Below are 72,089 nucleotides of genomic sequence, written 5' to 3' on the forward strand. Positions count from 1 at the left end.
GTTCGTATGAATGAACATCAATCAGCAATAAGGACCCAAAAGAAAGGTGCACCCTTAACTGAGCACTGGCAAATAGAGGGTCATGGCACTAAAGATTCTCAATGGTGCTGCCTGGAAGCAGTCACCATGAATGCCAGAGGGGGAGACATAAACCAAAAACGTAAAAAACGTGTGCAGTACTTTATGTCAAGGCTAAACAGTGTTAGACTGGGACTGAACAGCCGGGAAGATTGGGAACGCTTTATTAGTTGAATTGATAAAGACTACCCCATTAGTAAGCTGGACTTTATTAACTTTCATCTCCCCACCTATCACTAGTGGAATGAAGCTTTCCTTGTTGAAAAAGTTTTATAGAGTTAGGCAAATTCACAATGAGGATAGCAGATATAGTCGTTATCATTATGGCATACCAAAGCCAGTTACACAAAACCAATTCATTCATTATTGGTTGAATTGTTAAAGACTATCCCATTAGTAAGCTGGACTTTTCTAACTTGTATCTCCCTACCAATCACTAGTTTAATAAAGCTTTCCTTGTTAAAAAAGTCTTTTATAGAGTTAATTAAATTAATGATGAGGATAGTAGATACAGTCGTTATTATTATGGCTTTTCAGAGGTAGTCATATAAAACCTATTCATTCGCCGATGTACTACATAAAGAAATTGCTGTGATTTTGTATATTGCCTAAATTTTGCCAAAAGCAATATTGAAATGGCTGTATTTGTCAACACTACACCCGACGGTGCGGTAATAATAGCCATACTCCAAAGTAAGAACAGCATATAGCGTTAGTTAATCATCTAAGAGGATAGCAGATATAATCAAAACTGTTACGGTATATCAAATTCAGTTATATAAAACTAAACGATTCGCCTATGGATTATGAAAGCAAAATCGCTGTAATTTTATAAATTATGCTTAAGCAATATTGGAAAAAGGAAGGTATGGCTGAACATGATAATACTAAGCACGATGGTGCGGTAGAATCCATCATCCTTTAGACTAATATTTACCGATAACCCCTATATATTTTTAAACATCTTTATGTAAATTCAAACATACTCTTATATAGAAAAAGACCACAATGATTTTTTATTTAGGAAACCGCGATCACTTGACTATAGTTTAGCCAATCACAGGATACCTTGCAGGGGACCAATAGGAATGCCAAGTCCCGGTGAGCCGGAAATGCTTTTAATTTAAAACAGCAGAACCCCGGACGCTGCGAGCGGAAGAGCAGGGAGGCCGGTCCTTTTGATAACGGTAGGCACACGATGGATGGTGTGGTAGTAATGGTGATTTCTGTATTTTAGAGAACTAATGCTTTCCGGTTTTCGAGTGATAATATACTTACGTGGAACAATATTCAGATTGCTAAATTCTTTTCACGGGCAGATTTGATAAAATAACGGGCATATTCAACCATTGGGCGATATATATTTGGTAGTTTCTTCAGTTATAGTATCCCTTTGGATGCATAAAGATAATGACTAAGTATAAACGAATAGTCTTTGATGAGATCGATAAATAGAGATATATATCAGCATCAATAGCTTATATGAATGAGTGCAAACAGTAAAAAAAGCGCATATTGAGATCAAGACATGAATCAGTAGTTCTTTATGGGCAGTAATATCAAGCTAGAATACTACAGATTAAACAGAATTAAAACAAAGAAAGCTGAAGTACTAACAGGGAATCTCATATATATCTCTACACAAGTTTCTAGCTATCGCAAGGATTTTCCTATACCTAGCAAGAGCAGACGAGGCATATCCAGCACGCGGCTGCAGAGATTGATTGAGCTTCCACTCTTGGTGAGTCTTAAAAGACAAATATGACCCACTAAGACCCAGATAGGCATGTGTATAAAAGTCATACGAGCCTTTTTCTATTTCATAGAACGAATACCAGTAACAGTATTCACAAACGGTGGCCCCTCCGACGCAGCACGGACCCAAATTGATCTGTTTATAAGGTATATCTCCATGCAATTGTGATTAATAGGAATAGGAGAGGAGTATAACCATGTATCATACATGAGATTAATTTAAAAACACTCCTTGCTTTTTCAACTTTTCAGACATTATCAAGTACAACTATATCCAGCCCTATTATTCGGGCAAGTTGTCGTCTTAACTGTTGACCTACACCAGGACACTATTTTAATACTTGATCTCAGTTACTAAAAATCTGAGTATGACACACAAAATTTCGTTTTGAGGTAAGAGATCCTTACCTTATTGATCAGTTTCCCCTTTTTAATTGAGTAATAGCACCTTATTTTTGTGCAATATGTTTAAATGATCTTTCCGGATAGTGTGATGTCCTACTTGTTTATTGGCACAACCATCAATATAAAAGAAAGGATGTATTTTTGATATCTGATTAGTCTGTAAAAATAGATTCCATCCAGCTGCTTGTATCTGTAGAGTTATTCTATCACTTATGCATGAGACAGTTCTTTTTGATAAGACCTAGATAACAATAATGATCAGGGAGGAACTGTGTGAGTCTTGAGCTCACGATAGCCAGATTGTTTACACCTGTCTAATGCAGACAACCTATGTCTGCTGCCAGTAATGTTTAAGTAATTCTGTGTTTTTCTTATAGAAACTGTCCTGAAGAAGGTTTTTAACCGAAACGCCGCGTCGACTTTTGTTTTCAAGACACATTTTAATTGTTTGTTTATTGTAGTCTCTATAGACTATTGTTTTTTTTTTTATCATTTTAATTTATTTGTGTAATATCTTGTATATTGTGTACCAATTTGTTGCAATTTTTCTGGATATTATTTGATACTTGTAAAAAATCTTTTTTAACTATTAAATGTATTAAAATTATGTGCAATTTTATGCAAAGTATTTTTAGAAGCTGTGAATGTTCAAATTCAAACTTATTGTCATTTTGTTTAGGTCTTACAGAAATGTTGTGTAGTGGTATAAAACTTTAGATACACATTTGGTGGTTGTGCAGTGGGTGTTTGAATTTTACATGTTCTACCCAACGGGGGTTTTCTTGTTTGGGGACACCTCCACTTTTTCTTTGATGTCTGAAAGACAACATCGTATGGCAATAGATAGATGTTATCCTGTGTAACCTACTATATCAAAGAGTAAAAATCCCGACGAAGATTCTTTTATGTCCCATCTGCTGTCACTACCTCCACCTTATGTGTTAGGTGCTACTGCAACCCCATTACAACCTGCTGCTAATCCAGTTGTTCCGGTTCCTGCACAATTGCCTATTCCTGTTATTCCACCTGAACCCCCTTTGCCAGCGACCTCTGTACCCCAATCTTCTGTACCTCAGTCTGTGGTTTCTTTTGCTACAGATCCTTCTTCTGTTTTACAAAATATGTTGCTTCCTGTTTTAGTGTCAGATTCCCCTTCAGCTCGACAACGTTTAGTCGACACTGTTTCAGGTCTTTTGTCACCCTTTCTTGGGCCTCTTTACTTTTCTCCTGCATCGTCTAGGAGACAATCTCGTAGTCAGATTCCAGATTTGGAAGAACGGACTAAGTTAGATTCTCTTGCTCGTAATTTGATTGTGAGTAGTGTGTGTGATATTTGAGATACTTTTCTTCAATGGATTGCGCCTACACAGAGATACGTGTTCAATGCTATGTACAATATTCTGATTAAAGGATGGGGAGATGTGGATTTGGATTCACCTCCTCCGGATTTATTTGAAATACAGGATCAATTTGATAAGGGACTTATTGTGGGTCCTGCTGTAGAGTGTGCTATTCGAAAGCTTGTTACTTTTCGATCCGCCTTTTTCTCTCAAAATTCTCTTGAGCCTGATCCCACGGTTCGTCACAACAAGGCGCAATATCCTATGCGAGAAGTTCCTCCGATATGGAGAGATGAGGTTTCTCAAGCAGGTGCTAATCCAGGTATTCCTGCTCATGATCCTTGGAAAAAATCAGAAGTATTGGCGCTTAAGCAGTCTTTACCGGACCCTCGTACGAATCCTGCTGGGTATTATAAAGAGTTTTCGCAGACTGTTGATGCCTGCATTATGAATTTGGCAGATATTGATTTACTCATGGGAAATGTAGTCCCACAAGCGATATGGACCAGGATTCGTAAACTGGATCAAGATGCAGCTTTAGGTGGTAATTGGACTGCTATTTTAGCAGCAGATCCAGGCCAAATAGGTGGTGCCAAACCTGATGATTTAATTACGGAATTACCTGGTAAAATAATATATCTGATGAAAACTATGATGCCTGCGGTACGCGTTAATTGGGATAAGTTAGCGGCATGCAAACAAAAGACTGAGGAGTGTCTCCGATTTCTTTACTCGTTTCGAAGAGACTTTCATCGATCATAGTGGCCAAGACATGAGTACTGAAGGTGGACAGCGATTGTTCGTAGATAAATTTGTCTTTAATTTACTTCCAGAATTATCGCATAAATTGAAACAATCAGAAAGTTCATGGGCCGTTTCTTCAACTGCTCAGATAAAGCGGAGAAGGTTCTTCTGCAACAGGCTTATCCCCCTCGTTCTGCTCAGCCCCAATTTCAAGAGCCCCCACAATTCCAGAAGTTGTTGCAGAAACCGGTATCCTCAGCTCCGTGAGTTCTGTTGGGTCCTAATCAATGCGCCTATTGCAAAGAAGAAGGTCATTTTAAGAATGCTTGTCCGATTTTATTGCAGCGTTATGGTTTATCGTTAGCACCACGGGGTCGCAGTGATTCTCGGTCCGCATCCAGAGGTAGGGGACGTGGTGCGTCGACTCAGGAACGACGTCCCTCTCCCCCTCAGGATTCTACGAATTATTTTGATCAGCGGAATTCCCAGTCCGCACAATATTACAATGATGACTATTGTCTAGATCAGCGTTTCCCAAACTGTGGTCCGCGGACCCCCAGGGGTCCGTGACACATTCCCAGGGGGTCCGCAGGTCTTGAGTGTTCCTGGTGGTTGATGTAAATTCAGAGAGATTGCTTTGTTGTGTCCCCTGTCCTAACCAGCAGCTCATTTGAATTACCTGATAGTGATCTGAATGCGCGCGCCACGGAATACACAGGGGGTGGGCACGGTGGGCAGGCCTCAGGTGATGACTCTGCTGCCTTAAGTAAAAGTAAATATTTCCCAGGGGTTTAAAACTCTTCCTTCTCCTCTTTACTGGGATAACAGCATTCACTGCAACCGCTTGAACGTTCTGTTCATTGGATTTTTATTTTATTTCTCGTTTATGGCGCCGGGACTCTGATAAACTCTTTGCTTTGACATCCTGCTGTCAGCACACATACATAAATATCCATAGCTTCCCACACTCTGCTCTCTGACTGAACCCTGAACGCTGGGTAGTCATTGCCGCTTGTCCCTCGTCGAGATTTTAGCACGTCATCCAATATTGCTGTTTCATTAATTTTCCATGACTGCCATTCCTGCCAACATTTCGGGATAAAACAAAATCTGTAAGATAGTGATTGGCCATCTAATTCTTCAAGCAATAGACGGTGGGGAGATGCAGGGGCTACAAGAAGGGGTGAAAACACACTAAAGCCTCATTAACAAGTAAATGGTCTTTTAAAGACCTTGTGAAGTACTCTGGTGCGGCTGCAATAAGACAGTCGCCAGCCTAGGAAGCTGTCTCTGCCCGGGCTGACACACACGAGTGTGGGTGGGGGGGGGGAGGGGGGGGTGTCAAGGAGACAGGCTGAAGCCGTTTTGAGGCCCTTATCAGGACTGCTTAATAAGACACCGACTTCAAAGAAAAGGGACGTAAAACATTTAAAGTGGGCCCCCAGATGTAGTGAAGAGGAAGCTAGAAGAACCAAGCATTATAGTCAGTAGGCCCGGCACTGTCTGCCAGTCTTGACTTTGTCAATACTTATTTTGTTCTCTGCAAAATTTTGTTAGGAGGCTACCGGGGGACAATTCGATATTAAAAAAAATCTTTGGTTGGAAGCTTTTGTGGCAAGAAAATACACATTTATTACCGTCACTGGAAATAAGTATTATGTGCAAATTATAGAGGGAGATTAGCCAAAGTGGGCTGGCACACTGACTTGTGAATGGCGTAAACGTCCAACAAAGTATTACTAAAACCAAAATCTTTGCAAACGCGAGACCTAGAAGGAATGAAAGACTGCAAGAAAAGTGGGGGGGGGGGGGGGGGGGGGGGGAAAGTGAGAGGTAAGTAGGTATTATGAAAGAAGGTCGACTTTGTCAAGAGACGGAAAGGTGGGTGAGTAGTGTCTGAGGAGAAGGAAAACGACGGCAGAAAGGGACAGGGGTGAACAGAAGAAGATAATGACGAACAAGCGCGGCCGAATTTCAGTGTAATTTTGAGTGACATTCAAATACTATGAGTGACATTTATTTGTGAGCAAAAATCAAGCATTAATAGACTATCATAAGCACTTACCTACTTTAAACTGAAACAGTGCGAGTTCCAGGCGCTGGGTTCTAGCCTCGGGCCATACCTTCTCCAGGGCACACACTCAAGTGGACTCGGCTGGGAGAGCTCAAATGCCTTCTGAGAGCCTGTGCCTTTATAACATGTCCCTGTGGGCCTTTTGAGCACAAGGCTGCAGCTCAACCCCCTCTCCCCTAGCAGCACAACACAGAGCACTCCGACACAGACATACCAGTGTCAGACGGAAGAGTTGGTATAAATAAGAAAAGCATAGGAGGCATATTAGCACCTGATAAAGCAGGCATGTTTTGTCTTTGTGTTTAGAGTCTGCCCGAGCCACAGCAAGATTTCACAGAAAATGTGACACTTCCTTTCTTTACATTTCAATTGAGCAGGACACTTTTAACCCATTGGGTGCGGCCGCGATTATGCGCCTGTGCTGCGTTTTTCAAAGTGGGCGGGTTCATGACGGCCCCCAGCCGTCATCAGCACACGAGCACCCTAATGCATGACGGCTGGGGGCCGTCGTCAGTACCGAAGGGGTTAAAGAAATGCACAGTAAAAACAAAGGCCTTTCCTTCTTTTTATTTCTGCGTGCAAACCTGCTTGTCCTTTCTGCTCAATTGAAAGGATTCAAACACGTTGCTGGGCTTGCTGTGGATTTACTACAAGCAAACGTGAAACTCTTGTTCCTTCCTTACCCTCTTGGTTACTTTTCAACAAGAGTGGCAGCTGGGTATTGAGTCTTATTCCCGAGGTGGTGCATGTGACGTCATCTGATTAGCATTAACATGTGTATTTTTTGCGAATAACTGTTTTAATTTTTTGAAATTTAAATTGTACAAATTGCTTGGGGGTCCCCGGCTTCCAGTAGTGATTCAGTGGGGGTCCTCAGGAGTCAAAAGTTTGGGAACCACTGGTCTAGATAGTCAGGATGTTGATTTTCAAACTAGCTAGGACAGCCATAGACAAAGTAAGGGAGTCGTATCAGTTCCAGTGGATCAGGAAGGACCTTATGTTAATGTAGTAGCATTAGGTGTTACAGAACCATTTCTTTTGGATACTGGTGCAATGAGAAGTTCCATACTGCATTACAAACTCCCTGGGGCACCTTTGTCTGTCTTAACCAATGTTTCTGTAGGATTCTCTGGCGCCCCAGTTACTAACCCGGTCTCTTGTCCTTTGCCCATTTCTATTGGTCCGTACGATTTGGAATCTCCGCTTCTTTTAACAACAGGTTGTGGAGAGAATGTATTGGGTTTGGACTTATTGAAATGCTTGCATGCTACGCTCTATTGTTCACCCTTTGGTGTACATCTCACTTTGGGTGATAAATTGACTTCTCCGATGTATGTATCTAAAGAAAAGCTACCACTTGAACTACGTTCACTTCCTGCTACACTTTGGGGTACGGGTCCAAATGATGTTGGTTTATTGCAAATTCCACAGTATGTGATTACTGTTAAGCCTGATGTTAATTTACCACGTGTTCCTCAATACAAAATATCTAACGATGGTGAGAGAGCCTTGTTGGCTATTGTTCATGATTTGGTTCAGAAGGGTGTAGTCGAAGAGACTAGAGGGAATGTTTGTAATAGCCCTGTTTTACCTATTCTTAAACGTACTGATCCTTCTCAGCCACCTGTGTACCGTTTTGTAATTGATCTTCGGGAGGTCAACAAAATTGTTGTCCCTCAGTTTCCTGTTGTGCCAGATATCACTGCTTTGCTCACTATGATTTCTGCTTCAGCAGTTTGGATTTCGGTTATTGATCTTAAAAATGCTTTCTTTAGCATTCCTATTGCTGAAGACATTAGGGATCTCTTTGGCTTCTCTCTCGGAGGCCAAAGTTTCCGGTTTAAGCGTGCACCTCAAGGCTATTGTGAAAGTCCTTCAATATACGGCCAAGCTTTGAAATCCCATCTTGACACCTTTTCTTTGCCCTCGGGTGCTACTCTTATCCAATACGTGGATGATTTGTTAGTGGCTGCTGATTCGGAAAATGTCTGTAAAACTGCAACTGTGTCACTTTTACAACATTTGTCTGATTTACATCATAAAGTATTGTCTTCTAAGTTGCAATATTGCCGACAAGAGGTTAAGTATTTAGGTCATCTCTTGTCGAAGGAGGGAAGGCGATTGACCCCAGAACGTATTCATGCAATTGCACGGATGCCTGTACCATCCACACAAAGAGAGGTGCATGCTTTCTTAGGCATTACTTCGTACTGTAGACAGTGGATTCAAATTTTTTCCCTACTTGCTAAGCCTTTGTTGGCACTTACTCTTAAGGATACGCCTCAGCCTCTTCCTTGGACTGATGAATGTCAAAAAAGTTTCTCTGACTTACGTACTGCTTTGTGTTCTGCTCCTGTGTTGGGTACTCCAAATTACAGTAAACCTTTTACACTATGTTCACGAAAGGGAAGGTTGTGCATTATCAGTCCTGACACAACAATTTGGCGACAAACAAAGGCCATGTGCCTATTTTTCGGCTACATTAGATACGGTAGCTAAGGCATTACCCAGTTGCCTGAGAGCAATAGCAGCAGCGGCGATTTCTATTCGTCAATCTGCTGGACTAGTGTTCGATCATATTCTTAAAGTTATGGTGCCACATGCAGTAGATACTCTTCTTAATAGGACAAAAGCCCAGCACTTAATGAGCGCCCGTTTGTCTGGATATCAGTTGACACTTTTAGCTACCCATATACATATGAAAAGATGTAATGTTCTGAATCCAGCAACACTGTTGCCTATTTTGGATGAGAAAAATGTACAAGATCAGCATGATTGTTTTCTTCGTACCGAAGAAGAAACAAAAGGTTGAATAGATCTGAAGCATACACCACTTGTGGATCCGGATGGGATCCTGTGGGTAGATGGGTCTTGTTTCAAGCTTCCCAATGGTGAGGCGACAGCTGCTTATGCTGTTACAACATTGCACACAGTGGTAGAAACTGCACGTATTTCGCAGAATTCAGCGCAAGCTGCAGAGTTGATTGCATTGACAAGAGCATGTGTGTTGGCAAAAGGGAAAAGAGTGACTGTTTATACAGACAGCCAATATGCGTTTGGCGTTGCCCATAGTTTTGGTCGTTTGTGGAGGGAAAGAGGATTCTTTACCCACCACGGGACTAAAATACAGCATGGTCAGTTAGTGACTGACCTTCTCGAATCACTTGCTTTGCCTACTCAAATAGCGATTGTGAAGTGCAGTGCACATAAAAAGATTACTGATGACGTGGGTCAAGGAAATGCGTTTGCGGATGAAATAGCGAGGGAAACGCGAAGAATGTTGAAAGTCGCATGTATGTTGCGGGCCCTGCAAGATGGGTCGCAGAAGGTGGTATGTGTGAAGACACAGTGGAAAGTGTGAAAGCAATTCAGAAGGAGGCCACCGAGAAAGAATTGAGTACGTGGAGAGAGAGTACAGGAATGTTGGATACAATGGGATGTTGGACAGAATTGTCAGAGCATCAGCGATGGTTGTTACCGGATGCGTATGTACTGCCTGTAGTTACTATGGCTCATGGACCAGCCCATATTAATGCAAGGGATGTATGACATTACAACGCATGCTTTTACATCGCATGCTTTTACAACGCTGTTTTTACAACGCATACCATTACAACGCATAGTGCTTTGGGGCGCTGGGTAGTGAATAGTTTAATTTACTATTCCAACTCCAGTCCCCGTGGATAGTAGGGAAGGTGTTGGACAGTAAATTAAACCTATTCCCTATCCTAGAGTGCCCCCCAGCGCAATGCGTTGTAATGGTTTGTGTTGTAAAAGTTGCGTCGTAAAGGCACTGCGTGGTAAAAGTTGCTTTGTAAAGGATGTTTCCCTAATGCAAGGGGTATATGCAAACTTTTAGCTCCAGTATGGCAAAATAAAGGTATTCCTAAATGTGCAGAAAATGTGGTGAAACATTGCATTGTTTGTTTGATGCACAATCCAGGAAAGGGAACTCCAACAGGTCACTTTGCACCCCCTACGTACCCATTTTAGGAACTGCACATAGACTATATCCATATGGAACACTTCAATAATCTCAAGTATGTATTGGTGGTGGTTTGTGCCTTTTCCAGATGGATAGAGGCCTACCCCCTAAAAGACAACACTGCTTTATACACTGCTAAAATCCTTTTGAAGGAATTTTTGCCACGGTTTGGTTTGCCGCGTATTGTCTGGAGTGACAATGGGAGTGAATTTGTAGGCCAAATTATGCAGAAGGTGTGTGTGGGCCTGGGTATTAGACAACAATTCCATGCGGCAAACCATCCTCAGTCAGCGGGTTTGGTAGAGTGCTATAATGGCACTCTCAAACTTAAGTTAGAAAAGATTCAGGCCAGCACAGGCCTTTCTTGGCCTGATGCCTTGCCTTTGGCAATTTTTTCAACCAGAACGACTGTTCATTCTCGTTTGGGGCTTAGCCCATATGAGATTGTTTTTGGACGCCCAGACAATGTTTGGGGAGTCCCCAGACCCAAAAAGTACTCGGCCATTCCGTATCCACTGTTGGTTGACTACTTGCATGACCTCACCACTAAATTACATGTTATTCGTCAACAGGTCCAAAACGCTTTGCCGGAGGCCTCCTCAGATCCAGGACACTCCATCAAATCTGGGGATTGGGTCTGTTTGAAGAATTTCCAGAGGAAAAAGAACCTGGAACCTCGTCGGGGGCCGCCGAGACAAGTGCTGCTGACCACTCGTACAGCTGCCAAGGTCCTCGGAAAGAAAAACTGGATCCACGGCGTGCATTGCAAACGGGTACCATTGCCTTTACCTTTTGACCAGTGGGTCCGAGAGGGTGTTGGTGATAGCGAAGGCGAGAAGGTACCCAGATTTGTACCGTTCAGCAGTGCATGCCTGGATTGGACTAGCTCAGAGAAGGAAGACGACGACGTCTTAAGGGAAGCTGTACCTTTACATTTAAGACTCAATACGACCAGAAAGTTTATTCAAGGACCAAACGACACCTGGAAAGAGACGATACAACCTGAGAAGGAGGTTGCCTAAAGACAATTAATTTTGTGTTTCAACATTTTTTTTGTATTTCAAAAAGAAAACGTTCCTTTTTCCTTTATCCATCAAGTTGCAGGGTCGCGGTAGGAGTCTTGAGCTGTGACCTGAATAGTGACTAGGTCAACAGGACTTGCAGTGTCATAGGACGGCTAACAATCACAGCCAAGTGATTAAGGAAGTTTATCGTGAGCAACGCCTTTAGAGTAATGAATAGTGCAGGAAAAGGGAGTGATATTAAAATGATGAAAAGAGATCCTTATAAGAAATTATAATTTAGTCGCTGTGGCGGAGCATTGTGTGTTTAGTGTGTTTATGCAGTTTATTAGCATGCATAGGATGGCTTATACATATCCTACAGTTAGTACCTGTTCCTACTTCTGTTCCTCTAACTCCCTCTACTACTGTTTCTTCGCATAAATTTTACTCACTCCCAGACCACGAGCAAATGAGAAGAATGGAATATCTTAACAATTCGTTCATTCAATTGTTACACCAGCACCAATTGATAGTAAATACTACTGATTGTTGGGTCTGTGGTCTTATACCGCATAATATAGAGAGAGGAATGCCGTATTTATTCCTTCCATTTTCGTACGAAGGTTCTGCTTGGGCCTATCTGGCTATGTTCTCCAATGCATACCAGAATCAACTTTGATATCCTCCTGATGGGTCCTATAATGGTGGAGTGGATTTCAGTCATAGTCCTTTGATAAAGGGTATTGTAACTATGGCAAAGATTGCTGACATTAGCAAAATTCCCAAAGATGAGAAGAGAGCATATGATGGGTGGAACGTGACTCGTTATACTCTCAGCCTCACTGACAAGGTTAAACAGAAGAAATTTACACCGATTTGGGTTCTACCCCAAAGAGGTCATTTGTGTCTGCAAATAAATGGTCAGAATACCAAAATTAAGCAAGAGAAGGGTAACTGTTGGCCAAGCACGAGATGTGAGAGGACGTGCCCGGGCTGAGCTCCGTGCGAGGCTCTCCCACCGCGGGCCTTTTCTCCTTCATTTCCAGGGGTACCGGGCCCAAACTCGGACCGAGTGCCCCCGGGACCCTGATCCACCACCAGGACGATTTTTGAGAGAATCGGAGCACCCGACCCTCCGACCGGCGGCGGCCCTGGCAGCTGGCCGCCCAGAGTGCACTTCCGGCCGGCGACCCCAGTCACCTGAGGCCGGGGATCCGGCCTTGCGAAGTAGGCCGCGACACGTGTGGCCTCGGCGCCGCAACTGACCAGGGAACGGAGACTGAGACCTGCACGCCGGACACTCCCCAGCGGCCCGGCTTCACAGGGGCCCCAGATCCGAACACTCAACTTGCCGACGGGGCCCACGGCGGCCCATAGACGCAGCCTGCCCTGCCAGCCACTTCAAGGGACGACCCGCCGGGCACCGTGTGAGTGGGGTGAGTGCGTGGAACCCGCTCTGGCGCCATCGCCCCTGGGTCATGGCGGCCCGAAACAGACACTGGGAGGCCTAGTCCCCTGGACCCCCTTGCCCGCCCGTCGTCCCAACACGGGCCTGACCGAGGAGGGGGACCCACACCACGGAACCCTATCCACCCGACGACCCAGCCACTCGTGGACCCCAGGAGCTGCCAGTGACCAGGCCGCACCGGCCCGTGGAGGGCAGTGACACCAACCCGCCTCGGCCACCGGTGTGGGAGCCACCCGGCCGGACTTGACGGACACCGGAGAACCTCCGGGCCCGGCTGTAACAGGGCCCACGCAGACATCGTCTCCCCTGGACCCGGCCGACCAGCACCGGAGGCCACACGGCCCGACCCCTCTGGGCCCCTGCACCCGTCCACTGCCTGGATGCCGTTCCTGGTCGGCGCCGGACCTATCTGACACCGAAGGGCCCAGACCACGCCACGCGCAAGCTGGAACCACGTTGCGCTGACCCCCTGACGGCCGGCCCGACCCTGGGAGAATCTCCTGACTGGTACAGGCGCGGACACTGAGCACAAGCCGCCTATACCGGACTACCGCTGAGCTATACGGGACCCCCACGTGACGCCCGGTGGCACCTGGCATCACCCAGCACGGCGCGCCTTCCCAGGCCCTGAGGACGGACACAGTCGGAGAGATCTGGAGACCCAGCCTGGCAGGCCGACGCATAGTGCAACCGAGAGGCAACTGCAACACGGGCGCTCCTGGCACGGGTTGGCACACCTTGGGGGATCTCATACCGGCCACTCCACGACCACCCCGACCTCCCCAGACAGTGCCAAGACGCAGAATCCTGGGACCCTGAGGTGAGGCTGCCCCCACCCCCCCCACATCCGGACCACGCGCCATACACCACGGGTGACGCAGAGAACCTGGCTGAGAGACTCACACTCACGAGCCCCAACGCTACACACGGCGAGGGCATACTCGCTTAACCGCCCAGCTGCACAGACCACCCTCATGTCAGGGGGAACCAGGGCGAAGACTGGCACCGGAGGGCCGCTGGGAAAAGGAAAAATGGTGAAGTCCACAGAAGCTGACCACACGGCCTCCAAACTGGACACTATGCTGGCAGCCATGGAGCGCCTGGAGGAGTCCATGCAACTGACCCGTACGTCACTGGAGAACAGGATCGATAAGGTAGCTGTGGACCTGACACTCCTCCGAGCAGACCACAAGAAACTATCCGACCGCACAACGTCTCTGGAACATACGGTGGCGGAGACCACACCCAAGTTGGCACAGACGGACAAGCACGTCCGAGACCTGCTCAACCGAGTGGAGTTCCTTGAGGATAGAGCGGAGGATGCAAAGGGACGGGCCAGAAGGAACAACGTGCGCATAGTGGGTCTGCCGGAACGATGGGAACGGAGAGAGACGGCGGAACACATGGAGACCTGGCTAAGAGAGCTACTACCGGAGGGCACGCTATCACCACACTTTGTAGTGGAGAGGGCGCACAGAGTACCATCCCGCCCACCCCCCGAGGGCTCCAACCCGAGACCGATGCTCATGCGAGTGTTGAACTACCGCGATCGGGACGCCATCCTCCGAGAAACACGGAAACTATCAAACGTGCAGGTGGACAACGCCAAAGTGATGTTCTTCCCTGATGACGCCAATCCTTCCTTGCGGTGAAGCAGCGGCTCAGACTCCTGGCTCTCAAGTATTCATTGCTATTCCCGGCATGGCTCCGAGTGGTGGCACAGGACAAGACCCACTTTTTCGACACCCCGGAGGCGGCAACGGCCTGGTTAGATTCAGGAGTGGACACGAATCCCGGACCCGCACCAACGGAGCAACGCCGGAACCGAGGCACGCGCAGGCGGAGACAACGACGCAACTCAAGAGCCGGATCTCCGGCCGTGGAAGCAGAAATCGGCCCCACCCCGGAGCAGATGCAGAATGAACAACTGGAGGCCGTCCGCATAACAGCTGAGATCAGCGGGTCACAATCGCCTATCCTGATCTCCAACGCCAGCCCGCGATCACGCGGGAGCGAGGACGACGACTATATGTACGGATTGCCGGATGACTCAAACCCGGAGGGCCTGCCAGACGTCACACCCCAAACATCTGATCTGATAGCATGAGAAACCCTCCCCAGCCTAGCTCTGGCTAGATCACTGCAACCAACATAACGGAATGGCCAGCTCAACTCCGAGGATGGCCCGATCGAGGACCCACGCCAGCATCCCTGGCGACCCCGGCAGACATGTACGCCCCAATGGCACCGGGTGGAGTGCTGGAGCTATTTCACTGGAAGGCCACCGGGACCATACAATTGAAGGGGTGGACGTACCCCTGGAGGTGAGTGCCCCTCCCGTAGGGAATGTAAGACATGGCCCTGCCATGGGACTGACCGTCCAGGTCCAGCGACATTGGGAACTCCTACCTGTCTGCGGACATTGACACTGACTCCTGGTGCCCTTATGGCCCAAAGCCCGTGGAGGGGAGCCTCCACAGCTCTCTTGGCGTTACGAACTACCTTGTTCTATCCAAGTGCTGTATTTAGTCATCCCCCCATTGAACTCACGGATTGATTGAGCTCGATAGAGCGTTTGGGCGGTGACACGTTTTGTTGTTGCCCTTTTGGTATTATGTTTATGTTCAGGTTCTTCGTTTTGAGACTTGTATTGGCACTGAAATGCAACTGCGTGCATCCTTGGGTCTGTGGGAGTGGGCAGGGGGATAACATGTTCACTGCTTGCTGCTGCTGTGCGGGTGTGGGCGGGGTGGGTTGGGGGCCGGGGGGGGTGGGATGGGCACCTGAGCGCAATAAATACCATGATGGCTACGATTAAATTCTGCACCTGGAATGTTAGGGGCATGCACACACCCTCACGTAGATACCAGGTGCACTCATATCTTAAGAGACATCAGATCCAGATTGCACTACTACAGGAGACACACCTGGTCGCTGCCGAGGTGGCCGCGCTTCGCCGTAGGTGGAGAGGGCAGATGATAGCCACCACCTTCTCAGCATTTGCGCGAGGGACCCTGATCTGGGTTCGGCCCGGGGTTCCGTTTGCACTGACACACAGCACTATTGACACTGAGGGGCGCTATGTCTTCATACAGGGCAGACTGGACGGGCAACAGATTGTCATAGCCTCCATACACGCACCTAATGTAGACCAGGGGAAATTCTTCACGCGGCTATCGGCGGTAATTGCGACCTGGCCTGACGTACCCCTGATGATAGGCGGGGATTACAACTGCGTGTTAGATACCTCCCTTGACCGCTCGTCCCCCCCAACGGCACTCGCCCCAGTGCAGACGACCTCCAGGGCCCTACTAGACTGGGCAACACAATGGAATTTACGAGATGCCTGGCGCGTCAGAAACCCCACTGCCCGGGTGTACTCCTACTACTCGGGAGCCCACTCCTTACACGTCAGGTTGGACAGATACATGTTGTCCCATGACCTAATCCCCTCCGTGACAGACACTGACTACCTGGGCCGGACGCACTCGGACCATAACCCACACACGCTGGTCTATGGATGTAGGCGCCCACATCCGCCCGTACCCACATGGCGCCTGCAACCGGATCTCCTACTTGACACCACATTCCGAGAGGAGATATCCGGGAAGATCTTACAATATTTCGAGGACAATACTGACTCGACCTCCTCCCCGAGGACCGAATGGGACGCCTTCAAGGCGGTGACCCGGGGGAACTGCCTGGGCGTACAGACGGGCCTGCGCAGACAGGTGGAAAGAGAGTTGACACGGGCGGAGAAGGAACTGTTAGACAGGGAACGGGAGGCAACAGGGGGTGATGATTCCCGGCTGATCTCGGCTAGGGCAGACCACGCAGTGTTGATGGAGCGCCTGAAGAACGTTAACTGTGCAGCACACTCCGCGCGCACACACAACGCAGGTGACAAGCCCGGCAGGTTACTGTCGTGGTTGGTACGGCAAGACACACAATCCGCGTCAGTCCTATCAATCCGTACGGCCCAGGGCGTTGAGGTTTATACCCAGACACAAATCCATGAAGCGTTCACATCGCACTATAAATCCTTGTACAGCACGTGGTTACGGGCCACGGTGGTGGAGATCGCGGACTACCTAGCGGCATTACAGCTCCCGACTGCCACCGCTGCCCAACAAGCGGAACTAGGTGCCGCACTCACCGGCGAGGAGCTGCGGGAGGTGATTTTCTCCCTCTCCAATTGCAAGGCGCCGGGCCCTGACGGACTCCCGGCGGAATTCTTTAAAGCCTACTCGCTGGTGTTGATACCAGAACTGCTGAAAATGTACAAGGCGGCGTCGGAAGACGCTGAACTCCCGGCGTCCCTAAACGCAGCTAACGTGGTCTCCCTGCTGAAACCGGGTAGGGAAGCGAACAAACTCGGCTCATATAGGCCGCTAGCGCTCCTCAACACCGATTATAAAATACTCGCAGCGGCACTGGCCCGGAGGCTTGCACCACTGATCCCCGCTCTGGTACACTCTGATCAGAATGGCTTCGTACCCACCCGGAGCACATCCTACAATCTACGCCGCTTTTTCAGAGTCCAGCGTTATGCAATCCCGACCTGGCCACGCTCGGGGTGCATTGTGCTTGACCTGGAAAAGGCGTTCGACTCAGTGGAATGGCCATATCTCCTCCGAGTCCTCGAGAAGTACGAGCTGGGCGACGCCTACGTCCAGATGGTGGGACTCCTCTATCGAGCGCCCGAAGTCCGGGTCCGGACTGGACGGTTGTTCTCCGACAGAATCCGCATCGGGAGAGGTACTAGGCAGGGCTGCCCACTCTCCCCTATATTATTCGCCTTAGCGATGGAACCACTGGCGGAAATGCTCCGCGTCTCCGGAATAGCCTGGGGCATCCCGCTAGCGGATGGCATCCACTCGGTGTCTCTGTATGCCGACGATTTATTACTTTATGTTAGGGACCTCACGCGCATTCCTACGGCAATCACGGACATCTTTCGGGCATTTGGAGACATGTCAGGGCTCCACGTTAACTGGGCCAAGTCAGGCGCCTATGCCTTCGATGGCGAGATGCCACAGTGCGATGTGCGCATGATGGGTGAGACACTCCGGTGGCACCCGACGGTATTCCGGTACCTAGGGATCTTAATTTATCGGGACCCAGTGGATCTCCTGGAGGGTAACCTGGTGAGAGCGATATCCTCGCTTGCGGCCCAGGTCACGTTTTGGAACTCCCTCCCACTTAATGTGCCGGCTAGAGTGGCTCTAACCAAGATGATAATGCTCCCCCGGCTCCTCTATTATTACACCAACCTGCCAGTGTATGTGCCAGCGCGCATATTTAAGGGATTGGAAACCCTCACCAGACGCCTTATTTGGAATAAGGGGAGACACCGGGTGGCGCTGAAGACCCTATACGCAGCCACAGATGCCGGAGGCTTAGCGGTCCCAGATCAGGAGCTCTACTACTTAGCAGCACAGCTGCAATGGGTAGCCTACTGGCTGAGCGGTAAGAATCTGATGGACACGGCCACCGCCGACACCATCCTATCTCCCGTGCAGGCAATAACGCTCTTCCACCCCCTAACACGGGGCCGACCTCCCACGCAGGTGCATGTGGCGGTAGCAAAACGGTGCTTCGCACGGAGCCTCAAGCTCACCAAACACACGGTGCCCTATGCCCCGAACCTACCTCTGCTGGGGACTCCCTGGGGCGCTGACACATTGTCCTCAACCGAACTGCGCAGCTGGACCGAGGCAGGCTTGGATGACCTGAGCGGCCTATATAGCGACGGAGAGTTACTGCCCTTCGAGGCCTTGGCCGCGGACACGGAACTGCCGGTGGGTCAGTTCCTAACCCACGCCAGACTCCTGCATGAGTTGACGAAGACATGGGGTGATCTTAGCCATGAGCCACCCACTCATTTGCTCATCCAGTACTTACATGTGATGGGCAATGGGTCCCACATTGTGCATTGGCTTGCGCAAGCCCTACACAGTCATACTCAATTCTCCTCTCAACGACTGAGGGAGAAATGGGCGAACGACCGAGGCACGGACTGGACGGACAAGCAGTGGGCCGCTGTATTAGCAGGCGCCAGAGTTATCCCCCGCAACGCGCGATTTAAAATTATCCAATATTATATCATCCACCGCGCATACCTAACTCCGGATAAGCTGAATCGCTACTTTGGACTCACTTCGTCGGCCTGTCCCAGATGTGGCCTCCTGGACTCCGGCCTCCTGCATGCGCTCTGGAGCTGCGCTCATCTCACCCCGTACTGGTCGGCGGTCGCGGACATGCTGACGGCGGCAACAGGCGTCACCCTCCCCAAGACGTGGGAAGTATGCTTACTGGGACTCTACAAGAGAACCAAGCAGACTAAACTACGGGAGCGTTTCTGGGACTTGGGCCTCATTACGGCCAAACGCCTTATCACCAGACGATGGAAAAATGCTGCCCCGCCACGCCCTGCGGACTGGCGCCGCTCTCTTAGCAACTGGGCTTGCGCGGAGAGTGTGTCTCTGCACAGGGAGGAAACCGCTGGCCTACGGAAATACCCGATAGCCCAAGACTGGGATGCTACACTACTCGCTTACCACCGAGCGTGCACCCAGGCCGGCATTGAGTGCCGTCCCGACACAGAATAGCAAGGGCCCAATCACCTGCCACACACGCCTGACACAGACTCCGCCGCCATACCCCCCCCCCGGCTCCTTGAGACCCCGCACGACAGAGATGTCACCCTTCCGCTTCCCCCCTCCCCCCCCGCCCCTTTGCCCCCTCCCTCGCCCTGCGGCTGCAGCGACACCACCTCTCCACTTGTCCCCGCCCCCGCACGACCCACATAGGATGCACCACACACAGCTAGAGCTTTAGATACACCACCATACACGCAAATACAAGTCCAACAGTTATTGACAGGTTTCCCCCCTCCCCTTGTATTATGCTTCCCCCGTTATATCTTTTGGTTGACACAGAGGCTGTTCATACTGTACTCATGATACTGCTGGCCCCCCCCCTTCCCTGTTCACGTCTTGCACACAGCAGGCTGGGTGTATCCGTGGTCAGGGAACGGGCACCTGGCGACCCATACAACAGCGGAGGGAATGGCACCGCCTCTACCTGCTACAGTGCTGATCAGGGAACTCAACTCCGGACAATAACTATTGACCCCCGAGACCACACTGGTCCTTCTGCAGTGCTACGACCCGCGAGCACTGAGTCATGTGACATTTCCTGGTACCGTCACTTATGGACTAATGCACTTCCATCAGCCAATGTTTATTTTCACTCATGCATAACCGAAATGTCACCATGTACTATTTGCTGTATACAATAATGCATTGTTATGACACTGTATGAATAACTACTGACTTATCTGTGAAACTGAATAAAGTTTGGGACCGTTGGTCTTAAAAAAAAAAAAAAAAAAAGAGAAGGGTAACTGTTCCCATACATATGTCTATACACCCCTGATTTCTTCACGGTTAGTGCCGTCTCAAGGTACATATTTTATATGTCACGACAGAGCTTATACATAGCTTCCCACATATTTCTCGGTGTTAGAAACGGGACCCTGGCTGGCCAAGACTCGCGTCGAGGTCAGTCAAGGATCACCATTCCTAAGGTCAGGGCAAGGGAGTTACACGCCAAGATAACCCCTACTCGCCCTCTAGGTAACGTGGCGCGAGCAGCAAGGCTAAACTTGGAGGCGATATGAGTTAAGTATTTGCGCACGCACCCCAGCAACAACAACCAAAGGCCCACCACAAAGGAAACTCCACACAAGGTTATATAAAAATAGCCTTTGTATTACACCAAAACACATTAGATAAAACACACACTTTACAATGTGCCAGAGGCACGGGCAGAATTTACAGGGGATATCTACAAGACAGGGCCACCTGAACCACTGTCCGGAATCAGAAGTAACACTTTCAGAAATAATACTTTTGCATGTAAAATCACTGTAGCACACAATAAAGATAGAGCACACAACCAGTCACTACTGGTAACCAGGACCTCACTAGCACCACCTGCACTAGGGAGAAAACAACCACCTACACATCACAATACCTGTAGGGGTGTAAAAACAGAACACATGATGCAATGCATAACATTCATTCAGAGGTGTAAGGGAGGAAAACACATGATGCATCAACAATACATTCAGAGGTGCAGAAAAAGGAACAATAGCGCCAAACTCACGTAAGTCACCACCTGTGACTGTCCCTAGGCCCTCTGGCCTTGTTGGGGCTAGGACGCCCTGTGTCCAATGTCAGAGGGGGCCTAAACGTGGCAGCTGCCCACAAAGTGCTGGGCAGCTGTGAAGATGGCGGGGCAAAACACACGTGGGAGCCTCGGTGCCCCAGGACAAAGATGTGCCCCCACGAGCCTCTCTGGGCTCGCAACCCAGTGTGGGCACTTGGAGCCTCTCAGGGCTCAAATGAACAAATTATGCCCCCGGAGCGTCGGAGTCCCCTCCCTGGGGACTCGAGATTCACTTTGGCCCAGGAGCCTCTCATGGGCTCAGAAAAAATGATGTGCCCCTGGGGCCCTCGTGGGCCGAACAAGAAATGCGGCCGTCACAAGCCTCTCTGGGCTCTGCAAGCCAAAGGGGGGCTGTCTCTGGAGCCTCTCCGGCTCCTTCCTACTGGGGCAGGGTCGAGGAGCCCCTCTCGGGGGACTCAGGATCTGGAGAGGCCCCGCGGGCCTCTCTACACCCAGGCACCCCGCGCTGGAGGGGAGGGGCGGGCACCGACGCCCCCTCTCCCTCGAATCACTCACCGGCTCAGTCTCTCCGTAGGCTGCGGGGACGCTGGCAGTCTCCTTCCTCGTCCGGAGCTTGGCTCTCCTCCTTACCGGGCCGCGGGCGGGGCTCTCTCACCCTCGAGAGCCTCGCCGAGGACAAGACGCTGGGCTCCTTCTTCCTCCTGGGCAGTACGTGCGGCCGGCGCCCCAGCCGCGATTAGGCCGCCATTTTCCCCGACGTCCTCGAGGACGCTTCTCCCGTTGCCGGGCAACCCTCCGGCCAGGCTAAAGCTTGATAGGCTGGCGAGACAGTTAATGGCAGCGCGGCCCTGCAGACGAACCCCCCAGGCTCCGGGTCGCGCTGCTGAGGCCGAGGGGAACTTCTTTTTGCCGCAATCCGGGGTAGCCTCCCGGGAATTCACAAATAAAAGCGAGGTGGCACTCGCTTGGGCGGACAAAGCGCTCCTCAGCGCTAAAAGGCAATTTAAAGCGCTCCCTGTGCTAGATGCAAAATACAGCGCTCTCAAGCGCTAGAACAAAATCAAGCGCTCCCAAGCGCTAGAGGACCAAAATAGAGCGCTCCCCGGCGCTATAAGTAAAATAAAGGTCCAGCAGAGTCCTTCAGCAAGGCAGGGGGGCAAGGCTGGGCCCAGAGCCAGCTCACTGGGTCTCCAGGCAGGGAGACACCCCAAGTGGCGGTCCTCTGGCCCAGCGACAGCAGCAACAGCCCCCTCAGGATCCTGGAAAAAGAACATTTTCTAAGGGGACACAGCCCCTTCTTTATACTGTAAAATCCTTTGTTTCAAGGTGCAGGGTGGGGGGGGAAAACCAGTTTCAGCTGGCTTTGGAGCACTCTTGATGGCCCAACCACCCATTTCTTTCACTGGGGAGGCTAGGGTCGTTAGACACACCACAGGGGGGCGGAGCCAGCATTGTGTGGGGAAAACCCAGCCCATCCAGGACACAGGTACACTCCTCCCACACATCACTCATGCTAATCTCCCACTCACCACCGGGCAGACCCATCCAGCCTTCCTGGAGCCAGGCTCACCAGCCAATCACACACCAGACACATTTTATATTAATATGCCAACTCCTAGAAGTGGCACTTCTACATATGACACACTCATGCAACACACACCATTGAGAAGCATTCACTCCCACGAGTTCGCACATATCAGATTCGAACCTGCACACCCCACGCATCAGGAACTACCAGGGACACATACATTCCCCATGCATTCCTATGGGCGGGCAGGCCTAGCGCACGCACTTTCCACTGGGACACAGTGAAAGTGCGCAGAATCCCTAAAATCACCATCACCAGGTCACCATTTCACGCAAAAAGTCTAGGGGTGAACCTTCCCTAAGGGCCAAAGTCCAACATAACCCCCTTCCAGCCAAAACGCAGGGGAGACCAATCACCACCGTGATGGACTTCCCTGCTTGGGGCGATAGAACACGGACGCGGGCCCGCAACTGCAGGGACACCCTCCTGTTCTACGCCACGGTGAACCCATGGGATTCCTTCTAAACACACTGTCTGGACCAACTGGGCTACCCCACTGGTACTCCCAAGTTGTCCGCGGCCAGGACCAGGCCCTGGGCCACCCAGGTGCCACTGGTCCTTACCAATTCGCAGAGCGGGGGGTAGTAACCCCTGGCACATAGCGGCCATTTTCCACTCTTCCTGTCTGCAAGACAGGACTAGACTGCCACTGGTTCTCCAGCCTAGGGTCTACAACCTCAGGCGGACCAGGAGTCTCAGGGAAGGCTCTCCTCCCCCTACCTCTTCTTCTAGGGTTCCTCCTCCCTCTGCGAGGGGTACCCTTACAACGCCACTCCAACCCAGGGTTTAACCCCTCAGGTTGCACCGGGGTCAGAGGGGGGCTCTCCCACCCTCTGCACCCCCTTCCAGAGGTCTGCCCTCTCCCACCTGGAGGAGTTCCTCTGGAAGAAGAACCGGTCAGGACACTAGTTACAGTCATCCTACCCTTCAGGTCAGGCTGATCCTGAACCTGGCCTTCCAACCTCTGGTCTAAAACCTTCGGTGGAACAATTGCCTGGCACTCCAGGACTTCTGGGGACTTACACTCAATCCCCCTGAGGCTAACAAATGAGACATATGTTGTGTGACTGTCTGTCTGGCGCAGATCTCCCGCCCTCTGTCCACCTGACAGTGCGTGACGATCCCCCAGACCAGAAGTGGCGCCACCCGGGTCCCCCCAAGAAGATCTAGCCCAACTGGCTAGTCCCTGGTCCACTGGTGCATCCACTGGGAAACTCATCCCCCAATCACTCCTCACGCTGGACTCCTGTACCCTCCCTACCGGAGCGGTACTGCCAGCCTCTAGAACCACAGGAGCTCTGGTTACAGACGCTCCAGGTCCTCTACTCACTAAGAGATCTTCCTCAAGTGGACTAACAGAACAGCCTAGGTCCCCAACCTGGTGTTCCCTACAGAAACCATCCAAGTCCTGAGGCAGGGCTTCGGGCGTCCGGGGAACCTCGGTCTCCCCCTCACTCCTGCTCCACTGAGCCAGGCAGTGAGCCCCTACACCCTCCTCGCTATCCTGGGACCTAGCTGGGCTACACTGAGCCTCTTCCACCACGCTGGGCTGGAAGATACCTGAACCACTACTTTTGGAGTCACTCCCTAATGACCCTAGAGAACCTTTATCACTCTCCCAGCGCTCTGCTTCCTCAGCAAGCGCCCAAGGACTAAGGGATTCAGACTTCAACAGGTGCTGGCGCAACTCTGGACAAACAACACTGAGCAACTGCTCCTTGAGAAACATATTCAGCACTCCGTCTTTCTCATCATCCGAGCTAGCCGCCAGCCAATCCCACATTGCATCAGAACAGTCATCCACAAAAAAACCCCACTTCTGTTGAGGCGGTTTCCTACTGCCCCTGAACTTTAACCTTAACTCCTCCTCTTGGGAACAAGGGACCATACGTTGGGCACGGGGTAGGGGACTGTCTGCACTGAAGTCTAAATAGCTGCCACCACTGGACTCAGCCCTCCCTGGGGAATCCAGAAAATTAAAACTGCGCGCAGGGGATAGTCTATCCTCCAGAGCTACTTTGCCTCTGGTGGAGGCCCTCTCAGCCTCCTCTATCCTTTCCTGTGCTAAGACCATCTCGGTCTCTAGCTGTTGCTTCCTAAGCTCCAGCTGTGCCATAGCCTGGGCATGCTCCAACCTGAGCTTTTCTAAAGCCAGCTGGTGCTCCCTTTCTCTCCTCCTATCTTCCAGCTCCTCTGGGGACAGGGAAAGGGATGAGGCGCTGCCTCCTACACTGGACCCAGCAAGGGACTCCCTATCTATGGGGTCTCTACTCTCTACTGGCGTCCAGGTGCTGTCATCTTCTTCCTCCTCTTCTGAATCTTCAGGGCTCCCCACAGACCCACCACCCTCCTGGTGTGAGGCCCGGGCCCTTTCCTCACTGCGCTCAAGATCCCTTTGTTCCTTACACCATCGGACCAGGTAGCTCCTAAGTTCGTACTTAGTATCTGACCCATCCACCCCTATGTCTCTCTCTCTACAGAACCCTTCCAACTCCTGCGTATTATACCAAACTAGATCACTGAGATCAAACACAAGCTCCATCTTGGCAGGACGTTCTAGAGACAAGATCACACAGCGAACCTAAGGGTCTGAGCTTAAGACAGGAGTACAAAATTCACAAAGGTTCAGCAAGTTCCCTCTCCCAGAGAACTCACACTCACTTGCCTAGTGCCACACACCATTCATTCACACACAACCCCCCCCTCGGACTGGTAAGGCAGTTTCTACCACCCCTGATTCCTCAACCTGACCACACGTGACACAGGTACCAAACTTTGGGCGCGGGGCAGGGGAACAAATGTACTGGACACAATTGCACAATGATACCTTCCGGAGAAGAAAATAATGGAACTTCAAAAACAATAATCCCCTAAATGTGGTCATCTAAAATGCAGAGTTTTGTAGTGTGGCCAGTTGTCACTGTGGTACAACGCAAGCACAAATTCTCATCCTCACCGCTTGCCGCCAATGTTAGAAACGGGACCCTGGCTGGCCAAGACTCGCGTCGAGGTCAGTCAGGGATCACCATTCCTAAGGTCAGGGCAAGGGAGTTACACGCCAAGATAACCCCTACTCGCCCTCTAGGTAACGTGGCGCGAGCAGCAAGGCTAAACTTGGAGGCGATATGAGTTAAGTATTTGCGCACGCACCCCAGCAACAACAACCAAAGGCCCACCACAAAGGAAACTCCACACAAGGTTATATAAAAATAGCCTTTGTATTACACCAAAACACATTAGATAAAACACACACTTTACAATGTGCCAGAGGCACGGGCAGAATTTACAGGGGATATCTACAAGACAGGGCCACCTGGACCACTGTCCGGAATCAGAAGTAACACTTTCAGAAATAATACTTTTGCATGTAAAATCACTGTAGCACACAATAAAGATAGAGCACACAACCAGTCACTACTGGTAACCAGGACCTCACTAGCACCATCTGCACTAGGGAGAAAACAACCACCTACACATCACAATACCTGTAGGGGTGTAAAAACAGAACACATGGTGCAATGCATAACATTCATTCAGAGGTGTAAGGGAGGAAAACACATGATGCATCAACAATACATTCAGAGGTGCAGAAAAAGGAACAATAGCGCCAAACTCACGTAAGTCACCACCTGTGACTGTCCCTAGGCCCTCTGGCCTTGTTGGGGCTAGGACGCCCTGTGTCCAATGTCAGAGGGGGCCTAAACGTGGCAGCTGCCCACAAAGTGCTGGGCAGCTGTGAAGATGGCGGGGCAAAACACACGTGGGAGCCTCGGTGCCCCAGGACAAAGATGTGCCCCCACGAGCCTCTCTGGGCTCGCAACCCAGTGTGGGCACTTGGAGCCTCTCAGGGCTCAAATGAACAAATTATGCCCCCGGAGCGTCGGAGTCCCCTCCCTGGGGACTCGAGATTCACTTTGGCCCAGGAGCCTCTCATGGGCTCAGAAGAAATGATGTGCCCCTGGGGCCCTCGTGGGCCGAACAAGAAATGCGGCCGTCACAAGCCTCTCTGGGCTCTGCAAGCCAAAGGGGGGCTGTCTCTGGAGCCTCTCCGGCTCCTTCCTACTGGGGCAGGGTCGAGGAGCCCCTCTCGGGGGACTCAGGATCTGGAGAGGCCCCGCGGGCCTCTCTACACCCAGGCACCCCGCGCTGGAGGGGAGGGGCGGGCACCGACGCCCCCTCTCCCTCGAATCACTCACCGGCTCAGTCTCTCCGTAGGCTGCGGGGACGCTGGCAGTCTCCTTCCTCGTCCGGAGCTTGGCTCTCCTCCTTACCGGGCCGCGGGCGGGGCTCTCTCACCCTCGAGAGCCTCGCCGAGGACAAGACGCTGGGCTCCTTCTTCCTCCTGGGCAGTACGTGCGGCCGGCGCCCCAGCCGCGATTAGGCCGCCATTTTCCCCGAGGACGCTTCTCCCGTTGCCGGGCAACCCTCCGGCCAGGCTAAAGCTTGATAGGCTGGCGAGACAGCCAATGGCAGCGCGGCCCTGCAGACGAGCCCCCCAGGCTCCGGGTCGCGCTGCTGAGGCCGAGGGGAACTTCTTTTTGCCGCAATCCGGGGTAGCCTCCCGGGAATTCACAAATAAAAGCGAGGTGGCACTCGCTTGGGCGGAAAAAGCGCTCCTCAGCGCTAAAAGGCAATTTAAAGCGCTCCCTGCGCTAGATGCAAAATACAGCGCTCTCAAGCGCTAGAACAAAATCAAGCGCTCCCAAGCGCTAGAGGACCAAAATAGAGCGCTCCCCGGCGCTATAAGTAAAATAAAGGTCCAGCAGAGTCCTTCAGCAAGGCAGGGGGGCAAGGCTGGGCCCAGAGCCAGCTCACTGGGTCTCCAGGCAGGGAGACACCCCAAGTGGCGGTCCTCTGGCCCAGCGACAGCAGCAACAGCCCCCTCAGGATCCTGGAAAAAGAACATTTTCTAAGGGGACACAGCCCCTTCTTTATACTGTAAAATCCTTTGTTTCAAGGTGCAGGGTGGGGGGGGGAAACCAGTTTCAGCTGGCTTTGGAGCACTCTTGATGGCCCAACCACCCATTTCTTTCACTGGGGAGGCTAGGGTCGTTAGACACACCACAGGGGGGCGGAGCCAGCATTGTGTGGGGAAAACCCAGCCCATCCAGGACACAGGTACACTCCTCCCACACATCACTCATGCTAATCTCCCACTCACCACCGGGCAGACCCATCCAGCCTTCCTGGAGCCAGGCTCACCAGCCAATCACACACCAGACACATTTTATATTAATATGCCAACTCCTAGAAGTGGCACTTCTACATATGACACACTCATGCAACACACACCATTGAGAAGCATTCACTCCCACGAGTTCGCACATATCAGATTCGAACCTGCCCACCCCACGCATCAGGAACTACCAGGGACACATACATTCCCCATGCATTCCTATGGGCGGGCAGGCCTAGCTCAGCACATGCACTCAGAGTGCGCACGCACTTTCCACTGGGACACAGTGAAAGTGCGCAGAATCCCTAAAATCACCATCACCAGGTCACCATTTCACGCAAAAAGTCTAGGGGTGAACCTGCCCTAAGGGCCAAAGTCCAACACTCGGGAACATGTTATATAGCTTTTCTCCTTCCCCCTACATATACTGCTCCTGCTGATCACCTTAGAAAGAGATTTGGTAGAGGAGTTGTATATTCGGAACCACAGCTGGACAAGAGGGAGGAGATTTTCTGAAAGGGTTTCTTTCCTTTTGGGGTCCAATGGTCAATAGCAGAAACATTAGACACTTAATTCGCGTGGTCGATGCCACAATAAATGTAACTTCTGGAGCATTGAAATTTTGATGGCTGAACTTCAGGCGGATCGTCTCATGACTTTACAGAACAGGATGGTTCTAGATATAGTTCTTGCAGATAGAGGAGGAGTCTGTAAACTGATTGGATCTAGTTGCTGCATTTATATTCCTGACAATGCCTCTACAGTATACCAAGCCATCTCTAAGCTACATGTCATCTCTGAGTCTATACATCAGGACACTGGAGATTGGACTGTGATGGGATGGTTGTGGGGACTACTGTCCACTTGGGGATGGAAAGTGCTAACTTTCCTTGGAATGATTCTAGCAATCATCTTTTCTTGTTGTCTCTGTTTACAGTGTGGCCCAGCCATTTGTGGACTCTGTACCACCATCTGTGTTTCCAAGCCAGTAGCACAGCAAACAGAGAATATTAGGATGATGGTGCAGCAACACCTCAATGACCTCATGACCATTGATATCGACTCAGACTAACATTGGTTCCTTTGTGCTTTGCCTGAGTATGGCAAAAGGAGGGTCTGAGGTGACGTAGTTTTTGGCTCCGCTTCGTATTTAGCCGCCATGTTATGCTTAGCCGCCATTTTGTGTTGCCTCACTCAGGCAGCACGGCTAACGCAGTAAATATGGTGTTTTTGCCTTTTCAGCTGCTCAGTGTCTTTTCTGTTAAAGAACAACCCTTGTCCTTGTTTACGAAACTGATGTCAGGGTCTGGCCGAGTTCGTAAAGCCATGTCTAGACTGATTAATCCATGTCTTACTCCACTGTTTGGGTCCCACCATTCTTCTCTACTTTATCTTCTTTAACTGGCCTTCACTATTCTCTTCGTGTGTTCTCTTGTCACATAGCCTATCCTTTCATGCATTCTACAAATGTTCTACCACCTGCCAATTAAATTACGGGCACTAGTGTTGATTAACTTGAGGGGAGGGTGTGTTTTAGATATTCGATAGCTTGTTTTCAAACTATTCCTATTTGTCAGTTTTGTGTGTATTGGGAGTTATCATTGTAAACGTGTTCTGTATAATAGACTGTACGCCACGGAATGAAGTGGCAGTCTCCTCAGAATCCACCTTGTGTGTAACTTCTTGGATAACTGTGCTTAGCTGCAGCTAATAAATCTGCTTTTCTACGCCTAACAGAGTGTCTCGTGTCTGTCTGTCGAGGCAGGTGAACCCGGAGATCTTAGGCGTGCCCTGCGTGCTTGGCCCATAAGGTCAGGTTCTCCAGTCTGCGTGGGTGGGGGCAGGCACACCGTGCACCATTGTTGTCCGCCCTGACTATTGAGCCATGTGCCTGACCGCCTGGACCCTCATTCAGCCCGGTTGCTCCTCCACGCTCCAGCTGACCCTCACGCTGGTATTGTTCTGCTTTACCAATTCTCTGCTCCCAACGCTGCATTGCCCTGCATTCATTCATTTGCTAGCGCCGCACTATCGCTCCATAGCGCTGTATTGCCGATTTAATTTGTACCTCGTGAATAGCGCTGCTCTGCTGATTTAATTGTTTTGTTGTGCCGCACTGTCGCCTTGTTTATTTCATTGGCAGCGCGACGTCGCTGAGGCAGTAACTCTGAATTGCTCAGCTGTCTCGTGCGTGTAAGGCTTTCATTACGCTGTGCATTTGCTGGCCCTGGCTGTGCTCGCCTTTGACCCTCCATTTTGTGCATTTGTTTATCCCCTGGTCCGCCCCTCCTCCCGCCACCGCCTCCTCCCAGCTGCTGCCCCTCCCACCCACAAGTTATACCCTTCCTCGCTCCCGAGCTCCCTGTGACCGCCTGGACCCTCATTCAGCCCGGTTGCTCCTCCACGCTCCAGCTGACCCTCACGCTGGTATCGTTCTGCTTTACCAATTCTCTGCTCCCAACGCTGCATTGCCCTGCATTCATTCATTTGCTAGCGCCGCACTATCGCTCCATAGCGCTGTATTGCCGATTTAATTTGTACCTCGTGAATAGCGCTGCTCTGCTGATTTAATTGTTTTGTTGTGCCGCACTGTTGCCTTGTTTATTTCATTGGCAGCGCGACGTAGCTGAGGCAGTAACTCTGAATTGCTCAGCTGTCTCGTGCGTGTAAGGCTTTCATTACGCTGTGCATTTGCTGGCCCTGGCTGTGCTCGCCTTTGACCCTCCATTTTGTGCATTTGTTTATCCCCTGGTCCTCCCGCCACCGCCTCCTCCCAGCTGCTGCCCCTCCCACGCTCCGCCCCCTCCACCATCCTTTTATGACCAATGCCCTAACGCGCAGCGATCGCGCCCAATCCGCGCCGAAGGTGCGCCAAAGGTAAGCCCGTCTACGCCCGTCCGCGCCTGGACCGCGCCCAGCGCCAGACCCCCTGCCCATCGCGCTGCCCAGCCCTCCCGCATTACCTACGATGCCGCCACCCTCCTAGCCCTTAACCCCGGTCGCGCCCCAGCCGCCCCTGGACAAACCCATGGACCTTTCTCCTGCCTCTCCTGCAAATTCAACGGCACTGACAACATCTCCGATACGACCACACCACAGATTCCCGACCCCAACCACCTACAATGCATCCTTCTCAACACCCGATCAGTCCACAGGCACGCCATTGACCTTTGGAATCTACTAGACACCACTTCTCCGGACATCGCCTTCCTTACGGAAACATGGATGAATGCTTCCTCCGCACCAGACATCACCATTGCCATCCCGGAAGACTATAAGATCACTCGCAAAGACCGTACCAGCCACACAGGAGGAGGAATCGCTATCGTCCATAAGAAATCAATCCGCATATCAACCAGCTCCGACGCCAACCTCGCCAACTCCGAACACCTTCACTTCCAGATCCACATCGATCCCAAAACCACACTCAGAGGCACCCTCCTCTACAGACCACCAGGACCCCGCGCTAAATTCAGTGAAGACATCACGGACTTCATCACCCCACACGCGCTCCCCTCCAAAGACTACATCCTTCTGGGAGACCTCAACTTTCACCTTGAAAAGATCAACGACCGCAACACCGCCACCCTCGTAGACAACCTCGCCAACCTCGGACTTAAACAACTAGTCACTTCCCACACCCACATCGCAGGTCACACACTCGACCCCATCTTCACATCCAGCAACCATGTCTCCTTCAGCCACACTACGGACCTCCTCTGGACTGACCACAGCTGCGTTCACTTCACCTACAACAAACCAAAACCCAACATCCACCTCCAACCCACCCTGCAAAGGAACTGGAACAAAATCACCACGGACCAAATCTCCGCATCGCTCCTTCAAAACACCCCAGCCCTCTCTTCTAACGCTAACGAAGCCGCCACCAACCTCACCCTATGGTTATCCAACACCGCTGACACCTTAGCACCACTGAAAAAACGTCTAAACAAACCTGGCAGCAAGAAGGCCTCATGGTTCAACGATGATCTCAAGAAGTCCAAGAAACTCTGCCGCTCCCTTGAAAAGGCCTGGAAGAAAGACCCAACCACCAGCACCAAGGACGCCTTCAAAAACGCCACCCGCACTCACCACCAACTAATCCGAAAAGCCAAGAAAACAGCATTCAAGGATCGACTTGACAACAACGCTCACAACAGCAAGGAACTTTTCAACATCGTCAAGGAATTTTCCAATCCCTCGGCCAATTCCAACGACATCACCCCCTCTCAAACCCTCTGCGACTCCCTAGCCTCATTTTTCCACAACAAGATTGCAGACATCCACAACAGCTTTGACAACCAACCCGGAAACCAACCCACCCTTCCATTTGCTGATCATCTTCCCCCCGTGAACACCCTTAACGACTGGAACCCAATCTCCACTGAGGACACCATCCGCTTGATGAATTCCATCCACTCAGGATCCCCCACAGACCCATGTCCTCACCACAGCAGACTCCGTCATAGCACCGCACCTCCGAGACGTCATCAACTGCTCCTTCAACTCCGCCACCTTCCCGGAAGACTGGAAACACGCTGAACTCACCTTCTGAAAAAACCCACAGCGGACCCCACCGAACTCAAAAATTACCGCCCCATCTCGCTTCTTCCATTCACGGCCAAAGTCATCGAGAAAGCTGTCAACAACCAGCTCGCCACCTTCCTCGAAGCTAACAAATCCCTCGACCCCTCACAATCTGGCTTCAGAGCAAAACACAGCACTGAGACCGCCCTCATCGCAGCAACAGACGACATTCGAGCTCTACTGGACAATGGAGACACAGTCGCCCTCATCCTCCTCGACCTCTCTGCAGCATTCGACACAGTCTGCCACAGCACCCTTTTACAACGCCTCAATAACATCGGAATCCAAGGAAAAGCACTTGAATGGATCACCTCGTTCCTCACCGGAAGAACCCAGAGAGTCCACCTTCCACCATTCAAGTCCGAGGCCTCTGAAGTCATCTGCGGCGTACCACAAGGATCCTCACTCAGTCCCACCCTCTTCAACGTATACATGAGCCCCCTCGCGGCCATAGCACGCCAACACAACCTCAACATCATCTCGTACGCGGATGACACTCAACTGATTCTTTCCCTCACCAATGACCCCAGCACCGCCAAAACTAACCTACACGAAGGAATGAAAGAAGTTGCCGAATGGATGAAACTAAGCCGTCTGAAACTGAACTCAGACAAAACAGAAGTCCTCATCTTAGGTACATCCCCCTCTGCATGGGACGACTCCTGGTGGCCGGAAGCCCTCGGAAAAGCACCCATCCCGACTGACCACGCACGGAACCTAGGCATCATCCTGGATTCTTCACTCTCAATGAACAGACAAGTCAGCGCCGTATCCTCTTCCTGCTTCAACATTCTTCGCATGCTCAGAAAAACATTTCGCTGGATCCCCTCCGAAACAAGGAAAACAGTCACCCACGCTCTGGTCACGAGCCGACTCGACTACGGAAACACCCTCTACGCAGGTACTACCGCAAAACTCCAGAAGAAACTCCAACGAATCCAAAACGCCTCAGCAAGACTCATATTAGACATCCCACGCAACGAACACATCTCTGGTCACCTTAAAGACCTCCAATGGCTACCCGTCAATAAGAGGATCACTTTCCGACTGCTTACCCACGCACACAAATCACTCTACGACATCGGTCCAGAATGCCTCAACTCACGACTGTCCTTCTACACCCCCTCCCGCCAACTACGTTCTTCCAGCCAAGCCCTCGCCACTGTACCTCGCATCAACAAGACCACCATGGGAGGCAGATCCTTTTCATACCTGGCTGCTAAAACATGGAACTCAATCCCCGCTTACCTTCGCCTTACCCAGAACCACCTAGCATTCAGAAAGCAACTTAAAACGTGGATATTTGACAAATAATCCTCCTCCCCTTTCCTAAGCGCCTTGAAACCCTCCGGGTATGTAGTGCGCTATATAAATTCTCTGACTTGACTTGACTTGACTTGACAACAAATAAATAAATGTGTGTTTACTGCACTTCAAGTGCCATCAGCAGTCTCTTTAGATAAAGCCACCTTCATTGATTTGAGTTTTAAAGTGTTCCGCAGTGCTGAGGGCTCAGTCACGCCAGGAGCAGGGCAGCAGGGCCGGAGGTTTACAGGTAAGAGCCTGACGGGCCTTTATAAACTTGAATCAATGGTAGACACTCCAACATCATGGAACGTACATGCTTAGCACACGTTGGCCACTGCACACAGGCAACCACCCGCATTCAGTTCCTTCGGCACAGCCAAGTATGCAGTAATCAAAAACACAGAACCCCCCCCCGCCCCCTAAATCTAGATATATATTGGAGGCAAAAAGCTCTAATCTATAAAGAGTGTCACAGTCCCACACAGAGAATTATTTGAAAAACATATCTATTTATTATAATTTTTTGAAATTTTCATTCATAGATTCAGCAATCATAATGACATAAATGTATGTACAAGTTCTATTTACATATCAAGTTATATGCGACACAACCCTCTCATACCCTCATAGCAACCACCAATCACACCCATCCAAACCATCATCAGTCATACCAATTCACAACATATACAGATAATTAATATAACTTATATATATACACCATAAGAGACAATTAACACAAATATAGCAGCGAACAAAACAGAACAGAGCGCCGACGCGCGTTTCGGAACAGGACCGATATTAACCAATCCTTCGTCAGGGCGCAAATGATTATAAATAATCTCTTCTGTGACTAATCAGAACAAAATAATCAATACAATAACAACCCGCCTCTGATACCCAAACTACCGTTTAAAGACTGGAAAAACATTAATTTAGAACATTTCAAACTAACACTCTCACATACCTGCCCGGAGTTCGCCACTGACCCCAACCTAGCACTTCAGCAACTATATGAATGGATTGGTAAAGCATCTTACCAAGCAGCCCCTTCCAAGGAACATTCTAGCAATAGAGCTAAACCTACCGCTCCTTGGTATAACGATAATCTCAGGACACAAAAACAGATCAACCGCAGCAAGGAGAGAATCTGGAGGAAAGATTATAATGCAGATAGCAAGGCTGCCTATAGAGAGGCTGTAGCTCTATACAAAAATAAGATTGCACAAGCCAAAAGAGAATATTATACCGCTCAAATTGAGCAGGCCAAAAATTCCAGCAAGCAACTATTTTCCATTACTAAAGCTCTATCAGGTAACTCCCCGGATCTTACGCCCCCCCCGTCGCAATCACTGTGTGACTCCCTTGCAGCGTTCTTCTACACCAAAGTAGACGACATCTATCAAGCATTCTCTTCCAAATTGCTCCCGGTACCTAATCCTGCCTTAACCTCCCCCTCTGCTAATGCCTTTTCGTGTTTTCAACCAGTCACCCAAGAGCAAATAAAAAACACACTTCAGACCATCAAATCAGGCTCACCCCTAGACCCCTGTCCTTTATCGGTCCTTACACCAGTCCTAGACGTTATCACACCAGCACTTACGCAGGTCTGTAATTTGATTTTGCAGTCAGGTCATTACCCCGACCCGCTCAAAAACACTTTGTTAAAGCCGTTGCTAAAAAAACCCTCGCTTGACAAAAATGAGCTCAAAAATTATCGGCCAATTGCAAGTCTTCCATTTATGGCAAAGACAATTGAAAAGATCATGAATACCCAGATCTCTGAGTTTATTGAACTGCACCAGCTCCTGGACAATACACAGTTTGGATTTCGGAAACATCACGGGACTGAGACAGCCCTGATCAAAGCCGCCGATGACATCAGGGTCATCAGGGACCAAGGTGGCACTGCCATACTGGTGCTGTTAGATCTATCGGCGGCCTTCGACACGGTCGACCACAACATCTTGGTCGACCGTGTCCAAGGATTAGGTATCTGTCATACGGCCAAAAATCTAATTGCCTCTTTCCTTGCTAATAGAACGCAGGCGGTCACCCTAGGACCCTTTCAATCAGCACAACTCTCCGCCCCCTGTGGTGTTCCTCAAGGCTCATCCCTTAGTCCGACACTCTTCAACATCTATGTGTCGGACCTAGCTAAGACCATCAAAGCACACGGGATGAGCCTTACCTCGTACGCCGACGACACCCAATTAGTGTTGGCGATCAAAGGGGACGGAGAGCAAGTAGCTGAAAAATTCAAGATAGGGCTCCTAGATATAGGAGACTGGATGGCGCAAAACTGTTTAAAGTTAAACTCAGAGAAAACTGAGGTACTCATTTTCGGTCCATTATCACCAGCTTGGTCCACCACTTGGTGGCCGGAGTCCTTTGGCACACCTCCTATACCAGCTTCCAAGGTCAGGAACCTGGGGATTCTTTTTGATGATGGACTGAACTTTATGGATCATGCCAACAAGACTGCATCTATTGCGCACCTAAAATTAAAAATGATTCGCAAAATTCGTCCTTTTCTTCCCGAATCTGCGATTAAGACACTTGTTTCAGCCCTTGTCCTCTCATCCTTGGACTATTGTAACGGGTTATTTCTCAACGCACAAACCAGAGTTACTACAAAACTGCAAACTATACAAAACGCAGCAGCCCGCCTCATCATCGGCAAAACAAAGTTTGAACCCATTGCCAATAACATCAAAGATCTCCACTGGCTGACTGTACATAAAAGAGTCCACTTTAAGGCTCTCTGTATAGTTTTCAAAACACTCAATGACCAAGGACCATTTTTTCTACGAGACAAACTGCAATTTTACAAGCCTACAAGAGCTCTACGCTCAGCTGCCTCTAATCAGCTGCTTGTTCCACGCACCAAAACAGTGTCTTGGGGGGACCGTCGCTTTCTGGTGGCGGCCCCCAAACTTTGGAATACTTTGCCCCTCAACATCAGACAAAGCACCACGCTGTTCCAGTTTCGCAAACTTTTGAAAACCTGGCTTTTCTCTCATTAATCCACCCTTCTCTGTGTCCGGCTTAGTTCTTCACTCTTCATTTTCTCAATAATGGTTTGAGCGCCTTGACGCCTGAGGGTATAAGCAGCGCTTTACAAATGTCAAAAATAAATAAATAAATAAATAAATACAATGAATGTAGACAGTTCGATTCAGGGCTGCCGCTTCAATTCATAATGTTCAGTATGAAGGCAGTATCTGCGGGGACAGTAAGACACACCGTAAATATGACCATAAATCATGATAAAAGTTGCTGGAATAAGGGAAGCCAAAATAGAGAGAAGTGAGAGATTATAAAAAAGTTTGAAAAAATATGGTATATGAAAACGCACCAAATTAGAACCGTGTGCAGGTAGTACAGGAAATAATGTGCAAAGTAAAAGAAAAGGAGAGAGGGTAAACCATCAAATGTCCAGATATACTCCCGAGCGAAAGAAAAAGAAAAAGAGCTAGAAACCCTTAGTAGAGGAAACAATACTTTAAAGAAAAAATGCAGCTGGTTGACACCATGTAATCAAAGACATGATAAGAATTCAGTAAGTTGATAAGTCCCAATTCCAAGGCTCAAACTCAAACAGAGTACAGAAACATACCCTTATCGCCAGATACGGTAGAGCGTAGATACAAATGTTTCCGGGGTAGGGAGTCGCCCCTACGACTTGAAGACACTCTAAAAAACAAAAGAATTAGTTAATAGAGCCAATGTCCTATAACGGAATTGAAGACACAGATGCTCCTATGTACTTCCAAAGTCACGAGAGATACCAATTAAGGGGTGATCAGACTGAGCTAAAGTGTCCTATTCCAAATAGTTAGTCTTGCCTATATCAGAGGACTAGTTCCTATCTAGGTGTAATAAAGTATAAACTTCTGTCTGTTACCTCCAAAGAGGGCCTTTCACGTTAGGGTAACTACACATTAAGCTGGTATCGTACTCACCAAAATAAGCGCGAAGGTGAGTATGGACGAGATGTGGGTCAGGCAAAACAAAATTTATATCGCCTAACCGAAATATGTTTCCACAGATAGGCTCTACCAGGTAATCACGAATGGATACACCTCCCGGTCTAAAGGGGGCAGAGCAAAAGAAACTAAAAAAGGATATTTAATATTTTTCGGAAGAAAGAGTCTACCCATATCTGAGTGCCCAATACTACACCAATACCCCCAGAGATCAAGGATACCAGGGGGACACTACTCACTGATCCAATAGAAAAATTCTGACCTTCTCAGAATCCTCTGACTCTGAGGGAGACTCAGGCCCTAGTACATATAGGGGCAATAACCATAGACGGCCCTTTGGAAATCAACAACAAAGAGGGGGACGTTTTTTAGGTTTTTGACAATTTGCACCGAGGACCAGATTCAGGTCCCAGGGGAGGGGGCAATATCAACCAACAGAAGAGTATCCCTATCAAGAGAATTACCCTCAGTATCAAAACAGGAGGGGCAACCAACATTGGAGATATTAGAAATTGACAACATGGAAGAGCAAGGCCCGAGTGGTGGGGGAGAGCTGGGACAATCTGATGTGATCCCTATATTCAACCTTTCGAAAGTGCCCTTTCACAATTCAACCATTAGCCTCCTCTCCAAGGGCTCTCCTTTGTTCCAAGTACTCAAATGAACAGATTTGAATTAAATCGTGATTTACAGTCTTTTTTTCGTGAGATAAGACTTAAGAAATTCTTTGAGAACCACGACCCACCCTCAGTGTCTAATCTATCAGGCCTTAGACCAGACTCTCTATTCACACCATCCCTTGATGAGGTCGGTCCGGAAGTAAGGGTCTTTGAGAAGGTAGTATGCTCCAAAATTTTCAACGTGACGAAACATGTCCCTAGGATCACATACAATCTCGACTATGGGGAATATATGGCCCTCAAATCCTTACCGGAAAATAAAGAGATCACTTTTAAACCATGTGATAAAGGGGGAGGGATTGTGGCATTGAACACACAGGATTATGTTTCACAGATGAACATGATGTTGAACGTTCCTGACCATTATCAACTTGTGACAAGTTATCCAGAAAGGAGAATTAGGAGCGATATACTATCTTTCACACAGAATGCCCTTGATAGAGGCACTATCTGTAGACAATAATTTGAATATCTAAATCCTCCCCACACCAGTATTCCGGTATTATATGGGCTACCCAAAACCCATAAGAGTATCCTGTCCCCACCTTACCGGCCTATTGTCTCGACAATAGGTTCACTTACTGAACCTCTGTCAAAGTATGTGGACAAATTTCTTAAACCTCTTGTCCTGAGTCTGCCAGCTTACATTAGAGATACTGGCCACTGCATTAGCATCGTAGAAGGTCTTACATTCAATCATCAAACAGATATACTTGTGACGATGGATATTGAGGCGCTTTACACCTCCATCCCTCAGAGGGGAGCACTTGAAGCAGTTAAAGTTGCACTAGAGAGGGCAAATGATCATTTGGATAACCTTTTTGTGTTAGAATGTTTGGGTACAGTTCTCCAGGACAACTACTTTAAATTCAATAGATCCATCTATAAGCAGGTACAAGGAGTATCTATGGGTGCAGCTTGTGCCCCGAACGTGGCGAACATATATATGGGCGAGTTTGAAAACCGATTTATTTACAACGAGATCGCTCCCTTCTTTGAAAATATACGACAATGGCATCGTTATATTGATGATGTTTTTTTCATTTGGAGCGGACCGGAAGAAGATTTGGTGCAATTCACCCTATGGTTAAATCTGTGCAACCCGTACCTCAAATTTAGCACCAACAAAAGTAAGACTAGGATCGAATTTTTGGACATCTGGATAATTGCGTCAGATGGCCAAATTGAAGTATCACTGAATGTTAAACCTACAGCACGTAATACTCTTTTGAGATATGAGAGTTTCCATCCTCGGTGCCAAAAAGATGGAATACCTTTCAGCCAATTTTTGCGGCTGAGACGTAATTGTACGACCATGCGCAATTTTGAGCTACATGCAGAAGATCTTAAAACAAAACTTCTCAAACGGGGGTACCCACCTAGACTCCTCAAAAACTCCTACAAAAGGGCGAAATATTACAATAGAGATGCGCTTCTTAACAACGAGAAAAAGACCAATGAATCTAAACTGGTATGTGTAACGCGTCACTCTAATTACAATAACCAAATAAGACAAATTGTGTGCTCTCAGTGGCACATACTCAATTCAGGATCTACAGGTTCTGCTATTCCTAAACCGATCTTTGCATTTCGCAGAAATAAGAACTTAAGAAACCATCTAGTTCATTCCAAATTAATGGCAGGACCCGGAGTGCTCCAAAAATCCATTACTGGATCTAATCCGGTACTGGGCACCCATAAATGTGGGCATTGCCACGCCTGTGACTCAGCAATAGTGTCATCTGAACTTACATGGGACAATAATAAATATGTTGCAAAGGAAATGACTAATTGCAGATCATCAAATGTTATTTATCTCATTATGTGCCCCTGCCCCCTGTGCTACATAGGCGAAACAAGTCGTGAATTCCGATTCCGACTTAGTGAGCATAAGTCAGCGATCAGGAATAACAAAAGTGGAGCACCCCTGGTAGCCCACTGGCAGGAAAAGCAGCACTGCCTTAGTGATCTTAGATGGAGGATTCTTGAAAAAGTTCACACACCTGTCGATAAAAACACCAATGGCTATAGAGCCAAAAGAGAGGTATTTTGGATCTATACTCTACATACTGCGGAAGGTGGTTTGAACGAATTTATCCCTTGGCAGAATGCTCTAACATGAGGATTCAAATTGAGATCATCTGAACACTATGTCTGGTACCATCAGTATCCTTGCCCTGTTCCGTCTTGGGTGCAGCAGTTAATTATTGCCTTAATTCCTCGCTAATGTTTTTGTACTATACCTCCGTTTTAGAGGATATTTTTCCTTCAGTCTCGACCTTGAATATTGCTCCTCTGTGTTGGGGCCTTATTTATGTATTATTATCGTGAGACTCGGAGTAAGGGTAGTGAAGTAATTCATCTATATCCTTTACGGCACCGCCGAGCGCCGCCTCGCCTACCCCTTTAACGCAGTCCTCTGCCTAGTATCATTATTGCGCAGACGCATTGTCGGCCCCCAGGTATTTGCAATCTAATTTGAGCGGGGGTACGGCATATTTAAACTTCGCCTTTCGTCTGACATCTTGCATGATCTGGCCCGTGAGGTGGATAGTGACGACTTGACATACGCGGGATGCTCTTATTTCAGCCGGTAAGGACTTTTAACCTGGACTCCGTCTAGATGAACTGTGCTGCTGAATCCCCGTTTTGTTCTTTCACTGATTCTGTTTTGTTTTTTTGTAATTCCTTAGCCCATCTATTGGATGTACCCACGCTCATTAATCCCGACCTTCTTATCAAAATGTCTGTACTTTGGTGTTAAGAAGACTGCCCGGGGCTTGTACCCGGCTCGGTAGGTAGCGATCCTTGTGCCCTGAGTATTTTTCGTGTGATCGAATTTAATTGTAACGAGGATGGCCTTCCTTTACATTTACTAATATATAATCTTCTTTTGCTCTGCCCCCTTTAGACCGGGAGGTGATTACCTGGTAGAGCCTATCTGTGGACACATATTTCGGTTAGGCGATATATATTTTGTTTTCCCTGACCCACATCTCATCCATACTCACCTTCGCGTTTATTTTGGTGAGTACGATACCAGCTTAATGTGTAGTTACCCTAACGTGAAAGGCCCTCTTTGGAGGTAACAGACAGAAGTTTATACTTTATTACACCTAGATAGGAACTAGTCCTCTGATATAGGCAAGACTAACTATTTGGAATAGGACACTTTAGCTCAGTCTGATCACCCCTTAATTGGTATCTCTTGTGACTTTGGAAGTACATAGGAGCATCTGTGTCTTCAATTCCGTTATAGGACATTGGCTCTATTAACTAATTCTTTTGTTTTTTAGAGTGTCTTCAAGTCGTAGGGGCGACTCCCTACCCCGGAAACATTTGTATCTACGCTCTACCGTATCTGGCGATAAGGGTATGTTTCTGTACTCTGTTTGAGTTTGAGCCTTGGAATTGGGACTTATCAACTTACTGAATTCCTATCATGTCTTTGATTACATGGTGTCAGCCAGCTGCATTTTTTCTTTAAAGTATTGTTTCCTCTACTAAGGGTTTCTAGCTCTTTTTCTTTTTCTTTCGCTCGGGAGTATATCTGGACATTTGATGGTTTACCCTCTCTCCTTTTCTTTTACTTTGCACATTATTTCCTGTACTACCTGCACACGGTTCTAATTTGGTGCGTTTTCATATACCATATTTTTTCAAACTTTTTTATAATCTCTCACTTCTCTCTATTTTGGCTTCCCTTATTCCAGCAACTTTTATCATGATTTATGGTCATATTTACGGTGTGTCTTACTGTCCCCGCAGATACTGCCTTCATACTGAACATTATGAATTGAAGCGGCAGCCCTGAATCTAACTGTCTACATTCATTGTATTGATTATTTTGTTCTGATTAGTCACAGAAGAGATTATTTATAATCATTTGCGCCCTGACGAAGGATTGGTTAATATCGGTCCTGTTCCGAAACGCGCGTCGGCGCTCTGTTCTGTTTTGTTCGCTGCTAAATTTGTGTTAATTGTCTCTTATGGTGTATATATATAAGTTATATTAATTATCTGTATATGTTGTGAATTGGTATGACTGATGATGGTTTGGATGGGTGTGATTGGTGATTGCTATGAGGGTATGAGAGGGTTGTGTCGCATATAACTTGATATGTAAATAGAACTTGTACATACATTTATGTCATTATGATTGCTGAATCTATGAATGAAAATTTCAAAAAATTATAATAAATAGATATGTTTTTCAAATAATTCTCTGTGTGGGACTGTGACACTCTTTATAGATTAGAGCTTTTTGCCTCCAATATATATCTAGATTTAGGGGGGGGGGGGGTTTCTGTGTTTTTGATTACTGTTTTTTCCCTGCCTCCTCCCCTAATATCTGAATCCAGGGACCCTCGTGTGTTTTTGACAGCCAAGTATGCAGCCATGACTTATTGTAGCACCAACACACTTCCAGTATCCATTGCACTGATGCCTGCTCAGTTTTAGCGGTATATTAGACCAGTACTTACATTTTTGTGCTTCCTTCTGCCAGATCCACCGCTTGCTAGCCCTTATCACTGAGGCCCACGCAACGGCACTGTACGAGCTCACTGATAATGTGATAGGACATAACCTTACGGTACGTACTCCTCTTGTTCTCAGCCAATCAGGGACATCAGATCCCAAAGCTCAGCTCCTTAGCCAACCCTCAGATCACACACCCTTATTTTAGGCTAAGAATGTATATGGATGTCTGATCCCAAAACCCGGAACGCACCTCATCATTTAGGTGTCAGACCATAGTGTGGGTCTAAACTTGTTGGGGCGATACTCTCTTTATCTAGGTGCCATGTTCAGGATACTGCTTGGGGCAACACACCTCTAACTACGGCCTTGCACTGTAGGCAGCTTCCATTGTAGTGACAACATTTTAGGCGTCTAATGATGCTCGGATACAAGCACCATGTTTTCATTATCTAAACAACTGTGTCTTTCCTTCTTCCTACAAACTCACCCTGCTCTATTCACCCCTCACCGCAGTCTTGCTCCCCCCCTGATTATCTCCCTGACCTGAGCCACACAGGCACCTGCAGTCCCACCACCTCACCCTAACTGTTTCCCCGTTTTCCATACTCACCTCTGTGTCACTTATGTTCTGTGTCATGCATATAATCTTGTATGTCCGTGTCTATATACTTATATATTTTCATATTGAAATTCACAGCCCTGAAGAAGTTCATTGTTATGAACGAAACGCGTTGGCTGACAATTTACTTTATTTTGGATTTGCTTTTCAATAAGACTGTTAAAGACAACTTAATAAAGACTAAGACTTATTGTACAAGAATCTTCTTACACAAAAGGGTGGTGCACCACTCCATTCTCTGGTTTCACTTGTGCTCTCTGCCTGTGCGGACACTGCTGCTCTCTGCCTGTGCGGACACTGCTGCTCTTTACATACTCCAGACTCGAGGCTCCCTGCTCTACCCTCGGCATGGCTGCAGCGATCCCCCCTCCGACACCCGCCACCGACCTGGTGCACATGAGGAACCTGGTGGAGGAGGCCTGCCAGCGGCTGCTGAGGCGCCTGCGGGCGGATGAGGAGGAGGCAGATGAGGAGCCGGCCTGCGAGGATGTGCAGTGGTGCATGGGCCACCTGCAAAAGAGCTTCAGCAGCCTGGAGGCCCCACAGGACCCCTAAGAGGTGGGCCCGCCTGCTGGCGGACTCCTGCGGCTGCCACCTGCTGCCCTCGGCGATACTGGAGGCCCTTGCAAGGAGGCTAATCGTGTCCAAGGACTGCCTGTCGGTGGTGCACCTGGTGCGGAAGGTGCTGATCCGTGAGGAGAGGCTGGCGGCCTTCCTCACCGATGAGGCCGGTCTGAGCCTCAGCCTCCTGCAAGAGAAGGAGACCCTGGTGCGGGGTCGGCACTGGCTCTGCCTGCGACTGCAGTGCGGCTACCTGGTGCAGTTCAGTGCGGCGGAAGAGGATGAGGCTGATGGCCTAGAGAAATCTCCTGACCCGGAAGCAGTATTCCCAGTCTCAGCACCAATCACCGGGGCCGAGGCTCACCAAACACATGCTGCACAACCAATGAGCGATGACGGGGAGCTCGCGCAGACCTCTACGGGACTCAAGAGAAAGGCGGAGAGTGACTCAGAGCGCGTGCACCTGGCCATCGGGGACCGCAGCTGCGAGGTAGGATACTACATTGAAATTTAAAAAAAAAACAGAAGCAAGAAAGCGCTGCTGGTGGGCCGCACGAAGCTCAGTTCCATCCTCAGAGCGGGGTCCGTCAGTGCCCCAGGGGGCTTCAGCCCCACCCACGAAAACAGTGTGCTACCTCGTGGTCTTCTACTCAGCCGACAAGCTGGGCCAGGGCACTCGGTGCCAAGCACACCGGGACAAGGTCCTGCGGATGAACAGCATCTTATAGCAGGAGGTAGACGTCTACGAGGAGGTGTGGGGGCTGCCCATGAGGGAGGTGGGGGCATGCATACCTTCTAAAAGACCTTCTGCAAATAAATATACAATAAGACCGTTACAAGTCTGTTGACGAGGCATAATGTGTATTTGCATGTCTCCCACAAGCGGTGATAAACAAAAGCAGATTCATTGAGGGTTAGACCCAGCTGAAACAGGGTACAACGCTTACAAAGTGACCACTTTTGTTCCTTGTTAAAAGGGATGTTTGGAAGAAGCTCCATAGTTTTCTTGAGGTGCTCCAGGGGTGACGTATCCGCCCTCAGGGTACGTCCAATATTAATTCTGTAGTCGTGCTCCCAATAACTCTTGGTTGCATCCCCCTATGTGTACACTCCTTATGTCCTCCTCTGAGGTTGTTTGAATAATCACAATATTTTCTTTGTTTGTTTCACTTCATTGGTTTAATGAAATCTTCATCTGTATTTAAATTCTCATTTCAATTCTCTTCATTCATTATACGTTTTCTTAACGCTCATCACTCCAATGCATTAAGAGCCATATTTGCTCTTCATCGGGGAGCCATGGCTTTGGGGCCACTGGAATTATGCAGCAATGAGAGATAAAATGATGCTGCAGTGTTGACTAAATCATGCAACAAAAACAAGTATGCAGCATAATGCAATATATTTTCTTATACTTTATTATTTAGACATTTTTACACATGTAGACACGGCCAGCCTGTGTCAGAGCCTGGTGAAGCACAGGCGATCTTGCTTTCTACAGGTAGATTAAAGGCCCTGCTTCTGTAGACATGCCAGCCTGAGAAGCACAGGTGATCTTGCTTTCAACAGGTAGATTAAAGGCCCTGCCTCTGTAGACACGCCCAGCCTGTGAAGCACAGGTGATCTTGCTTTCTACAGTAGATTAAAGGCCCTGCCTCTGTAGACACGCTCACCCAGGTGATCTTGCCTTGTTCTGGTTGGTGTTGTGACTTGTGGTGCTGCCAGTGTTGCTTAGTGCTCGCTCTGCCAGGGAGACTCTTTGACCCCAGGATGGCTGCTGCTGCTGCTGTTGCTCCCTTCTGATGCCGGCCCATGACCCCGGCGCCCGGATGTTCATCCGGATGCTCCTGGAGGAGGCCTGACGGTGGAGGACCTGCCCATGAACAAGAGTGCCACGGAGAGCGAGGGGGTGCAGCGCTGTGCTGCGCGGCTGGAGGCCGTGCGAGGCCTGGAGGCCCCCTCAGACCCCTGGAAGGTAGCCAGCCTGATCTGCAAGGCCTGCTGCCCACCGAGGTGCTGCAGGCCCTAGCCGGAAGGCTGCTGGAGATCCTGTACATGGGGACCTACCAGGAGGTGACCCGCATGCTCCAGAGGGCCATCCTCTACGAGGAGAAGCTGGCCGCCGTCCTGGCTGACGAATGCTGCATGAGCCACCGACTCTTCACCGAGATTAAGGTACTGCTGGGGGGGCAGAGCTGGGACCGCCTGCAGCTGCAGCGCAGGTACCAGGCAGAGTTCAGCGCAGTGGACAAGGTCGAGGCCTGCAGCCCGCAGGCCAGAGGAGGCACCCTGCATCCTGCAGGCCCGAGGAGGCACTCCGCAGCCCACAGGCCCGAGGAGGCACTCCGCAGCCCACAGGCCCGAGGAGGCACTCCGCAGCCCACAGGCCTCAGGCCGGAATCGCTCGGCTCCACTGAGGGCAGGCTCAAGCGGAAGCCCTGTCCCTGCCGGAAGGTGAGACGGCGCCCGCCGCCATCACCACGCCACCAATGATAGGCCAGCGCGTGCACCTGGCATTCTGCGATGGCGGCGCAAGACTGGGCGTCTATGTGGAGATGAAGCGGAACCCCCAGGGCCGGAAGGCCCTGCAGGCCGGGCGGGCAAGTTCCAGGCCATCCTCACCGCTGAGCACGTCAGCGTGCCCGGCGGTTCACCACCATCCAGGAGGACCACGCCTACTACCAGGTGGTATTCTATACCCCCAGAGAGGTGGGCAGAGGGGGGGCAGCGCAGCGAGGAGATAGAGAAGCTACTCAAGCAGCAGAGCACATGGAAGAAGCTCCTGGACACGTACGACACGGACTGGGAGCTGCCTCCAAGGGAGGTGGGGGCCTGCATCATGCAAGTCCGCCCTGACTTTTGATCCATGCATGTGCAAATAAATATATGTCTTTGCTGCACCTCGAGGCGCAACAGCAGTTCGTTTAAAGAAAGCCACCTTTATTGATTTGATTTATAAAGTGTTCTGTAGCGCCGACGGCTCAGTCATGCCAGGAGCAGGGCAGCAGGGCCGGAGGTTTATAGGTAAGAGCCAGGTAGGCCTTTTTAAACTTGTAGACCCTCCTGCCAATTGTGAAGACCTCTTTGCGGACCGTGGCGCTTCGTGGGAAGCCTGTGCACCACTGCACTTGAGGATTTCCTTTGCGCCTCGCCGGACCCCCTTCGCGGGTCCCGCAGCGCCTTGCTGACTGTGGGAGCTGCTGGCTGTTTGTGGAAACTGTGTGGAGCGCGGGGCAGGCGAGTGTGTCAGCGGGGCTGCGAGCACTGAGGCAGGGACTCCAGCGTCCAGGAGTCCCTGCGCGCCCAACCGGTCACACCTGGGCTGCTCTCCCCGCTGGCCACGCCCCCCGCCTATCTGCACACTACGTGGGTGTGGCGGCATATAAAGGTGAATAGAGCTCCAGCTTCGCGAGCAGGAGCGTGCCGGGAGAAGCCCGGGGCAAGGGCGGGACCGTCTGTGGCCGTCAGGGGCCGAAGGAGGCTGGGCTGGGCCTACCTTCTTGGTTCTGCCGTTCGCCATCAGGTCCCTAGCACCATAAGCTGATTAATTGCCCCATAGTCATTATTACATTCTAAGACACTATGCCGTCCCCGGCAAGGGAAAGTACCCCTATAAGGCAGGGAGGAGCGAAAAACATGACTCTAGAGAATTACTTTCCTCGGGCTGGGGGAGATGGGGACAAGGAGAATACACTAAACCGGCTCAGAGCTGAGCGGAGACGCTCTATAGACAACTTGAAAGGTAGACCTCTAGGAGATTATCCTCCCACACCCAGCGAAGATTTGACACTAATTGAAGATGTTCCAATCCTGCTTAGGGATCTTACAAAAACGCCTCCAGTGGTACTTATGAGCTCTACCCCAGTGAGTAGCACAAGCCCAAGTAGGGGGATGATTGATCTAATTTCTCAACCTCTCCCAGCATCGAAGCCTAGGAAAATCAAATCTAAATTAGCTGGAGCAGAAGGGGTATTTGGGCCCCCCCCAAATAAACGTAGGAGGAAGTCGAGGTGCGCCCAGGCAAAAAATAAACCCAAGATCCCCCATTCTGACTTTGGGAAGTCATGTAAACTCTCCATACCGACTGTGACAACAGTGGTTGACTCACATCTTAAACCCGCTGCACAGGATGGTGTGGTCCCCGCCCTGACTAAAGAGCCGGCTAGCAACACTGTTAATGCCCCCCTCCTTGTTGCTCCATTGGGCAATTTGGAATTTCTGCTCAGGTCACTTTTGTTACCAATTAGTGAAAGCATCAAAAAAGTGGAAATTAGATTAACCATTCTTGAGGCTACACTAAGTAGTATGAAAATTCCGGCCAATTCTCACGTAAGGGCTCCTAAGCCTACTGCCACCCCAACAGCTCCAAAAAGTGTTACGCATCTCGCTCCCTCACAGGTTGCAATTGCGGCCGCCCCACTACAAACTCACAGGAATAACCCTGCCCCAAATAAACCATCTAACCCCATAGGACCTATCCCCCCTGCAAACGCTGCTCCCCCAGTACAGCCTATAGATAGTGTTGCACCAACCCCACTAATGAAGCTTCCCCCTAGGCCACGCAGACCCAATTTACCACCAGAGGCGAATGACCTTACAGTAGTCATGGCGGGTGTTCCACCGCTAGAGGTAGGTGAAGCTGAGGATTTCTGTGCCCTAAAAAGCAGGGTGATTAAGTGGTTAAATCTGAATAGACCTTTACCAGTACACTTAAATAATGAGATCATAATGTTAGAAGGGTGCCTTGGGTAGGGAGAACACGCAAATCCATCACAGGGGATTGCATATTGGTGAGCTTTAGGGATGCTGGAACAGTCGCTCATATATGCCAGGGAAAGAATAGATCACAGGTGTCAACAATTCAAACACTTTATGTGTCCTTCTTCTTTCCCCCCATCCCAGCCCCTGCACACGTGACCCGTTCATATGACAACTGGGAAAGGGTGGGTCGGAGGGGTGTTCATCACAAGTTCAATCCCAGGCCACTAAATAGCCGCCCAGAGTCACCCTTTCACACATTTAATCGGTTTCACTGCCTGGATGGTCTTGAGGGGGTAGATTGACAAACAGATAATGGTATATGGGGAGCAGGGGGTAGAGGGGTTTTAAATGATGAGCTGGAGAAGCACAGTCCTGAGGTAATGCAAATGTCATCGAGTTGTGCCCGAATGCATGTGCTGGTTGAACCTAGGGTTGTAGAAATTGCATGTACAGGAGATGCACAGGGACCGGAAAGGGAAAAACAAGGGCGTGAATTACTAGGAGGGCCCCAGGGAGGAGGGGTCCAGGGGGGTGAGGCAATAAAAATCATCTCATGGAATATAGCTGGCCTGGCTGGAAAATTTAATAATAAAGAGTGGCTTGACTACATCAGAAAATTCCATGTGATTTGTCTGCAGGAAACCTGGGCTCAGGAGAATAACTTTCATTTGCAAGGGTACAAGTGTTTTTTTGTACCCGCTCAAAAATCTAGATCAGGGAGAGCCATGGGAGGTTTAGCTATTTATATAGATATGTGCCTTCCGGGAAGATATACTTGTCTTGATTGGAATTCCCACAGGATTCAGGCAGTCATGTTCTCTGGGAAAGGTCTTAGATTTGTTGCAGTAAATCTTTACAACAATGAGACAGCGGGATTTAACATCTCTCTTGTCACAGAATTAGATAATAGGTTGGGCCAGGCTATAATAGGCCAAAAAAAGGGGCAGTCATATGGGTTGGTGGTCATGGGAGATTATAATTGCCACTTGTGCCCGGTACTGGTCCAAACAAATGCAGATTGGTCCCGATGCCCCATGGAGAAGGGACCGCACTTCTCTCACACGCCGTTAGGCTCAGCTTTTAGAACGTTACGGCTTAAGTATGACCTTGAACACACCATTAACATGGTAAGGACGCAGGAGGATGGCACACTCCCCCCTACATTTAAGGGTAGAGGATGCGCTTCCTTTATAGATTACATTCTGGTTTCAAGGTCCCTAATTAATAAGACAACCAGTGTAGGGATTGAATGGAGTGGCTTTAGCGACCATAACCCTCTTGTCCTGGAGCTGTTGTACGGGGGGGTCTAAGTATTAGAGTCCAACGCACCTTTACTGAGAGAGCTACAGACCAGGGCAGGAGATTAAAATGGGCTAAAATAGATGGGGAAAAGTTTTACAAGGACCTGGTGGACGCAGGCAAACTTGCTATCAATGATTGTCTGGACACAGAAGTCCACGGGTCGAGGATAATGGAAGCCTTCGACCAGATCGCCAATCTGGTCGACGGCTTACTAAAGACCAGTGCGCCACTCAAGAACCACGGGAATCCCCGATGGTTCGACAAAGACTGCTCCAAAGCTTTGAGGGAGCTGAAAAGCTGCCTTAAAACTAAACCAAGGGTTCCCCACAAAGTTAAGGAGTGTAGAGATATTTACAAAAAGGAGATTAAGAGGAGGAAACTTGCCTTGCAGGCGGAAGCGTGGGCAGATTTACGAGAAGCAGGGGAAAGAAAGGATCTAGCAGGGTTCTGGAAAATAATTAATAATCCAACTTTCCAGGAAAAAGATACCCCGGATATAGGGGCCAACATTCTCCCAGAGCAGTGGGTTACCCATTATAGGAGCCTGTATAATCATGAGCCTGGTTCTACTGCAGAGCTACCGGCCACTCCAACTGAGGCTCCATTGGTAGAATTCTCCATTAAGGAGATCACTGCAGGGATTGAGGGCCTGACCAAAAATAAAGCCCCGGGGCCTGACGGAATCCCCCCAGATCTGTTCCTGAGTAATATCGAACTCTGGGCACCTCTAATGACAAGGGTTATTAATACTGCTATTACCTGTGGCCTGCCCCCGTCTTGGTCTACGGCAGTAATTGTGCCGATTTTCAAAAAGGGCAACAGGGATGACCCAAAGTGCTACCGCCCGATCTCCCTGATCGATGTGTCAGCAAAACTTTTTGGGAGGGCAATTCTTAACAGGTTGTCCGAGTGGATCGAGGAAAAAAACATCTTCTCGGACACTCAATACGGATTTAGGGCAGGGAGGTCCACTAGCGACCAGTGCCTGAACCTCTATATGCTGACTGCCAAGTATACCATGGCTAGTGATGAATCCGTTTATATGGGTTTCATGGATCTGGCAGCAGCATTCGATCACGTCAATAGGGAAAAATTGTGGGGTATGATGCTTAGTATGGGGATAGAGAGTGGTCTAATTAATATATTGAGGGAACTGCACAGTGACACCACCGCTAAGGTCCGTTTTAATAGGGAGGGGGGACTGACTAGTTCTTTTCCTTGTATGAGTGGAGTCCGACAAGGCTGCATTCTTGCTCCCTTTTTGTTTTCCCTTTATATTAATAATCTGGAGCAGTTTTTGTTAGGTCTGAAGGCAGATTGCCCAAGGGTTGGGCCGCATCATATTCCTGTTCTGCTTTATGCAGATGACGCGGTACTGATCGCACACACACCAAGGAGCCTACAAATCTTGATTGATGGATTTGTTAGGTTCATGGGTGACCTGGACCTTTCTGTTAATTTGAGTAAATCTTATGTGCTCCTGGCGGGAAAAAAAACCACCTCTAAATTTACATACACAATAGGGAGCCACACTGTGGAAGAGGTTAAAACGTTTCCCTACCTGGGTGTAACATTTGATGGTGCCCTGCGGTTTGATACCTTGGTGGAGGAACGTCGTGGTAAAATGATTGCATCTAACGGGGCAATTGCTAGCTATGGCAGGAGGCTAGGAAGATGGTCCCCAGAACAGGTGATAAACCTGTACAGCTCTGTATCATGCTCCAAGGTAATCTATGGGGTAGAAGTATGGGGCTTTGTTAATACCACTAGTATCCAACGAGAAGAAAATAAATATTTGAAATCACTCTTGAGGGCACCCCAAAGTACTGCCGGTCTGATTGCCCACAGGGAGTTAGGGAGACTATATATAGAAGATCTGATAAAACTGAGGCCCATTATTGCTTGGTTAAAAATCTGGGTCAACCCTGATGCGACACTGAGTAGAGAAATCTTATCGGACTGCCTAGAGAGGGACAAGTGTATGCGCATCCCCTGGCTCCTTTATGTGAAGAACACCCTAGTGGAGCTAGGTTTTGGGAACCTCTTTACTCATCCTGCAACTATTGTAGCCCAGAACAAACTGCAGGTAGGGAGAATTTTTCTAGAGCGGAAAAACCTACGCAGAGATGAGGCTGAAGGGTGCAAAAAGACAGTGAGGGCCCATCGCCTAGTGAAGAGCGTGGAAGGTATGGAGCCATACTTGTACCTCATGCATAATGCACAGGATAGGTTCTTGATGTGCCGTTTCAGATTAAACCTACTTCCATTTATGTTGGCATCACCAGCGGGATTTGCTACACCAATAGAACAGAAGGGGCCCTGCGGCTGCGACAACAGGTCTCCGCAGGACTCCCTTCACTTTGTTTTACTCTGCCCCTTTTACTCAATGCCCAGACGCAGATACCTTGTAAACTTTTTGAAAAAAGCTAATTTGGTCCACGCTAGGGAGGCACTAGTATTCTTACAGAAAGCTGCGGAACCTTTAATATTGTGTAGCATTATGAATTTTATCAAGGTAGCTCTTCGTTTAAGGCTTACTAGAGGAGAAGATTGAAATGCTTTTATTCTAACTTTTAAGTGTTAAATATGGCTATATTGTTGTATTTATGTTTTGTAAATTTACTGTACAAAGAACCTTGAAATGTTTAATGACTTTTTACTATGTATATTTGAGTGTGCTTTATGGTGTTTTTTAATCACCGAATAAAGATTCTTTGAATTGAATTGAACTTGTAGAGGCCCCTTTGGGGCATGTTCCTCGCATGGAAGGATGGATGGATGGATGGATGTCTGGGTGGGGAGGGGCCAGACACACAGTGCATCATGGGCGCTGCTAAGGGATGTCATAGCTGCCAAGGTTTCAGATTGCCATGAGTGACATTTTAAAGACTATGAGTGACACTTTCTCACAAGCACAATGAAGCAGTGAAGGCGAGTGAAACATATATATATATATATATTACCTACTGGCGGTCGCCAGTAGGTAGTTATAGTTAGGATTTTTTTCAATGTTAAATCTCAAAATTCTATTTGGAATAACTTTGGCACCGGTTGACGAATCTGCCTGAAAATTTCAGGAAAATGGCCTCGTCGAGCTCCGGTCCTTCCCTGAAAGTTTGGGGGGGATACAATAAGCGGGGGCCGAGATAAAAGGGGGGTCCCAAAACGCGTTTTCCCCATGTTAATTTCCATAGGGCGGTCGATTTCACTTTTAGCCCGAACGGCTGAATGGATTTACACCAAACTTGGCAAAATTGTAGGGACTGGTAGCCCGATGTGCCTTTGCTATGTCTCAAGATATGTGCTCCAGTGGATTTTGAGTAATTTAGGTCCAAAAAAATATATATATCTATAGCAGCGCACAGGTGCGCGCACCGGAGTGCGCTCCAGGCGCGACACGCGAGGTGCGCATGGAAAGCTGATTGGCTCTCGGGTGTCTGTAAACATTCCAAACAGTCCAGAGCGGTCGCCATCTTGTGTCTCGGTAAAATCGAGACATAAGAGGTGGCTAAAACAAAGTGGGAACTGACCATAAGGCGTCAGGGATAGACCCCTTTGACCCCCTAGGTTTGATGTGGGGGCTATAAAAGGGCCCCGCGGGGCATTTAAAATATTTTTTTTTTTTTCGTTTTGCGCGGGGGAAGCGCTCGGTGCGCGCACCAGGTAGCGCACCGGGGAGCGTAAAATGAGGGAAAAAGATGACAGAGTTTTAAAAAAATGAAGTTTTCATTTAGAAATTGGAGGTAGTTCTTAAAAGAACTTTTTTTTTTCTTCTTTTTGTTGTTTTATATTTTTTTTGTGTTTTTGGAACTTTTTAAACTTTTCAAAACAGTTTTATATTTTTTTTGTATTTTTTAGGGGGAGAAACAAAAAAAGGGAATTGAAACTGGCTCAACTGGAGCAAAAAAACAAAAAACCCAAAAAATTATTTCTTTTTGGGGCACTTGTGATTATCACCTGCAAGGACGATGAGCTTAATACTTTGTTCCCCATAGGAGATAAGCTTGCCACAAGCAGTGCAAGTAATTTTAAAATCAGCAAATCTCGGCTGAATGCAAGGCATCACCTCAGATGTTTCTGGTTGCGAGGAAGAGGGTTGGTTTCTTTGGGAGGGGGTCCTTGATGACTGGGGGAGGTTACTGGCCAGTTCCCGGAACTCTGCGCGAGAGTAGTTGTTTGGATGCTTTCTTGTCATGTGCCGAATCATGGTATAGTTACCAAAAGAATATTTCTTGTTTGGGTTGCCCCGTGAAAGTTCATCATTGCAGATGAGGCAAGTCACCTTGGGAGCATTCACCTTTTTTTGCCCCTCTGGGATTGAAAAAAACTGCCAAACAATGTGTGGTTTGGGTTTGTAAGGTGTATTTTCTTCTGGCAGCCATCTTCTTCTCCCCTCCTCCTCTTCCTCTTCCTCCTCCTCCTGTTCTTGACCACCAATATAATTTGGAGCTGGTCCTCTTGGTGGTGGTGGTGGTGGTGGTGGGGGGGCAGATGCACCAGCTGATGCTACTACTGAAGCCATTGGAGCAAAAAAGTAGAGAGAGCAACAAACATGTCTTCCTCAGTCAAAGGACAAAGTCAGAATAAGGAAAAAAGGTGGGGTCTTTCATCATTTAGAAAAAAAAACTGTCCTGAACCAATGAGAAGTGTTATTTTCAGGTCACAAGACCAGGGGCTTCATCATTATGAAACTAAAACTGTTATGAACCAATGAAAAGTGTTATTTTCTGGTCACATGACCCGACGCGCTTACGCTACGCGCACGGGGGCGCGCAGCGTAAGCGCGTCGGAAGTTTACGTTTTGCGATCGTATTCGTTCGAGTACTTCCGGGTGCGCTTACGCCGTGCGTATCACGCGGTCGCGGCTATGCGATACGTCACGATCATGTTTTCGTTTGCGATATTGGCGCTCACGAGACGCGCCCGGGGGCGCTTTTCAGAAATACGCTTTTCGGGGCGCACTCCGGGGCGCGCTCTGGGAGCGCTCCCCCCAAAAATTAAAAAAAAAAAAATGGGATAATTGTAGAGACAGGTAGCCTTATTCTGAAGTGGTTTGTAAAAAAATTAACTTTATAAAAATATGTATTGTGCTACATTGGGCTTAATATATGTTAGAGCCAAAATGTAGCCCAAATGTAGCCCAAAGTAGCCGAATGAAGCCCAAAGATGGCCACCGGAGATCAAAAATTGTAAATGTAGCCCAAAATTCAACTAGATGTAGCACAACTGTAGCCCAATGACAGAATGTACCAGAGTGTTAAAAAGAACAACTAGAGTGCTAACAGTCTTATTTATAAAGTGAAACTTATAGTAAGGAATTAGCATTTAAAAAACCTATGAAATTCACTGAAAAAAACCATAGGTTTCACACCAGTTATAGTTAGCTGGAAATTTTACTGATATAAAACCATTGAAATTCCCACGTTATAGTTAGTCGGACTCACTATAACTTGCGCGTGCAATGCACTGCTGATGACATCACATATTACATCACTCATGACATGGTCAGTGACATCACTCATGACATCACTAATGACACCATCCTTGTGACAGAGTGACAGACCTCCTTTCACTATAACCTTTGAAACACATATTCAAAAATAGAAACTAAAATTTTCAAAAAAAGGAGATACCCATACCAGATACAACAACCAATTCAGTAATTCCACCATTTATATACACATCCACTAATTCACCAACAGTTCTATGTAGTCACTCATACATATACTCACTCATCATATGTAGTGATACACCTATACATCCTGTAACACATCAACAGTTTTCCAAAAGTTGCTCACATACATACTTACACATGCAAATAAACTATTGAACATCTTTGCATATACAGCTATACACACACTACCACCTTACTTCTAAGGAAACTTACACATACTTACTCTCTTAAACAATCACTTATCGAAACACATACTTATTTAAACAGGAACTCTTACAATCTCTCACATATACTAGATTAAAGCATATGTAGTTACTGATAAAGACACTAGTGAGACAGTCATTCACTTACTAACACACACATATACACACTCATCCATCTATACAGTCCTGCACATAAGCTGTCTTCCAAACACATACAAACAGTGAGTCAGTCATTGATGCATCTATGTGCTAAGTAATACCCCCACCAAACCATACAGACACTCATACTGATACTAAAAAACATCTAATAACCCATATACACACACATGTAGCTACTCACCAACCCATGCAGCCACTTATACACAAAGTGAAACACTGATACAAACATTTAAATATTTAAACAATTTTCGCTAATATATGTATTCACTAAAATACACTTAATAAGCCAGTTAAACAATCAATTTTTTTTAAAAAAACATCCATTAAGACACTTATTTAAACATTTATTCTTCCATTGACCTTTACATATACATATATAAAACATATTTATTTTTCAAAAAGGCACACATTCACTGGATGGTGTCATCAGTGATGTCATGAGTGATGTCACTGACCATGTCATGAGTGATGTAATATGTGATGTCATCAGCAGTGCATTGCACGCGCAAGTTATAGTGAGTCCGACTAACTATAACGTGGGAATTTCAATGGTTTTATATCAGTAAAATTTCCAGCTAACTATAACTGGTGTGAAACCTATGGTTTTTTCAGTGAATTTAATAGGTTTTTTAAATGCTAATTCCTAACTATAACTGGTGTGAAACCTATGGTTTTTTTCAGTGAATATATATATATATATATATATATATATATACATATATATATATTACCTACTGGCGATAGCCAGTAGGTATATATAGTTAGGATTGTTTTCCATAGGGAAATCGCAACATTCTATTGGGAATAACTTTGGCGCCGGTTGAGGAATCTTCCTGAAATTTTCCTTAACTTTGCCTCGCGGCGCTCCGCTCCTTCCCTGAAAGTTTGTGGGGGATTCGTCAAGCGGGGGCCGAGATAAAAGGGGGGTCCCAAAACGTGTTTTCCCCATGTTAATTTCCATAGGGCGGTTGGACTCACTTTTAGCCCGAACGGCTGAATGGTTTTCCACCAAACTTGGCAAAATTATAGGGACTGGTAGCCCGATGTGCCTTTGCTATGTCTCAAGATATGTGCTCCAGTGGTTTTTACGAAAATTAACTTTGAAAAAATATATATTGGGCTACATTGGGCTATATATATGTTAGAGCCCAAATGTAGCCCAATGTAGCCCAATGTAACCCAAAGATGGCCACCAGAGACAAAAAAAAACAAATGTAGCCCAAATATCAGCCAGATGTAGCCCAACTATAGCCCAATGACAGAATGTCCCAGAGTGTTCTAAAGAACAACTAGAGCGCTAACAGTCTTACTTATGACAAAAGTATGGCACACCTGAAGTCATCTTGATTGGAATAAAGTGTTAACACTTAAAACATTTATTTTGCAAAGGAACAAAATGAGGGGGTTCATTTTGCCATAGAAATTATGATTAGTGCTGAAGAAAGAAAAATTAGGGCACATTTTGAGTGACTTCTCAAATCCTCTTATATTTCATTTAAAACATTCTGATATGCAGTCTCCCAAGATGGCCACCAGAGACAAAAGAGCCCAAATGTAGCCCAAATATCAGCCAGATATAGCCCAATGACAGAATGTCCCAGAGAGTTCTAAAGAACAACTAGAACGCTAACAGTCTTACTTATGACAAAAGTATGGCACACCTGAAGTCATCTTGATTGGAATAAAGTGGTAACACTTAATACATTTAATTTGAAAAGGAACAAAATGAGGGGTTTCATTTTGCCATAGAAATTATATATATATATATATATTCACTGAAAAAACCATAGGTTACACACCAGTTGTAGTTAGGAATTAGCATTTTAAAAACCTTTGAAATTCACTGAAAAAACCATAGGTTTCACACCAGTTATAGTTAGCTGGAAATTTTACTCGCATAAAACCATTGAAATTCCCACGTTATAGTTAGTTGGACTCACTATAATTTGCACGTCTGCAATGCACTGCTGATGACGTCACATATTACATCACTCATGCATATATTTAAATATTTAAACATTACTCGCTAATATATGTATTCACTAAGATACACTTAATAAGTAATATTGTTAAAAAAGGTGAATTTGTTATTGAGACCACTGCTGCAGATGTAAATCAAATGTAAGAGTAATCAGCTAATGTAATTATGTATATACCCGATATCCAAGTTGAAAAAAAAAAACTAAAAAGAAATCTGCACACACAATATCATCACAAAGTCCTATTTAAAGCTGCAATTCATCAACACCTCTTAAAAAGACTAACATCATTTCTTATGGTTCCGGCACTATATGGTGGGGGAGTCATGGACATGCAGAAACTATTTCTCCGGTAATCCACACAACAGACTCTCAGATCAGCCAGCACTGGGCAATTTCAGGTTCCCAAAATCCAAAAAGCCAGATGGGGAGGAAAAAGCCTATCCCATCGAGCAGCCAAACTCTGGAACAGGCTGTCGACCACTATTCGGCTGCAGCCGAACAGGCTCCAGTTAAGGAAAATGATTAATACTTGGCTATTTCCCCCCAAATAGGTTCCGTCATTGTGCCTGGACAACACATGCGGCATTCGTGCACTTTATAAATATTTGACTGACATACTTACTTTCACCAGGCAGTAAAAATATGATATAAACTCAAGAAATAAATGTACAAAGTGCAACAGTTGATAAAATGCTGGATATTTGTGGATGTGTTCCATTAAAAAACAAGCTATAGAAACAAATAGCTCTGGGCTCATAGTTCTCTTTACCTAAGCTGCATCGGAAACTTCTCCTATAGGATTCCGATGCATTTTACAAAAATAATATCCTCATGTGGGCATTAGAGGCTGTGCAATAAAATCATAAAGTGACCATGCATAGTGCAAATGTGCAACAATATTCCAATAGAAGGGGTATATTGATTTGGTGCAGACATTAACCAATAGCATTTAATAATGTGAATCTCTTAACCCACACTGCTTGTAAAACTTTGCTTACAGCAAATACTATTCTTAGCGATGTGTCACTTTTTAAGATCCTAAAAGCTTCCAAATAGCTATGAGGACCCATGTTGTGGCATATTGGAGCTAACCATTTGTGACAGGTAGTGCGGTACTCGCTGCAAAAGAACAATATATGTTTCTCATCTTCGTTACTCAGGCCACATGCAGGGCAGATTATAAGATCTTGATTTGTACACCATTTACTTGTAAAAGCCCATAAGGGAAGAGCTCGATAACAAAATCGTATATTCAAATTCCTAGTTAATGGTGGAAATATTAGATCTAAGAATTCTTCAAACATTGGAAATTGCTTAAAAGTTAAAAATGTAGTAATAGTAATTGCAGACCCACTAGAACGGTTAGCTACATAACGATCATCGATGTAGGCCCGTTATCTATCTTTTAACAGTTTGTGGTCAATTTTTGTAATAGGGTCGTCCCGCAATTTCTGCATTCCAAGTTTGGATAAACCAACCGGAGACAGATTTGACCCATGGGATATTCCTGGCTCCTGGGAGTTTCGATAGCTCTAACATTGAGTCTTTAAAAACTCCAAGTTCTCTTGTAATCCAGAGTCGGATCAAGTATTCTAGAGCTTTTAAAACTGCCAGGTCAGCGACTCTTTTCATCCCAACATCAAAATACATAGGTGTTAGGGGTCAGCTGGAAGGTAAACCTAATAGTTTCCTACTAAAATTATTTTCAGCATTCGTCAATGAATGTAATTTGACAGCCCCAAATCTCTGCCCCATAGAGAGCAGCTCCCTGTGCCCTTGCACAATAAGTTTCCACAGCAGGAGAAATTTTAAACGACGTGGTTTGGTTATAAAACCTTAAAATGACATTGGATCTATGTTCAATCATTAATGTAGATTTTTCCAATTGGCTCCTCAACCTTAAGTTATCCATGATTCTAACACCTAAGTAATCAATGTTGTGTACTCTATCAAGAGCCTTACTATCTCCATGGATTATGCAACTTTCCTTTTTAGTCTTTTCAAACACCATATACTTAGTTTTATTCATGTTTATTTCAGGGCCTCTTAATTTACAAAACGTAAATGTATTGATTAAGATTTGGAGACCCATAGGTGTTTTAGATATAAGAAGTGAGTCATCTGCAAAAAGTAAAATCGGTATCTTCTTCTTATTATTCAGAACCTGGGAATCATGTCTGCAATGTTCTAAGGCTTCCACAGCATCATTGATGTACAGAGACATTGTCCCTATAGTTACTGAGCGAAGTGATGGCCTCACACTCCCCGTCAACTGACCTCTTTGCAAAACTAGATTATCCTGGGATATTTCGACTTCTATGAGAGAAATCAACTTCTTCACACAATCAATTCATAATACTTTTCTTGTTTTATTCATTCTATCTGCAAGAAAGCACACTCACTCTACTCTCACAACCACAGCATGTTCTCCCTATTGATACTCACGCCTCCAAACCACAAATGCCTTGACCGTAGCCGCTCGTCACTCCATCCGAATTTGGGCATTGGAAACTAGAATCCGGGATTTTGAAAATATTTTGGGTACATATTTGAGTTCTATTCTGGGTGTAAACCATCAATTTGGAACCAGAAAGTGCAGGAGCCTATCGACTCACCAAGATATTTCAATTACCTTTTTTGTTTTTCATTTATTTATTGGTTTTCAAAGTACAAGTGACTCATACAGTCACCAACAGATAATCAGCATTACATACAGAGAGAAATATCTTGTATAATTGATGCAATTTACCACCTTGACTATTCGTGTGCTTAATTGACGCGAGCATCTAAGATATAGAGTGAAAATAAATCAACAATGAAATGGGTCATAAAAGTAGATAACTTTCAGTGAGTTACTTGCCTAGGAATAATTTAATTTTAACAAATAAGGGTTGGGCTCTAATCAGTAAGGCTGAGCCAAACTCAACAAACAACAACTAAATTGCCAATACTGATTTTTCTTTTTAACAACAAATGATCATGGGTACGCAGACTTGAATCAATGTCTCCCGGACAAATTGTATCAAAAATGATAACACGTGTTTCGTCGAATGGGGAATACCCCAGGACTTCTTCAGGGCTAAAAGAACATGATAATACCAGTTTAAAAAAGCCAATCATTGCAGAATATTGTGCACAGCATTTCAAACATTGTGAAGAAACATTTCCCCACTGTGCAGTACCTTATTCGGATGATGCATACATAGCGAGGAGAGATCGCAACCTACTTCGTAAGGTGAACCCACCATTTTGAGTTTGTTCTTCTTTAGTCATCCAATCTAATGAAATTCTCCCTCAGATCTTTCTTCCATTGTGGGTCTCCACTGTGGGGTGATATCCCCACTGTATTTCCTTTAGCTAAACTGTTGAATAATTCTTTTGCTACTTAGTCTCTATCCATTGTGTCCATTCCTGTTCTGATTAACTCTTGAGTATGACGCTTGAGCTGCCTTCCCTAGTTTTTATGTCCTGAGTTCAATGTCCTATTGGGGAGAATGTGTACTAGGATAGTCCTGCTGTCATAAACTTACGTCCTAATTCTGTAGCACAAGCCCCATTCGTTGCGGTGCTTCAGGGGAGGGAAATCACTCTAAACCCGCCAAATTTTGACCCTAAGGTCTTTCACAAAATAGAATCAATCCTTAGCAAACAATTTTTTATTTTTTTTTATTTTTTATTGGAGTTCTTGTATCGTAATTACAATATGAAAATAGCGGACATTGACAATCACAAAGTAAATGTAAAAAGAAAAAAAACATGATTTACGGAATACTCAGTCCAATACTATTCAAAATACAATCTCCAAATTCTATCAAATTTCCTCGTCCCACATTGCAATTCGCTCTTTCTAACATTTCTCATTTTTTGTAGCCAGGTGTCAAACGAAGGAGCTTGTATTAACTTCCAATTCTGGAGCACCAAAGACCTTGCCACTGCCATTGCAATAAATAATAGTTTAACCATCTGTTCTAACAAACCGAGATCAGAATCATATCCATATAGTATTAATTTAACATTATAAGTAATCTTGATCCCACAATACTTTTGCAAATATTCGAAAATCTCATTCCAAAAAGGCACAATTTTAAAACAGTGAGCTATAATGTGAGATCAGTTAGCAGGAGTATATTGCTGACATCTAAAACAGATGGCGCTGGTATTAGCATACATTTTTGCAATGGCAGCAGGAGTACGATACAGGAGCCATTTACTGAAGAATAACATTCTTCTCCAATTAGATCCACGAAGAACACTAAAATTCAGTTTATTTATACTTTTCCAGGTATTAATAGTAAGAACATGATTCTCCTGTTCTTGCCATTTTTTAATGGCTTTCGTACTTTGATCTACCTCAATATGTTGAGCTAGGCAATGTTTCCATGCCCCTGGCTTCCTCGTCTGGGGAGTCAAAAACAAATCATCCCATAACTGACTAAAGGAACCAATAATTCTTGGATCCACTTGCTCCAGCACTTTAAAGATCGAAACATAGGAACCTAATAACATAAAATTCCCTGAAATTAATAACTGCATCTCTCCCAGTGACAACCAAACCCTTTCCCTTAAAAAATCTGATAGGGTATAAAACCCAGCACGTTCCCATTGCGAAACAGTATCCACTCCAATTTTCATTTCCAAAAAACTGAGAGCATTTTTCAAGGGAGTTCTGGAATTAAACAGCGGGAGAGAATACCTTTTAAGAAATACTTCATGACGTTTAAAAAAAACAGTGCATCATCTTATACCGACTAAGTTTCGGTGATTTAGGGATCTGCAATAGAAATGGCATCTGAACCTCTTGACAAATTTGATCAAAAAAGAAATTGATGAATACAATTGGACTCTGCATTCCGGATTTAAATCGCTCTAAATATTGAGCAAAATATGCGCTATAGTAATCTCTGAGATTAGGTACGGATAGGCCTCCCAATTCAGTTTCCACATAAAGTGTCTTCATTGCTATCCTAGGGCTTTTTTTTGCCCATATAAACCCTGAGAATAAGGATTCCGCTTTTACAAAAAAGCCCCTAGTCAAAAAGCACGGAATGGCAGAAAATAAAAAATTGAAAAGTGGAAGAATGGACATTTTTATAAGTGCCACCCGCCCCAAAATAGTAAATGGCAACGAATCCCATCTAGTAAACAAGGATTGTACCTTCCGTAAAAGAGGATCAAAATTCAATTTAACTAAATCGGAAACCAAAGTAGAAAACATAACTCCCAGATACCTCTTAGGTCTTGAATTAATACAACCAGCTAAATCATTATGTAAATCCACCTCAACCCCACCACAACCTAATATTTCCGTTTTTTTTAATTAATTAGATAACCTCCCAAGGCTTCGAATTCTTCAAAAAGTTGTAAAACAGCAGTCTGAGATTGAATATCCGTCAATCAATCAATCAATCACAGCATTTATATAGCGCACTACTCACCCGGAGGGTCTCAAGGCGCTGGGGGAGGGGGTCCGCTACTGCTCGAACAGCCAGGTCTTGAGCTGCTTCCTGAAGGCAAGGTGGTCTTGGGTCAGGCGGAGGTGGGTCGGGAGGGAGTTCCAAGTCTTGGCGGCCAGGTAGGAGAAGGACCTTCCTCCTGTGGTGGCTCTTCGGATGCGGGGGACGGCGGCGAGGGCGTGGCTGGTCGATCGAAGCTGGCGTTTGGGAGCGTAGAAGTTAAGGCGGCTGTTGAGGTATCCTGGGCCTTGGTTGTGTAGGGCGAGGAGCCGGAAGGTGATTCTCTTGTTGACCGGGAGCCAGTGCAGGTCTCTCAGGTGTCCGGAGATGTGGCTGCGGCGGGGGATGTCCAGGATGAGTCATGCTGAGGTGTTCTGGATCCGCTGGAGTCTCTTCTGGAGTTTGGCGGTGGTTCCGGCGTAGAGGGAGTTGCCGTAGTCCAGACGGCTGGTGACAAGGGCCTGGGTGACCGTCTTCCTGGTCTCGGTGGGAATCCATCAGAAGATCTTACGTAGCATGCGCAGGATGTTGAAGCACGACGACGAGACGGCGTTGACTTGTCTGGTCATGGAGAGGGAGGAGTCCAGGATGAAGCCCAGGTTGCGTGCGTGGTCTGTTGGTTTGGGTGCGCTGCCTAGGGTGGGGGGCCACCAGGAGTCCTCCCAGGCGGAGGGTGAGGATCCCAGGATGAGGACTTCCTTCTTGTCCGAGTTCAGTTTCAGGCGGCTGTTCGACATCCATTTGGCTACGTCTGTCATCCCTTCGTGCAGGTTGGCTCTGGCGGTGGCGGGCCGTTGGTGAGGGAGAGGATCAGCTGGGTGTCGTCGGCGTAGGAGATGATGTTGAGGTTGTGCTGGCGTGCGATGGCTGCGAGGGGGCTCATGTAGACGTTGAAGAGTGTTGGGCTGAGCGAGGAGCCTTGAGGAACGCCGCAGATGACTTCGGTGGCTTCAGATCTGAACGGGGGGAGGCGAACTCTCTGTGTCCTTCCGGCGAGGAAGGAGGTGATCCACTCCAGTGCCTTCTCTTGGATTCCGACGTTGCTGAGGCGCTGTACTAGGGTACGATGGCAGACAGTGTCGAAGGCCGCAGAGAGGTCCAGGAGGATGAGGGCCGCTGTTTCCCCGTTGTCGAGCAGGGCTCTGATGTCATCGGTGGCTGCGATCAGGGCGGTCTCGGTGCTGTGGTTGGCTCGGAAGCCAGACTGCGAGAGGTCGAGGGAGCCGTTCGTCTCGAGGAAGGCGGCCAGTTGCTTGTTGACAGTCTTCTCGATGACCTTTGCCGGAAACGGGAGCAGCGAGATGGGGCGGTATTTCTTGAGGTCGGTGGGGTCGGCTGATGGTTTCTTGAGTAGAGCGCTGAGTTCGGCGTGCTTCCAGCTCTCCGGGAAGGTGGCGTTGTCGAAGGAGGTGTTGATGATGTCCCGTAGGTGGGGTGCGATGACAGCGTCGGCCTTGTTGAAGACGTGGTGAGGGCAGGGGTCTGTTGGAGATCCGGAGTGGATGGAGTTCATCGTGCGGATGGTGTCTTCGGTGCTGATCGGGGTCCAGGCGCGGAGGGTGGTGGTGGGGGGCGGTGGTTCGGTCGTGGCGTGCGTCGGATGAGTGCTGAAGCTGTTGTGTATGTCCCCAATCTTGTTGTGGAAGTAGGAGGCGAGGGAGTTGCAGAGGTCTTGCGAAGGGGTGATGTCGTTGTTTCCGGCGTTTGGGTTGGAGAGCTCTTTCACGATGTTGAAGAGTTCCTTGCTGTTGTGTGTGTTGTTGTTCAGTCGTTCCTTGAATGCGGTTTTCTTGGTGGTGTGGATCAGTTGGTGGTGTTTTCGGGGGGCGAGCTTGAGGGCAGTCATGTTGTCCGGTGTTGGGTCTCTGCGCCAGGTTTTCTCGAGTGCTCTGCAGTTCTTCTTGGAGCTCTTGAGTTTGTCGTTAAACCATAGGGCTTTCTTGCTGCCGGTTCTGCTCAGCGGGGTCTTCAGAGGGGCGAGGTCGTCTGCGCAGTCGCTGATCCATTTCGTGAGGTTGGTGGCCGCTTGGCTGGGGTTTGTTGTGTTGGTGGGCGGGTTCTTGCTCAGGGAGGTGGCGAGCTGGTCTGCCGTGATCTTATTCCAGCTTCTGCGGGGAGCCTGTTGCTGGTGATGGTGGAGCGTGGTCCTTCTGAAGCTGAAGTGTACGCAGCTGTGGTCCGTCCAGTGGAGTCCCGTGGCGTGGCTGAAGGCGATGTCCTTGCTGGAAGAGAAGACCGGGTCGAGTGTGTGTCCGGCGTGGTGGGTGGGGGTGGTTACCAGTTGCTTGAGTCCGAGGTTGGCGAGGTTGTCCAGCAGGGCGGTGGTGTTGCGGTCGTTGTTGTTCTCCAGGTGGAAGTTGAGGTCCCCGAGGAGGATGTAGTCGGCGGAGGGGAGGGCGTGTGGGCTGATGAAGTCGGCGATGTCTTCGCTGAATCGTGTGCGTGGTCCCGGGGGTCTGTAGATGAGGGTGCCTCTGAGTGTGGTCTTTGGGTTGACGTGGATCTGGAAGTGCAGGTGTTCGGCGGGTGCGAGGGTGTCGTCGGTGTTGGTCGTGATGCGGATGGTGTCCCTGTGGATGATGGCGATGCCTCCTCCAGTCTGGTTGATGCGGTCCCTCCGGATGATCTTGTAGCCGTCCGGGATGGCGATGGCGATGTCGGGCGCTGAGGAGGCGTTCATCCAGGTTTCCGTGAGGAAGGCGACGTCTGGGGCTGTGGTGTCGAGCAGGTTCCAGAGCTCGACGGCGTGTCTGTGGACGGAGCGGGTGTTGAGCAGGATGCACTTCAGGTGGGTGATGCTGGTGTTCGGCTTGGTGGGTGCTGGTGTGGCGTGGGTCCGGTTGCAGGTGAACTTGCAGGAGTGGCAGCTGAAGGGTCCATGGGTGCAGCCCGAGGTTCGGCCGGTGTTGAGTGCGTTGAGTTCGGTGGCGTCGTAGGTCCGTCGGTGGGGGCCAGGGGTCCTGGCACTGGGCGCGGTCCAGGCGCGGACGGGCGCAGATGGGCTTACCTTCGGTGCTCCCGCTGCGCGCGGTCGCTCTGGGGGCGTCATAAATCAGGAGCCGTGAGGGCGGGTCAGCTGGGTGGCGGGAGCGGGGCTGCCAATGGGTGGACGGTGGGCGTGGCCTCAGGGGTCAGCGGCGGGAAACGGTCACAGCCGGGCGGCTCAGCGGCGGCTGGGTCCCTCGTGGCCGCGACAGCAGGAGGCAGGAGGCGTCTGGAGCAGGTGGGGTGACCCGGCCAGTAAAGGCACAGTGGTCACTCCAGACCTCGCGCTGCCGCTCTCCTTAAGTCAGGAGCCGGGAGGGCGGGTCAGCTGGGTGGCGGGAGCGGGGCTGCCAATGGGTGGACGGTGGGCGTGGCCTCAGGGGTCAGCGGCGGGAAACGGTCACAGGCGGGCGGCTCAGCGGCGGCTGGGTCGCTCGTGGCCGCGACAGCAGGAGGCAGGAGGCGTCTGGAGCAGGTGGGGTGACCCGGCCAGTAAAGGCACATTGGTCACTCTTGAGTAGTAGCATAATATCATCGGCATAAAGTTTAATTTTTGCCATAGAAACGATTGGGGGAGGAATATTCACAGATTCACGAATTGCTGTAGCTAACGGTTCAATAAAAAAAGTAAAAAGAATAGGGGATAAGGGGCAACCATGCCTAGTACCCCGCTGGACCAATACTTTACCCAACATAACAGAATTAATAATTATATTGGCTCTGGCACCCGTGTACAAATTTTGAATTAAACTAATAATTTGTGAAGGGATTCCAAAGTGCTTTAAAATAACAAATAAAGTTGTCCATACCACCAAATCAAAGGCTTTTTCTGCATCAAATAATAAAATTAAAGCCGGGATTTTTTTTGTCTGAAAATAATCTAAAGCCTCAGTGACAAAATGTGTATTAGTAACTAACTGCCAGCCTGCCACAAAACCGTTCTGATGTTGATGGATAAGATCAATTGCAACAGAATTAAAACGTATTGATAATAATTTAGTTAGTATCTTATAATCGGTGTTCAGTAATGTGATAGGCCTATATGAATTAGGGTCTTTAGGATCTTTACCTTTCTTTGGAAAACTAACAACTGTCCCCTCCCCAAAGGAATCTGGAACTTGCCCACCCATTAACATATAATTAAATAATTGTAATAATAAATCAGACAAGACATTAAAGAAAATCTTAACAAATTCAGCTGGGAGGCCGTCCGGACCACAGACCTTGTCAATTGGTAAGTTGTTAACCACTAATTCTGACTTAGAAAATAAGCGCATCATTGCATCGCTTTCTACCTGAGATAGGGAGGGCATATCATATCTGGCTAAAAAGTGTATAAGCCTAGAATGATCTATTTTTTGCTGTTGACTGTATATCTGTTTATAATGGGACAACATAATAGCGCCAATAACATCCGACTGTGATACTTCTATCTGAGTTGCAGGGCATTTTAAAGAACGGATTAAATTTGCGGCAGCTTGCTCTTTTGCCTGCCAAGCGAGGAGTTTACCAGAGAAATTACTCTCCTCGTAAATCCGCTGAGATTTTATCAGAAGTTGCTGTTCACTCTGTGTAAAAGAAAACGTACCAAGTTCACGTTTAGCCTCATTTCGTTTATTTTGCACATCACTAGAAAAGTTAGATTGTCGAAGCAGAGTGAGCGAATGGATTTTTTGATAAAGTGAAGTCCTAGCTTGTTTAATAGCGCGCCATTCTTCTGCATCTTTACTGATTATAATGCCACGGATAAAGGCTTTTAATGAGTCCCAAATAATATACAGCGGAGCCATATCTGAATTGCGAGCAATGAACTCGGCGATCTCGAGTTTTAAAAAAGAGACCCAGTTATCATCTTGTAAATACGTTTTATTAAATATCCATCTCTTAGGGGGCCTAATTTCTTCGCTGACTTCAAATTCGATTAACAACATTGCGTGGTCGGAAAATCCGTTATGCAGAAATTTTAAATAAGAAAATTTTAGTAACCTAGAAGCCAAGAAGAAATCTAGGCGAGAAGAGGATCTATGTCTTCCCGACCAACAAGCACATTCTTTTTTCTGTGGAAATTTGTATCGCCATGGGTCACAGAGATCCAATAAAGATATATTCTGCATGATAGACCTTCTTGACTTTGATTTAGATTGTTTCTTCGAGGCACCAGTGGAATCTAATTTTGCATCCTTAAGAATGTTAAAATCGCCACCTATAACTATATCTCCTCTGACCATCAACAATGATTGAAATAACTCCTCATAGATTGGGGCACGATCTTCCACTGGGGCATAAAAGCTAACAAAAGTAATTGGTCTATTCCTTTCTTTTATTAAACACGTGGCCCAACACCACCGCCCTGCTCCTCTGTCTAAATTTCGATTTAAAAAAAGAGCGACCCCACTTTGAGATTCTTGAGCACATGAAAACCCACGATATAAAGACCAGGTTTTAAACATAGAAAAGGCGTTAACTTTAGCCATAGAAATATGGGTTTCTTGCAACATTACAACTGCTGGGCACTCTGATTTAATCCATAGCTCAATAGCTTGCATTTTTTTCCGATTGTTCAACCCATTAACATTAAAGGAGATCACCTTAAGCCCCCCAATAGACTTATATGTAAATCATTGAAAACAACTTCTTGCCGATATATTTTTTTTATCACAACCCAACAAGAACTTCAATTTTTCATTTTTTCCCCCACCCACCCCACTCTCCAACCCAGGTGCTTCCCTCCTGCACCTACCCCCGTGGCCCTGTACTACACCTACACCGCCCACCCACGCTGGCCACATGGCACTAACCCCTCTCATAGAGGCGCTTTGTTGTTGCGCCCCTGTTCCCGTGACACCCCTGTTCCTCACCTATCACCCCCCATAATCATATCCAATTTTAATCTAAGCCTACGCCAACTGGCTGAGCATCTCACGTGCCTCATCAACATCAGTAAACAAATGAAATTTGCCTTTTATCAAAACTTTTAGTTTTGCTTGCTGTGCAATTGAAGCTTGCACACCCTTGTCCTTAAATAATTGCAAAATCTTTACAAAGTCTTTTCTCCTTCTGGCAGCAGCAGCCGACATGTCGGAAAAAATTCGACATTTAGTAGTTGGATTGGCATGGAATTGTCTTTGCTTAAAGGCCTGTGATAGGATTGTTTCTTTAACACGAACATCAGCAAAGCTAACAATAATAGTCCGGGGAAACGGGGAATTAAGAAATGGTCGAGCTGGGACTCGATGCGGCCGTGTAATTGTTAGGTCTCCTTTAAACTCAGGGACAACCTCTCGAGAAAAAAAGGAAGTAATCCATTGCATCATGTCAGAGCCCTCAATATTCTCTGGTACGCCTACAATTCGAAGGTTTGACCTTCTAATATAATTTTCTAACTCATCCAATTTAAACTCAAATGCCTTCGAATTTTTTGATACATTAAACATTTCTTTCTGCACAATAGTCATATTGTCCTCCAACCCCGAAATTCTAGTCTCAGTTTCTTGAAGTCGAATGGGAAAGAAGCCATTGAATCTTCAATTTTATCCAGGCGCTGACCTATCACTGCCAATTCTGTTTTTTTAAATTGTTTCATCTCTCTTATTTCCCATGTCTTTCACTGTAATCTTAAATTCCCCTGTAGTGACAGTATCCATCGCCATAATCGGACTCTGTGCCAAAGCAGCGCCAATAGATTCCAGATTAGATTGTGGCAATACGTTAAAGGCGGCCATAGAGGTGTTGGTAGAAATGGTAGAATTTTCTTTGTCGCCAAGAGAAGGAGCTCTTATATTTAAAGGTGGAAAATCTATTAAATTAACCAAATCATCAATCGGCTTCGTTGAGTCTAAATTCGCAGAAACTTTCACTGAAGGGGTGGTTTTTAAAGGAGTCGAAGAGATTGAAGCCCCTGATAGCACTGCCTGATTCCCATCTGTATTAGCTGAGGCATGAATTGCGCCCTTTCGCTCAAATAATGGAAATTGCTTGGAAGTCTTAGAAGTCTTGAAAGCGCAGATTGTTATGGGTTCTTTAGACACCTGTAACCTCGGTGAGGCCATTGGATTTCCATTTGGGGCTATTTCCGATGATTTGACTGCTGGCCCCGTCAAGGTCATATCCATTTCCCCCACAGGCAACTCCAATACTTTCTGCGCCTCACTAGTGACAGAGTTACCAAGATTCAGTTGACGAACCTGTGTCATACTGTCATCCAAGAGATCGTCCTCACCTTCCCCCTCGCCAGAGTTCTCCAAATTTTCCACAGAAGAGGTTTCTCTCTCAGTAGCGGATCCGTCCCGCCTTTTCTAAGTTGTCCTTTAGTTGTTGGCGTCGTGCTATCGCCCTGGCTCTGGCCGTCAACTGTTTGCCCATTATCAGAGCCAATTCAATTTGCTCCAAACAACTATTGCCGACCCTTCAAGCATTAACCCCTAAAACGCTAAAATGCTCTCAATAAATGCCAGATAACGCCAGGTCATCGGGAATGCTGGGACTTGTAGTCTTTACCCACACAGCGGCCTCAGCAGAAAACCGTGTTGCGGAGGCGGCAGGGCAAGATAGTTCCAATCACTGGCCGAGCAGGGCAGGACCCCAGTAACACAAAGTCCCCTTAATTCCACCAAATGCCAAATGAAGTACTGGACTCTTCACAACACCAGCGGCAATATTCCACAGCCAAGTCCTCTATCAGCTGCAGTCGGCCCCCGACTCACCACAGCCTCGAACAGATGACCTCCAGGCCGAGCCGCGACTGGCCATCGGCACCATCATCCTCGCGGGGAAAGGAGAGGGGGAGGAGCAGGGGAACAGGAAGTCCAGGTGCTACGTGGAGGCGTGGAACTCCACCGTAGCCGTCCTCCTCCTTAGCATAACACATGCATAAACAAATTATATGAACAGTTGCACAAGAAAGAATGATTCATTATTTTGTCTTCTTTGTCTTTAATTCTTTACGTCCAGCCAACATGTGTTTCGTTGACTTCTTCAGGGCTAAAAGAACATGATATCAGTTTCAAAAGCCAATCATGTATAGAATATAGTGCACAACATTTCAAACATGGTAAAGAAACATTTCCCCACTGTGCAGTACCTTATTCGGATGATGCATACATAGCGAGGAGAGATCGCAACCTACTTCGTAAGGTGGAAACCCATGCTTCACACGATATGGTCTATGACGATGTCAAAATCTTATGCTACTATATCCCAATAGTGTTGTGTTGGATATACCTCTGGAGATTAGTGCCTCGTATAGTGGTACCCAATACTTTAATAATTTAAAATCCTGCAAGTCAAAGTATTCAAATGACAAAGGTTTAGTTTTACAGCAGTACTCCAAGTGTACGTTTAACTTCAACCATGGCTTCAAAATCCACTTTTGCCACATACTTGTAAGCGAGTACGCTCCTGTGTTTGTATTGTACCGCAACAGAGTAGTTTTCTATCACCCGGAAGCGGAAGGGTGACCTTATGCACCACTTTTAGGCTTTCTTCTTCTTCGTTAACTGGACAGCTCACCTTCATCGCTGCCCATGACATCCTGT

Source organism: Lissotriton vulgaris, unplaced genomic scaffold, assembly GCF_964263255.1.
Source record: "Lissotriton vulgaris unplaced genomic scaffold, aLisVul1.2 SCAFFOLD_831, whole genome shotgun sequence".
In the NCBI taxonomy this organism is placed as follows: Eukaryota; Metazoa; Chordata; class Amphibia; order Caudata; family Salamandridae; genus Lissotriton; species Lissotriton vulgaris.